Raw genomic sequence first — 71,732 nt, forward strand, 5'->3', positions numbered from 1 at the left:
AAAAACACTGACTAAATGTGTTTTTGTCTTTAGTTGCCTACATAAAGGCACTTAGAGATTTACTGGAATTTTTCACATTAGCAGCTGTCTCTAAATCAAGTCATTGAGATTGAAGCAGTTCCATCCTACAAAGAAAAGGTGGCTATCTTGGGTTTTTAAGCACCTAAATACATTTATGAGCCTGGTCTTTAATATTTTTAACATTATTTTGTGCAGCAGGATTTGGATAATGACATTTCTAGTCCATGAAATATTCCAATGTTTCCATTAAAAAATTCAGAACAAAATATCTGCATTTTAATATGTCCCACAGCATGAATTTTTAGAGAAACTTATACACATAGCCATTAAAAGATCTTGGTTTTCTTCTGCTAAATTCAAGTTCTTTGAAGTTCTACTTTTATATAAAAAATTTAATATATGTAATAGGCTAAAACCCAAGTACTTTTAAAAACAATTTTTAAAAGGACAGAAAGCATAACTAAACAAAATATTCCTGCTCTGTTACAACTGCATTTTTCAACTCTGTTTATGGCAGTAAGTATAATGAAATGTACAGGTAAGTCATAGGTAATTTCTGGTGCAATATGGCAATATTAGGTGTGTTTGCTAAAATACAGATGGAGCAAAACAATAGAGCTTGAGGTTGGTTTGCTCTTGTTTTTATCATTCTGCTATAAGAGTTAAAATAACCATCAATGGAAAGGATAGCAAGCATCAGTGGGAAAGGCTGAAAAACTTAGTGTGATTGTTTCTTCACTTCAGTAAATCACTGAAGACTGTGTATTTCTTGTAACTTTTTATTTTTGCTTTTGTAAAGACTTTGACAAATTGACTCTTCACACCCACACTGGAAATTGTCAGCAGCCCACAGCAAGGTAGCACTCTGCTGTCCACATTATTACCTGTTTTATGCAGTGGTGCTTCAAGGATATTGAACAATATGTGAAATTTTTACATTCTCTAAATCTGAAGGGGATTATTTGAACCTCATAGGAAAACTGTGCATGAAAAGGCAATGTTATGCTCCAAGCAATGTGAACTAAGAAAGAATATATAAATACAGCCAGAGACCAATAAAGCTGTAACTGCAAATCCACTGTGGCTGTAAATGGTTTTCCTTTAATAATGAAATACCACACTGGCAAAAATGAATATATAACTCATGCTAACCCAACCCTTATTGGACTACAAAATAATGGTATTTTAAAACAGAGAGTCCTTTCATTCTCTAGAGTGCTCTTTGGTCATGCTTCAAGTTTTCTTCTGCAACTAGGAGGGCTAAAATCTTACATGAAAAGATGTAGAAACTGAGTCATACAGCCACTTGTTCTGAGGCTTGAAGTGAAACTGCAGCTATCCCAACACTGGCAGTAACACCACAGTTGTCAGGAGTACTGATGACCAAATTTCTCTGTGAAACAAAGCACACGTTGGCACTGAAGCTAAGTTTCACAGTTTGAAGAAAGAAAAAAAAAACATTTATTTAATAAAGGAAAACTTATTTGCTGATAGGAAGGGGGGAAAAAAGAATTATTTTCAGTGAACACATAGAAGAATAATCTTTTGCTGCAAAGATCTCTAGAAGCTTTCGAAACCTTAAATTATTTCTTTTTGACGAAAAAAACCTGTTTCCATTTACAAGAGTTGTGAGAATCTCTTCTGCAGCTCAGCTAATCCAAGTCAGAATCTGCAATTCATATTTAACCAGAATTTTTCTTTCAGTGAGTTATTTGAGCTGTCCCTCTTCTGTTCCTATTTTTTGTTACGTGCATGCTCCTGCTGCTGCCCAAGTTTGATCTAGCAGAAGTTAGCTGCCTTTGAAATGAGCATGAGTATCTGAGAGGGACATTGTTCTCTTGGTGTTCCAGGAAGCAGAAAGTTGTGTGACGGCTCTCTGATGTAGAATCTGAGTTGCATGACACAGTGTAAGGCAAAGACACTTGGCTCTTTCTTTTTCTCCCAACCCCTTGTGTGAGGCTGGGGAGGTTTTTCAACACTTCTACCTTTTAATATGGGTGCCTACTGCAGGGCTGTAACACTCTGTGCCCTTTCTACCTTCAGTGAGTGACAAAGAACCATCAGTCACCATCTTAAGCTGCAACAACTCCTTGGGGTGCTGCTGTTCAGATGAACAGCAAACAATTACTCATTTGGGTATTCTGACAGTTTCTCTGGGCCTCAAAACCCAAGGAAGGGATTCTGTCCTCATACCTTCATGCCTCTTACATCTTGCAGAGATTTCATTTCAGTCAATAAAATAATATCCTTTTCTGTATCCTTCTTCAGCATTAACATTTCAGGTGGTAGCAATAAAAGGTTAGAGTCCCTCTTATTACATTAGGAACAGTACTAACCTGGGATGAATTCACTCTCTGTGTTCAGATTTGTCATCTTTATTGAAGGCTCTGTGCTGCAGCAGTTATTGCTTTCCTAGCCCATTCTAACTTCCAGTCCTGCATCAGCAAAAAATGAGCATAAAAACAGAAAAGCTCTGATGAACTTGGCACAAATGTCATTTTGTGGCCCACCACTTTGTGAGTCAAGGTTTTATTTCTGTGAGAACACAGTCCAGCTATGGAGAACTTACATGTTTGCATCTCTTATGGGTGCAAATACCCAAGTTTGTCCAAATGAAGTGCCAGAAATTCATTGTCTAGCATCAGATTTCTGTTGAGCGCCAGCTTCTGTCACCTGCAGAGGATGTGTCAGAGTTCTAAGATGTAGCAATGTAATTCCTTTAAACAAAAGTTCTGTCAATCTTCTCCCAATTAACAAGCAATAGGACAAGAGGAAGTGGCCTGAAGTTGTATTGGGGAGGTTCATGTTGGATATAAGAAAGCTTTCTTCACAGAAAGGGTTGTCAAGCATTGGAAAAGGCTGTCCAGGGAAGCAGTTGATTCATCATCCCTGCAGATATTTAAAAGATATGCAGATGTGGCACTTTGGGACAGGGTTTAGTTGTGGACTTGGCAGTGTTGGGTTAGTAATCAGGCATAATGATCTTAAAGGTCTATTCCAATTCTATGATTCCACACATAATGCCAAGCTGCTACCATTTTCCTCATCCCATGGATAAAACAGCACTGGGGCTGGAAGCAGTGTGGGTTAGGTCTTGGAAGTTCCTGCATGTGAAGCCATTCCAAAATTTCCCCTTACAACTAGAACCTGTCATGAAGAAAAAACATGTTAATTACTGAAATAAGTAAAGTTGACTATTTAATTAGTCAGATTGTTTATGAGGTCAATTTTTCCACAGTTTTTCCTGTGAGCTGACAAAGAGGGAGAAGAGCAAACATACTGCACTTCATTCTCATTGTGGTTGAAGGTTTGTGATTAATTGCCATCAGCTGGATTGAATCTCTAAGGGGCAGAGCACAGGACTATTACAAGATTGTGTTTTGATAGCCTTTAACTCTAGTGCTCTGCTGAGATTTCTTCCACAGAAGTTGGTGAAATTGCTGTAAGAAGGAGGGATAACAAAATTTTGCAGCGTGTCCTGAGGAGGAGAAGAGAGTCTGTGCTGGTTGATTACACAGCTCAGATAAGAGGCTTGCTTTGGGGGTCTGTGCTCCCATCCCACAGCACAGTAAGTACCTAAAGAAAAGAATAAAACAGCCTTTCCATTACTAATGGAGCAGATACAGTCAAGGCTAGTTGCAACTTATCAAATTAAAAAAAAAAAATAAAAAAAAAAAAAAGGACACATTTTTATGTAAAGGAAAACCACCTACCCCAGCTCTAACTCTGCACAGCCCAGAGCCTCTCACTGCTGGGGCACCTTGTTGGAGCCACTTCCTCTCCCTGTTCTGGTGGGCCTTGCATCCTCTTGGTTGCAGGATGGCAGCTCTCTCAGGGACATTCTCTCACATGAAGCAGCTGTGATTTTCAGCAGGGCCACTTTACACAGCCCAGAAAAGAGCCAGATGAGGGCTCTTGTTGCTTGTTTTGCTCCTCTGTTCCTGGCTGTGTTGTTCCCCTCTACCTGGGCTCACTCACTGCTCACAAATATGTGCTTTAAAAGTAGCCTAAGCTCCAGTATGAAAGCTGGTGATGTACAGCATATCCTAAGGAAAGATTTAACTCTGCTCAGAAACCTTCCTGACCTCACAACTGAAGAAGAACAAAATAATGTATTAACAAAAACATGGTTCACTGCCAAAGAAAAGGAGTTCCTGTAAGGACTGAAACAATAAATCTCCTCTGTACTGAACTCCCAGAGGGAGTATGTTGTGTTTCCTCCTGTTCTTTATCAAAGTCCCCAAAATAAGCAGGAATGGGCAGTGACCAGGCACAGTCACCACACACCTTTTTCCATGGAGTAATTAAGGCCTGCCTCGGAGTGAGAGAGCACTCCCTGCCCAGCTGCACAAGGGAGAGCTGACTGCTACCACCAGGCATGAAGCTCCTGGGGACTGCCTTCTTTTTCCTTGCTGTACTCTCTGTTTGCACTGTAGGAGGTAAGTTCTTTGGCTTTTTTGGATAGACTTGTCACATCTCTCAAGTGGTTTGTGAACAAAAGCTGAGCTGTCAGTCGCTGGGTGCTTTTTCTTCATTTCTACTGCAGTGATTGAAAGACTGTGTGGTGGAGGAGAAGGCACTAACTGGCAGTTGAGTTATAGGTGTTCCGTGAAAAACTTTCCTGCCATTGTATTTTTGTGACAGCTTTCTTTCTAGGTGTCATGAAGCTCCTAAATATGAGAGGATTCAAAAGCAGTGATGTATTTACAAAAGTTTTCAGTTCTGTTTTTCTTCTACGTGTTAAAGCATTTTTTGCAAAGATGGCTTTAAGGGACAATTGAAATGCCTGAAAAATTTTGCAATTTTTGCTCTTGCAAATTAGATACATCCTGATAGATTTCCCTGAGACTATGCCAGCAATAGGTTTGGCCAAGAGTGTCTCTAAGAAATTATTTTAGTTTCGGTCTCAAAGACAGAGGGACTTACAACATTTCTCAAGTGTCAGATAATGAGGGGTGCAAGCCTAGGGGTCATATTTGTTACTGGGTGCAGTATCTTTTAGATATGGTTCTTAAATGCACAGATTTAATTCAACTTTTGGTATTCAGGTGGTCACTGAACTGATGTTTTTGTTACTCTTCAGCTTGAAAGATCATGCTTTTAAAATGGAATTAACTAGTAAAACCAGAAAGGGTGAAAGAAACTGCAACAAGGGCCAGTGTCTATCATCACCTTTGCCAAAAGATGCATTTGAAGTAAAATATGGTTTTTATCTGTGCTTTCATTTCCTGTCTCTGGGCTACAACTTCTACAAATGCCTATAGATTGCCTGAAGAGGATCTATTAACCAGAACTTAAAAATTTAATAATACTAGATTACCTGATCTAAATGAAATTAATCAACTTTTGCTCAGGTTATGTGTTGAAATCGAGTCTTTTGTGGTGTATCTTATGCTATTGCTTGGGCTTGTTGCTGTTAGGAAAACAGACCAATAAAAGAGATGGAAAATAAGCCTGTGCCACAGAAAGAAGTGCTTTTAATGTTATGTTAAGTAAGTACAAGCCCCAAATGTCTGTGTTGAAGTACTATTTATTCCCTGTCTGCTACTCCTAGCAAAAATAGTCTTCCTGTCATTGTCAAAGCTTTAATTTCACAATTTCTGAAACGCAAAGTGGAGTTGCATCAAAAAGAGCATATTTAACACAACAGTCCATAAAGCTTACCAGAAAGCTATATGCAAAGGTGGGAGGAATCCTGCTAATTTTGTACAGTCCTTTCTTAAAAAAGCATGATATGAACATGGCAGAACTGATGACAGTGAATAAGCAGATTTTAGATATGATACATTTGTTCTGAACAACTTTGATTATGTAAAAACAGAAAAAAAATATTTTTAACACTTAATTGCAAGGTAGACGCGGTAGTGAAATTCTGTTGGTAAATTCACATTAGAAAATTAAGAAAATTTATGGGGTAATTTGGAGTACATCTTTTTCTACTTTGTGAAACCTAAAGTTATATATTCTGGTCAAGCTTGCTTCAGGTAGCCCCATGCACCAACCTGTTAAGAGAGAAGTAATTTTATTGTCTGTTGTGCAAAGCTGGACCAAAGTATTTGGATTTCCACTTTTTGTGGTCTCTAAAGTGCTCTAGTCATCTGGGCTGTAACAGCAGAATCTTGTAGTCTGAAGCTGGGAAGTGATGGTGAGGACACTCACACTAGTCTCATTTTTTTTTTTATCATTGGAGACAGCAACAAGTTTTTTCTCCAGCTGTTTGTAATATTTTAAAATTATAAATAGTAATAAAATTATTATATAGAATATAATTTTTAGCAAAGACCACCAAATCCCACCCTGGTGTTTTAATACTCCCCCCTGGGTTTTGGAGTAGTTTGCCTTCAAAGCTCACCAAGACCAATGTGTGGGCTTCCAACTTTTTCATGCCACACACAGGGTACTTGCCTGTGTATCTTTTGTATATCATACAGAACTGAACTAGGACATTTCCACTGTGGTTAGTAAAGAACATACCATGTCTCCTGTGAGGCTTCCAAATTTCATCCTTTGTCTTCAGCTGTATGCTCATAGTGCTTTTCTATGTGATTTTCTTACTTGTCTTGGGATCTTTCACCCTCAAAAGCCTGTAATGTTTCACTGGAGTCTGCCCTCTGTCAGCACATTACTAGAGGCTCAGTTATGTACAGATGTGGGGGCTGATAGCCCCCTGACAACTTGTTCCTCCTACCTAGACTTTTCTCAATCTTCTGGGAGTTAAATTACATGCTAAAACAGGAGTTCCTTCATGCTCATCTCAAGGTGTTCAGTTCTCCTAGCATATTGCCCTTTATTCTTACCTGTTCCAAAATGTAGCTCAAATAAAAATGCTTTCTAGGTTGGTTCATAGCATTTTCAGCTTTAAACAGGCAGCACTGGAATGTGTCAAAAAATACAATGTCAAATTATAGTAATCAAATATGAATGCTCTTGAGTCTGCCTTAAGATGTAATTACACTAAAAATGTGTAAATGTGAACTTTTTTCCTTCTAAAAGATGAGAGGAGAAGCCTTGGCATGTGCTTATAATGTAAGTGCTTAGATGTTGCGTGTTCTTGTGCCTTGGTCTTGGAATACAGCGCGGCTGCACAGCACAGCAAAGATCCTCCCCACAGTGCTGGTAGCACAGCACTGCATCCTTCTCACTGAGACACCCAGGCAGGCTTCTTGCAGAAGTGGTAGCAGGGGACAGTGAGCTGTGCTCCTCTGCCATCGGGCTGGATGTGCCCAGGCTGTGCACCTGAGCAGAGGGGCTGGAATGAATCCCCTTGTGTTGGACACGGCCAGGGCTGGGGTGTTAACACCCGACTGCTCGCCCCTGGTGACAGCCAGAAGTAGCTTTATCTGTCAAAGTTAATGGCACTACAAAAAACAAGGCTGTTTTTCTTTTTTTGAAAGGTAGGAGCAAATCTTGGCAATGAGAGTTTGGACCAAATGCCCCTGAAGTAATTTGGAGCTGCTCCATTTCACTGTGGATCAGCCCTAAAATACGAGTTTCCCAGTGCCTTTCCTCATTACGGGGATGCTGTGTAGCATCCCAAACCTACAGCACAGCTGATTAATCCCAACTCCCAGGGCTCTTATAGTTACTACACACATTTGCTGCTGTCTGAATGCTGCTGTTGTTGATGTAAATTAGAGGAGATGGATAGCCTTTTCTTTTCCAGCTTCTGCGCTCTCTGCTCACAAGCCCTCAAGTATTTTAAAAATTAATTTTTAAAATTAAATACTAACAAAACTGTTTTGAGCAGTGAAATATTTTGAAAATGCTCTTACCTCACTCTGGGTGATTATTCATGTTTATTCTCTGGACAACCAGCAAGGCACAGTCAAAGTGGATCATTGTCTCCTTTCTGAAAATTTGAGAAATGTGAATAAGCTTTAGATATGACTTTCATGCACATTTAACTTGCTTGAGCCAAAACTTTGGATGTCTTGAGAATTTTCCTGTTGTGGAAAAAAAAAATTATTTGGTGCTTTCATTGTTTCTGGCAGTTTGCCAAGATTGGCTTTGTGAAAAATAAAATTATAGTGCTGGAGATTATGATAGCCTTTAATGGAATATTGACTTTTTATTCCTGTGCAGATTTTTTTGGTTTATTTTTTTTCCCCCACATTCCTTTCATTCATTAAATCCCTTGAATATTGGGGCAGCTTTTGACTAATGAAGTTTAAAGGTGTATTTATTACTGGACAGGAGAAAACTGCATGTTGTATCCCCAAAACTGAAAGCAAGTTTACTGCATTTACTGAGGATAGAAGCAGATGTCTTGATACCTGCTTGGTTATGATTTACAGCCAAAATAAATGGAAACTGAGTATGAAGGGCAAGTTGCCTACAGCATCCAGCTCCAAACCTGGGACTACATAACACTGTATAACATGCCCAAAAATTCGTTGTCTTCTCTGAAAATTTACCAGAATGTTTTCTCTTTTCTTTAGCTGACTCTTTTTATCTGTGTTCAAACCTAGAATTTTTACTAATCTTCACTAGTTTATAAATTAGGAAAGAAGATTTGCTGAGTTTTGGTATGGTTTGGTTTTGTGGGGTTTTTTTCCTAATTAGGAAAGTACCTCGAATTTGGACTCAGATTGTTTATGCATCTGAGTCCTGTGTGGAAAAACCTGCTAAAGTACTTGAACTTCTGGTTTTTTGTATTGTTATTTGTACTGCCAAAGTAAAAATTGAAAATAATCTTTAAGAAACTCTTAACCTTGGGATGGGAGTACTTTTAACTGCTACTATTTTATAGCCAGACCAAGTTCAACATGTAAAATTAGTAAAATCTCATGGAAAACCATAATTTTTATTTATGGCCCTTATGAAGCGAGGGGGAAGAGGGTGGTGTTATTTGTCATTTTTGCTGCAGTGGCTCAAGGAAGACTCATTAATGGGTTTATTTTGTAATTCTGTAAACAGAGAGACAAAGCTGGATTTGTGTGTAGCAGGTGTTATTTTCAAATACAACCAACCACTTTTGGTTTCAACTAGCACTCTAAAAATGGGTTCCTCTATTAAAATAGGTCTCCCTTTAAAACAGAAGGGTCAAACCCCTGATTTGCACCACATCCTGCCCTGCAAGTCACTGTCATTGTTCCAGCAGCTGACATATCAGGTAGCAATACCTTGGCACTCCTCTTGTGAAAATGGATCCTTGGATGCCCTAACAGTGGCATGTGGTATCAGCCAGACCTACCTGCCACAGGAAATGGGGTTTGACACAATTGAATATGATGTTATCTCCACACTGTGCCTTCTGGCCCTACCTCCCCATGGAAGAAGTCTGAGCTGATGACCACTTGCTAATATGATGACTTGGAATAAAATTCAGCAAGGTGATCTGCTGGGGTGTTGTAGGAAGGAGTAGAAAGCCCTCTGCTGCCACCCACACGTGTACTAGAGGCTGGTCTGGAAGGGTCCAAATTAATTTCAAAATATTTTTTTTCTCAGCAGTCAGAGTAGCCAACAACCCCTTTCAGGCCAGAGTAACTAGTTGGTGCTCCAAAGGTTATGTTTCCAACTAAGAACAGGACAAGGAATTTCTGACTGCTTTTATGTGGAAAGTGGATACTTGCCTTTGGTACAAGTGCAGATTCTATCCCGTTTATCAGATCAGTAGAGTAGTTTTACAACAGTTTTGAGTACTTCCTTTTTTTTTTTTTCTTTCAATGGCAGTAGTGTGCTTCTAGGTGTTAGCTGCATGTTGTAGGTAGCAATGCATCTCAGGTTTCTGAAACCACACAGCAAGTGGCACATAATTTTGTATCACAATTATCTGCTGTAACCTTTCTGCCTTGCCTTATCACTCTGACAAAATTGTGTTTTGCTGGGATGGGAACACTACACCAGCCTTGCTGTCTGAAGATTTCTACAAGATAAGTAACCATTCTAAAAATTATTAAAAGTTCAGTTTTTCTTAATGGTCTGATTTCTTAGTGTGGTACTTGGTTTGAGGTGTGTCAGTGTAACTTTAGGGTTAAATCAATTAACATGATGATATTAATGAGATGTTTAGTCTTCCTGCAGATTTCTTCTTTCGTACTCTTTAACAGGAGATTAATGTTGGGTTTGGGCTTGAGAAATTTGGCTATTGAAGCAATTTATAAGAATGGCAAAAGCTTTGGCTTTTAGTTGGTCTGAGGAAAACAATGCCAGGAGATTTTCTAACCTTCCTGGCCGATTTGCATTATTTTCCTTTATAAAATACTTATTTATTGAGGTGTCTTTCCACAGCATATTAATTACTTGAGGTGATCAGGACCCCATATATTCCTTTTCCTACTTTTTCCCATGTTAAACATTGAGTCTAAGGTTTCAGTTGAAATACAGTGTTGATAACCTTCTAAACATTATTATGTGGATTCTATCTATCCCATTGTGAGGATAGCCTTAAATCATCTTTCCTAGACAGATGAATAACTCCTCATCTCAGCATGGGTTATCTATCACAACAATATAGATGATGTAAATACAGGTGTTTGCAAAATCATTCAGAGGTTATAGAAGCAAAAATATCACCAAATATTTCTAGACAAAATGGCAAAAATAGGTGATGGTTACTCTGCAAAGAAATATGTAATTTAAATGCTTTCCACCCAAATTCCTGGTCACGTGTCCAGTAGAGAGGGGCAGCTTTTGGCACGATACATGGCTAATGCTTCCATGGCCATTCAATGTCCACAAAAGCAATAATTTGGGGTTTTTTTTACCCAGGAATTCTAGACACTCTGAAAATTCTGCCAAGCTGTCAAACCTCATCTACCCCTAACTCCTACAGATGCTCATGAAGTCAGAAATTTGTAGTGTATTGAAGAAAGTGGGATCAGTGTGCAATTCCACTGTTGTTACTCATTCAGCATAGGACTGCTAAAACCTCTTTCTGCAAACTACTGAATTATTTGAATTATGGAGCTTTCTGGACATCCTATAGAGTCCAGATGGAGTCTGGACATCCTGTTTTGATTCAGATCACATAACCCTTGGAAGCTGTAGTTACATCAAAGGCTATCTGCCCAGAAAGGCTCTTCCAGCAGCACAATTTTAGGTTCTCTTTAGAAAGGTTTTTTTTCTTATAAGAGTAGTTTATAAATATATTTCCTGTTATTCAGAAGATAGCAAATGTATAAGTATTTAAGAAACTATTGGGCTTGCAACAACTCACTAATTTCCAACAGGCCAACAACAAAAAAAGGGACTTACTAATAACCCAGTCTCTGAGATGTGCAAGGGAAGGACACAGCACACATACTAGAGGCAAAAAAATCTTCCCAGTGCACAGCAGTTTTTTGGTTCTCTGCACATTTTATCCTGTCTAGTCCAAATGGCTCCAGAGGACTCCACTACTTTTGCAAGCCATTCCTAGTGCTAATGGAGTTATGTGGCTGACATGTCTTAATGCTCTTGAATTTAGGTGAACTAGTGCACAATTTATCTTACTGACTTAGAGATGCTTTCTTGTAGTGCACTGTCTGCTTCTTCCCTAATTGCTTTCCCCTTGCATTTCCAAGAGCTGGCAGAAACCGCTGTTTCCAGATGCAAAATGGAAAGTGGGGATTGATCATTCATGGGAGGAAAGGTTGAAAAAGAGCAGAAAGGTTTGTGTAGGAATGGAACAACTTATTCACAACGTAATAGTTGTAATTGTCATGGGAATACAATTGCTCTAATTGCCAATAAAAATACAAGGGGTGTCTATAGCTGTTCACCAGCATGATGGGATAAGCTCCCAGCTCACCATGGCTTCCCAATGAACTGACTGGGAGCTGGAATTTTAACAGGCCTGAGCATCCTGAATGTGGGCCACTCTGTTCCCTTAGGAAGCTATTTTTCAGAGCGGGAGCAGTGGGAGCCAGCGTGGCTAATGCAGCAGTTCCCACTGCTCTTTGATAGGATAAGTCCTCAGTGCTGACACTTTGTTTCAAGTGCTCTTTGTAGTAACTTTTTTTTTTAAATGGGAATACTTCATTACATAAAGCTTGTAAGAAGAGTTTTAGTTTTGCATCTGACCTTAGCAATTGTATCAGATTGGTAGAAGTTCAGAATAACTTGAGTATTCCATCAGCTTGGCAAAATAGAGACCTCCTCCTTGGCAAGAGGAGGTCTTCATCAGCTGTATGTGCCAGTTAGAGAAATGAGATATTTTTGAAGTGTACCCTTCATCCTTGCATATAAAGTAACTCCAGGGAGACTGTACTGCACTCAGGGCTTGCAAAGCCCATTTGGGGCCTTCCCTTTGGGATATTCTGTACCATTTAACCTTCATTCTAGGCAGTGTGGAAAAGATGAAGAGAGTCTCAATGGACCATTGAGTACAGAATTACATTAATTATAGAAGCAATTTACAGTGTTTCCACAGAGTTTTCTGACAGGAACTGCTTTTTGATGTTCCAGAGGCTTTCAGAGCTTTGTCAGGAACAGAGTGGCATGGGTGGGTGTGGCTAAAATGGGTGTCTAGGCTGATCCCGGATGTTCTAAAAATAAATACATCATAGCAGACATTGCAGTGACCCTTTCCTGAATTATACAATTAGTCATGCTGCTGGAGATGCACTTGGGTCACAAACATAGCACAGAGCTATATGACTTTCCTAACTTCTGCAGCACATTGAAAAGGAGAGCTGCTGATTGACCTGGGCTCAGCTTCCGCTCTGGCTGTTTTGTATCTCCCTAACCAAACGTGCTCTTTCATGAGAAACAAAAATAGGCTTGCCAATAGCATGTTAAGGAAAAAGCATTGTAAGCATTACAATTTTCCCTCTGCCTTCTGGATGGGGGTGACTTGCACCAACACTTATTTTTTCCTGTTGCAAGGAAAGGGGCTCTCCTTTATTTCTTTTTCTTCTGCTGCTCAGCAATGCACAATATGTATAAAGCTTTCTATATGAAATTGCACCCTCTACAGATATTTTTCATTTGACTAACACAAGACGGGAGGGTGGTGGAAGCTCATTTTCTGTACTATAATGTAGTCCTTAGAAACTCCTACCTTTTATCTTATACATGGATAAACAAATATATCACAATCAAAGGGTGGCAATCTGGTGGTTTAAATAGCTTTAAAGGGTTTAATTAAAACCTATTAAATACTTTTAACAGGTTTAAATAAAGAGAAGTGCAGAGCTTGGAGCTTTCGTTCAAGGAAGGCTGGAGTGCTGATGAGCATGCTGAGCACATTTATTTTTCTGTGGAGTGCAAACAATGTACTCATCCCTCTGTAGTGCACAGTAATAGAGATATTCACCAACCTTCACGTGAGCAGAAGGCACACTGAGAAAACTTGTGATTAAAAGCCTTTCATAGGGAGTTTGCATTTCTTCTAAGGCAATAAAAAAAACCTAAAAACTGGCTATTTAAGTGCCCAGATTGCTGTGTCCAGACATGCAGAGAGGCAAATCATGCTGTGCTTGGGTTGTTTCAAATATTCAGTAACAGGGGCATTCGGCCAACATTTCTCATTAATGTTTTGAGGAGGGGAGCCCTCACCAGCCCACGTGGGCTGAGGCTGGTCCTTGTCAATATTTCTCTGTGCAGCGGGTCCCTAAGCAGGAGCTGTTTGCTGGGTGCTGTGAGCAGCCTTTGTGGGAGCCTTTTGCCCGGGGGTTGGTAGTTCCCAGGAGCTCTCTGCTGGTGCTTAGTGTTGGATCACGCTAGCCCCACGCCTGGGTGAGCAGGAGGAGCTCTGGGCAGTGCTGGCACCAAAGCTGCATTTCCTGCCTTCTCTCTGTTCCCTGCTGGAAAAATTGTGGCAGCTACCTCCCTTTCCTTCCTGCCCTCAGCTCTTGCTGCCAGCTGCCTCCAGACCACCCAGTTTATGTTTCCTCTCTAGAAACCAAATCCCACATTGCCCCAATTGCTCTGCGCAGTCCCATGCAATGCAGGAGGAACCCTGCTCCTGTCTCCTTTTCTAGCTATGAGGCATTATATTTATGCATTCCATTCCCTAATATCCACCTCTTTCAGCTGTTTTCAGGTGCTTTTGCCCTTTGTGGGGAGAGTGTTATGTGTCTCTCTCTGATCCAAGAGCTTATTCTCCTTGCCTTTGTGTCTTCCCCTATGCTCATGCCTAAGTTTTCCCCACTTTCCTGCAGCAGGCTGTCTCTGTCGTGTGACACCAGCCTGCAAAGCAGGACCAGCAGCTACAGAGAAGAAGTAGAAATTTGACCTTAAATGTAAGATCTCCCCACGTAGGATTTGTGTAGTATGTTTTTGGTTTGTTACTGAAGAGAGATGTGACTGGAAGGAAGGTAACAGCTTGGCAAACCGGAGGTGGTTTCCCACCTCCCTAGGCAGCAGGAATCACATGCTTCCAGCTGGTTGGCATCAGGCAGCAAAGTACGTGGCCTTTCTCCCTGCCTTATGGTTTTAGCATTGCCTGTAGTGTCTAAATACACCTCACAGGTGTTCACCTTAAACATGGCCAGTGTAACTTTGTTCAGGCTCTGCACTCTCCTTGCAGCTGCCAATGTGAGAATTTCACAGCGGAGAAAATCCTGAAGTGGAAAATGGCTTATGTTGCAGAAGGCTGCATTAAGAGCTTTTGCAGCAGTGCAAAGCCATTGTGAGACCAGGCTGGAAAAACACTGCAATTCTGGCTTTTGGTGAAGTTGCAGCATGGGGCTGTTAGTGGGGACACAGCTTTCCTTTCACCAGGGGCTGTCACAGCCTGAGTGGTTATGTGCAGGTCCTGTCACAGGCACATCTGAATGTGTGTGTGAGGCATGCCACACTTTGGGTATTGCTTTGCATACTAAAGAAATATGAGAACATGAAGTTTGTGTGATTTTTTGAGTTTGCTTCAAATTCATGAAGTTTGCAAATGGCTTTGTTTAATATAATATTCTTCTACACACTTAATCTGCTGTGTCAGCTGTTGTCAGCTTCAGCCATTCATTCACAGGATTACACCAGAACCTTGGTTCCCATTTAAAATCTTGTTTATGTGACTATAGAAGGAAAATCTTAAGTGTGAGTCCTTAAGGATTAAATGCCAGAAACTATTAAATACTAGAAACAGTATTACTTCTATAAGATTAATTCTGTCAGAAAAAATATCTGGGGGTGTTTTATCCCCTTTTTTCTGAAAATTTATTTCTGGAGTGTTTCATTAACAGATTTTTTTTATTTTTGATCTTTGAATAGCAAGAAAGGAGTTGATGGTTTGAAACAGCACTGTTAAAATTGCACTTAAACTTCTTCTATCAGTACATCTGTATTTTTGTTCTTTGGGTAATATGTGAACCTTTACACAAAATGCACTACAAAAGAAAAAATAAATTTATCTCAAGGTTTAGGATAAATTATCATACACTGGGAAGAAAGACAAATGAGTAATTAAAACAAAAATGGGAGAAGTGCAAGGACTGTACTGGGCCTGGGGAAAGACCAGATAAGAGCATGTAGAGATGAAGCAGCATGAAAGGAAAGAGAAAATGTAACAGAAAACAGAGCTCCAAGGTAAGAGTAAACAAGTTGTGTACGGTGTCAGGCAGCAGCTACTTTTTGGGACCTCTGAGTTCCCAGATTAGAACTAGATTTTCTTACAAGGACAGCTATCACTTTCTCAAAAAAATGAATTTTTTTTTTTAATGAACTATACATTGTTTACATGGGTACTACTGGAACAGTGGTTACAGGAGGCTCTTTCACAGTCATGAGAACTGGTAGAATTATCATGGGCTAGAAAGAGATCACAATTTATTCCTGATGGTGTGGAAAAACAGAAATCAAGAAAGCAACTTTGACTTCTCTGTGACTTGTGTGTAGTTGCAAAAGCTCAGGGTCACACAAAAAAACATAACATCCTGAGAGTGTAGGTTTAGATCAGAGAGTAGGTTTAGGAATATTAGATCAGATATTAGGAAGAAATTTTTTACTGGAATTAAAGTAGAATTAGTTAGGTGAGGTACTGGTAAAGGTTGTCCAGGTATGCTGTGAATGCTTATTCCCTGGAAGTGTTCAAGACCAGACTGGATGAGCTCTGAGCAAACTGGTCTAGTGGAAGATGTCCCTGCCAACAGCAGGGAGATTGGACCTAGATGATCTTTAAGATCCTTTCCAACTCAAACCATTCTGTGATTCTATGATAATACATAATAGACAAACATAATATAAACACCTGTTTAAGATTCTGCTTTATAACCTTGGAGCAAGGAATTATTGTGTGAAGGTTTCCTCAGGACACCTCTTTGGTAATTGTTTCCAGGTAGAGCCTACAGAGCATTGGTCAGGTTTTGAGTGGGAACATATTACATCCTCATCAGAAAAATGGTGAAAGCACCAGCTGCTGGCTCTTATGCCAACAGTTTGACACAGGCACTGAAATACCTGCAGAGTTTATAGTTCAAATTTCCCTTGTCCATTACCTCTCATTCAAACTTCAGTGGACATCAGTATATTCCTTTGTTTTGGCTGCAACTCCTCACCTACTGACTGCTGTTGTTGTGCCTTCCATTAATCCTTCCCTCTTTAGGCTGAGCAAATGCAATTTTTGCAATCCTTCCTTGAGAGGTCATTTTGCTCTAGACTCCTGATGATTTTTATGGTTCTCTGCTAACTCCCCACCTCCAGGAATTCGCATCCTTTTTCACATGTTTCTGAAGCTGGACCAAGTACTTCATCTGAATGAAACAATTTTAGCCATGAGATTTTCTCTATTTAGTGCAATATCAAGTGAAAGAAATGTCAAACAGGCCATTCCAATTGTTACCTGTAACAAGAGTGACTTTTCCATAAAAGTAATTTCTTTTCAAAGTTAGGTATTGATGCCAAACCAGACAGCACTTAAATTCAGTAATTTATGTAATGAATATAATCAATATATATTTTGAACTATCTATTAATATTTTAAAATGTTTTTGATTTGGCATTCACTTTGTATTATATGTTTCATGTGGTGTTTTAAACTTTGTGGTTTGTAACCTGTAGTATCCTGTAGGGTACAAACAGAAGTACTGATATAATAATATGCAATCATTCCCTTTTTTTTCTGTCCTGATTATAGCAATAACAGGCACCCAATTAACATGAGATCAGAACCTGTCTATCTTTCCAGTGTAAAGGTAAAAATAATAAAAAAGAGAGAGAAAAGGTTATGAGAACTCCAAGCTCTGATCTTAAAGACTGAAGCCTACATCAAAAGCTGCAGTCTGAGGACAACTGTAGTTATCAGTTAGTCCTGTCTAAATTTAAGGACTCCTTCTGAATTTAAAAGAAGAAAGTAAGTTCAGTGTTTCGGTTCATCCTTTTCAAAATCTGAAGACCAATGCTTTCATTTTAGAACAAATATATAATTTAAATCCAACCTAGAAAAGACAATAAATGGAAATTTTGTGAACCTGAAAAAAAACCCCAAACAAGCCAGTTACTCTCTTTTCAGTTTGGTCTTGTGACCATGTGACACATGTTCTTGGATTGCTTCTTAATTCCTTTGTATTTTTCCCTGTGACCCTGTCTTATTGTCTCTGGACCTTTCTGCCCTTCTCTTCTTTCTCTCTTGTTCTGTTTCTCCCAGTCTGGATTTCTTTTTGCCTTATTGTCTACTTTGAAACATGTTGGGTTTTCTTTTTAGATCTTACCACCACTAGCATCCCCCCTTTTACTCAGTGCAGTGTTGTGTCTGAGAGCCTTTTAGCTCCCTGTGGGTTCTCCAGACACAAGGGTGCTGCATCATGGGTTGCCCATGCTCCTTCAGCTGGGTTTATTGCCAGCAAACACAGCAAATGGCAATGTTTCTGGGTGCAAACAGTGGCTCAGTAGATTTTGGCTACTCCTATGTCAAAGTACATCCATGTGTTCTCATATCAAAGGGATCACTGCATTCAAATTTGCTAAAAAAACAGGCAATTGTAACTTAGTTGTCCATCATCTGAGCCTGTAGCCAACCTGACATGGGCAGGAAAATTAAGATTTCCATCCCTTTATTTGTCTATCAGCCATCTCTAATAGTGAAAATTATTTTCTCTATCATTTTTTTGATCTCTTGCTTTTATCTCCCATAGGATTCTCCTTAGTTACAATTTAACATTGCAAATAAGAGCATATCTTATTCCTGATGGTGTGGAAAAACATGCTATCAGTTCTATCATATCTTTTAATCAAACAGTTCCCCCCACAATCCTGTCAAGTTTTAAACATTTTTGCATTATGTTTTCAACTTATTTTTAAAGTGTTGTTAATTATTCACCATTTTAAGAAAACAATTAATTCATAAAACTCTTTTGTACTCTGTTAATTGAATTTATTTTAGTTTATCTCTAACCTGTGATAAAATCAACAAATAACGAGTCATAATAAAACTGTAACTTATATTCACTTTTTTTTAGTTTTGAGGAAACCTTGGCCCATAAACATGGTTATTAAATGGAACAACTTTAAAGGATGAATAATCTAAGTATTGCAATGAGCTTCCTACAAAGTCATGCTGAGTTAGAGGAAGAGTTTTGGAAGAGTGAGGTTGGGAATGAGCTGATTGGCCAGCTAGTACATTTAGCTGGCATTACAGACATGGTAGATATTGAGATATGTTAAAACAAAACCATATGAAATGTAGGCACTGTTGAAAAAACATTCTGTTCTAGTGCTGTGGCCTTGTGGTGTGGGGGATTACAGGAGCTTTGTCAGCAGCACATAATGAGAAGGAAGAGATGGAAAAATGCTTGCAATTTGGGGAAACAAGATTGCCTTTAGGTCTTTCTGGATAAAATTTGTTTTCCAAGTTTTTCAAGTGTGGGATATGAAGCATTAGTCTGACTGGGTAACCACATGGCAAGAAAACCTGTATTTTCGATGCAGTGTGCACGAGTCTGTGCATGGTGTGACTGTGTCCATGTGTTCTGGGGAGTAGCACTGGAGCAGAATATAAGGCCCATAGGAGACTCATTTAATTTAATTTTATATAAGATATGCCCATGGCGAGCTAGGACAGCATGTGCTATGAAAAGGCATTATGGAGGCAACAGCATACCTAGAAAAGATGCCCAAGAAAGTGGGGCTCCCTGGGAAGGGGCTGAGACCCGTTAGAAAACATGCAGGTGTCAAGAGGGCTGATAACACACTGCTTGGAGAGGAGTTGTAAGGGCTTACCTGGTTAGACCTTAATACACTTTTGCAGAGCCCCTGCAGTTGTATTACATTGTTTGGTTGGGTTTTTTCCCAGGTTAGATCTGTGGCTCTTGCAGGCTTTGGGTGATGCTCGTAAAATTTTAATCGGAGCGCAGTACACTGAGCAAAGGGAACAAAACTGACTGTTCTGCCCTGTAGCCAAAAAAAGAGAGAATGCCAGCAGATATTACCATGAATGGAGTCACACAAGAATACTGACATGCTGTCCTGACTCAGTTTAGCATGTCTGTATTACAGCATGCTAATGGAGCCTGACAGGATGTCACGCTTCAAACCTGACAGCACATGGGGATTAGCCTGTGCCATTTTCCTCTCCCATTCAGTTACAGAGTTGATCTATTCCTCCTCAAATGTACCCATACTTGTCTCACAGAAATCTAAAATGCCTGGTTAAGAAATGCCTGTTTCTGTGTCAGTGCAGCTTTTTCACCCCCTTCAACACCCCCTATCTTCTTTTAGTAGAAAAACACAAACACCACAGCAGTAAGACTGAAAATCTTGTTTGAAGCCAAAACACTTTTTGAGTTATGATGTTACAACCTTGCAGCACAGTAAGAAGAGACAGATTATACTGCTTTATGTTTGTTGAATTTCTTTTTTTGGATTATTTATTTGTTTTGTAGTATTGAAGAGCCGCCTTCTAATGACCTTTTAAGAATGGCATCATTTATGGCAATAAAACCCCAATAGCTGGAGCACTGCATTGAGGGCAATAGGGAAAGTCAGTCTTTCAATGTGGTGGCTCTCGAGCCACGTTCTGGGAATTCTCCTCTTCCTCACACATTTAGGGATCAGGGTGATGCTGAAAAGCCCTCCTGAAGTGCTTGTACTAGCCAGGGAGCTAGTACAATTTTGTTACTTCAAGGCAGGAGAAAGGCTGCTTACTCTTGTGGCCAGTTATTTTAGTTAATCCTCCACCCTGAAGACTCAGAGCTGTGGTTGTATTCAAGGAAAGGAGGAGATAGCAAAAACCACTTTAATTGCCTCCATTTCCCCCCTCCCAACTAGTCTGGGAAAAGAGCATGCAGTCCAAAGTGGGAGGCAGCAGCAGATGCTTCCCATTACAGCAGTCAGGGCAAAATGAAGAGATTTAGGCTATAGCTTGAAAATGCTGGTAGCAGAGTTATATGATTTGGTTGCTTCTGCTGATAAGCTTCTGAACTTGATTTTCCAGGAAGGTCCAGCTGCTCTCTGCTTTTATGACTGTGTAGTGCTAAATAGATCTGGAAGGTACAGAAGTGATAGAATTCTTTCTGTGTTTCTTTCAGAAGATGATAGTCAAACCACTACTGTCAAGACAACCACTTCTGCAATAACATCAAAAGCTGGTAAGAATTCCAATTTGCTGTTATCTGACATTCTGAAAATCCTGTTGTCCTTCTAGCTTTCAGCTTTTCCAGCTTCTGGGAGAAACCAGGCGAATTATTTCATCCAAGGTGATAATAGAGCAATGTACTTCCCCGAATCTCTTATGAAACTCCATTGCAAAGAAAGGATTGAAATATCTTAGAAGGGAGACAGTTAATTTGAGCAGGTTGCACTTTTTGTTTCAGGTGAAAAAGGTTCTCTGAGTTCCTGTACTCTCAAGGAGTGGTTCAAGTGAGATCAGAGATTAATAAATTACCAAAAACTCCCAGTTCGGGAGGATTTAACAGAGAAAATACATGCTTCAGATATTAAGTCTGTCGTTGTGGTCTACATTTTCAACTGTCAAATTTAGCTATCTTTATTGTGCAGCTTTGTTATGAAAATTTATAAAAAATCAATATTGACCATATTTCAATCATGTGAACTCCTTTATTAGTCTGAATATTGAAGACTGCTGTATTTAATAAGTTATATGTATCAGAGAAGACAACATGGACACACTATTTTATTTTTTGATAACTGGGGATACTAATGAGTCTGCTGTGGAGCTGAAAGCATTGAGATTATAAAGTATATACTTGAAGTGCTAGTAATGGAGGTGGATAAGATGCAACCAGGTGAAATATATGTATATTATATTTTTTACAGCAGAAGATTTAGACCTATTCTAATTGTGTTGCAGCTCTTTTATGCAGTTCTCCAAAACCCTGATGTTTATGTCTGTTTAAAAGATACTTCATAAATGTACCTCACATGAGTTAACTCTTTGGATGTTTCACTGAAATTTTTCTTGAAGCTTTTTTTCATAGAAGGGAAAGCAGTGTTAGTATTTATGCCGCTATGAGGAAAGCATTAGAAATGCAGTATGAGATTAAAACAATTTGTGAGTATAGAACAAGGAGGCCCATTCCTTGAGGCATTGCTATTCTAGGTGAACAGCCAGAAAACTGAGAGCAGAGAAAGAAAGTAAAAATTATATTTCAAAAGTTCCAGTGTGAACATTGCATTTAGAAATACTTAAGTCGTATGAGAGAAAATTACATGTGGTGCAATAGTTTCTTCCCATTTTTCCATGTTTGTTATCCATTAAAAATTCTAGGAGAGGTAGTATATGTAGGTAGAGGTAGTAGTCAGGTGTTTAGTTGAGCTTCTGTAGCTGACTGTAGCACTTCCTGTTTGCATTATATCACAGAACTGAAAGCTGGACTCTTAAATCGATTAGTTATGGGTTTTTTTTGTCCAGATTTCCTGGTTGTAATTTGGTAAGTCCATTCCTTTGAGCAAGTGCTGGGAGTACCTGGAACCTGCAATAGACCATCCATGCACAGCAAGACAAGGTGATTTAAACCTTGCTATTGGTTTAGTGATGTTTTGGCAATTCTACACCCATCTCTCCATACCAGCAGTGGCTGGGAAGGGATCCCTGCTGCCTGCAGGAGCCCTTTCCCTTCCCTTCAGCCTCCAAGTCTCATTCCTCTTGAGGACAGAACTAGGAGTCACCTTACAAAGGGTACCGAGTTCACCCCAAGGAATATAATTTACTAGAGAATACTATTCATATCATCCACAATATCCTAAGCTTTACTGTAGTCCAAAGAGGAGGGCCTGCTGGGTGCTCCTTTTCCCCCAGAAGTCTGAATGAAGAGGAAGGAGGTCTGGAAAAGCTGGTCAATGAAGAAGACTCAAACGTGTCTCAAGGTGGGCAAGCACAGGGAAAAATTGCTCAAAGACTAGTGGAGTTTGTTCCCCTTCAGCTCTTTACCTGTAATCTATAAGCTGTGTTCCATGTGTCACTCACACTTCTTTATGGAGATTTTACATCCTTCCTCCTGCTAAAGAGGTATGCAGCAAAGTGCTGCTCAGAGGGATGGTCCACCAGCACACTGAACCCATCCATCCACACCAGGCTCTGCTCCCCTCACTTCTTCACTTGGAAGTCAAGCCAAGCACCTCTGTATAACCCCCAAAGATCCTGTGCCTCTCTTTTAGGGGCTGGCTGGAAGGTACAATTGCTACCTTTCAGTAGGCAATTGCAGGTTATTCACAGGCCAAACCTCCCCTCTGAAACCAACCATATGTACTTGGAATCCTCTTTAAAAGTCTATGGATAAAAAGCTCTGTGAGGGCCTGCCTTTAAACAGAAATTCACTGCCTTGGTAAGAGAACACAGCTAGAGCAATGTGATGTTTATTTAGGCATAAATAATGATGTGAATGCCTTTCTTGTGCTAGTGGAACCTGAGACTACAGCAACTTCACAAACAACAACAACAACAACTACAGTGCCAGCACCAGTGCTGACAGCAACTGCCGCCAGAACTACACAAGAAACCAGCACAAACAGTAAGCGACAATCTCCGAAGTAATTGATGCTGTTCTACGGGTCATTGAGGAAATTAGGCAGCAGTGCCTCTTGGTTTGGGAATTTGTTTTACAGGGAGTGTACTCTTTGGCACAACCTTACAGGTGCAGGAACTCCCTTCTGGTCAGGCTTAAAAGAAGCTCCAGGCTACACCTTCCAAATGCATTGTCACAGGCTTGTCTGCAGTGGGGTGACCCACCTGTGGGACAGGGAGTGGCTTTCCCTGCAGTCAGTGGGGCCCTGCCCCTGTTGATCTTGAATTTCAATTCAATATCCTTTTGATAATTTAAAATTAGTCTGCAAGCAGGGCAGTAGGTGTGTTTTATAAGTGTTTACAAAATCAAGGAAATAAATTGAATGTCTTTCCTGTATTAGGCCCCACGCCTTCTTCACCTAATGCGACATCACAAACAACACAAGTTATAACAGAAAAACCAACAACAGTGACTTCAGCAGCAACTACAAGTCTCAGCACAACAAACAGTAAGTGATGATTTCATTGAGCCATTTCTGGGTGATTCTATGCTACATTTCTGTAAAACTCTGCAAAACAATAAAAGGAGGTCAAAAAGCGTAGTTTGGTGGTTTAGGGAAGCAGAGCTATTCATCCTACCATATTGCATATCTTAAATGAAGCTTGCCCTGGAAACCTCCACAAAGAATGTATTATACCTTTAATTTGTAGTGGAGGTGATCTGAAGCCATTACACAGGATATTCATGTCCCTGTAACAGGGAGAAATGTATTTGGAAGGGTTTTAATGTTTTACTTTCTTCTTTGGGTGGTTGGTTTTTTTTTTCAATAAGTATGAAATTAAAAAATAATGGTATCAGAACAACACCCCTTTGTTTCTTATTTTTATATGTGTTACAACATTATGCTTATTATGTTACTATGTGAGCCATAGTACTGAAAGAGAGGTGGTACTAATTACTCTGCATCAATCTAAGGAGATACTTAGGAGATGTATTTCCCATAAATCTTCAGAATAACCTGTGCTGGCCTGGAATATCAGATTGGATTTTAGGAAAAAAAAAAAAAAAGAAAATAAAAACACAAAAAAAACCAAACCAAAAACCCCAAACAAACAAAAGAACCCCATGAAACCCCAACCAAACAAAAAATCAAACCCATATATCCAGCAAGTATTTGGGTTAATTTTAAATAGTATAATAACATCCCAAAGGAATTCAGTAAACTTAAGATGAAATTCAGTCTCCCTTGTCTATGATATACACTCTAAATGTTTGCTCCAGTCTTCTGATGAACCAGAGCTTTGGAACACACCATTTTTTTATTTAAAAAAGAAAATTAAATACTCCAGACATTTACCTCAGTAGTCAATGATACACCAACATACTCAGAATTGATGTTTACAATATACTGAACTGTTACAAATCATTAGAATGTGGCTTCTCTTCCCTTGGCTTATTTGTCTGAAAAGGTACTCCTGTGAAGCAGTCTGCATGCTTTTTTTGTGCAAATTTTCCTTTAAAGCCACCCCTCATGGACCCAAGCCTGCCAAGCTTCCTGGAGAACTATTCCCCTTTCACTTCATGGTTTCATTTCCTACTGATGCAGCTTTCCCGCTGTGTGTTGTGTAAGGAGTGGTCTGATTGTCAGCCCAAAATCTTTGGGGTTTTGGCTTGGTTTTTAAATGCCACTGTCAATGAGTCACAGAATGCACACAGCCTGGCCAATGCACAAGCTGCTCAAAGTGATACCAAAGGCCCCAAAAAATCTCTTAAAACTTGCAACTGTGGCACTGCAGGCCTGTCAGAAGCCCACAGCGTGGCATGTTGCATTATGGATGTAACTCCTGCTCCTTTCAATTTGGCAGAGGTTCCTGGCTTGTGGCTACCAGAGCAGCACAGCCACCTGGAACTAAACCTTGGTGACAGGTAGAGCTCCCGGCGGGGAAGGGAAGCTAATGAGGAAAGGCGTGCTGCCAGTGCAGCTTAGCTCCAGCCGCTGCTCTGTGCTGAAAAACTGCTGCTGGAGGTGTGATGGGCCGGGCCAGGGAGCTTTTTGCTTCCTTCCCATTGCTCTTGCATTCTCTTCCCACCAGCTAGAGTTCAGTCCCTAGCTGCTTGTGTCATGGTTTGGTTTTAAAGCTCCTCATTTTAGCTAAGCCCGCCTCCCCCGTCAAACTTGTGGTACAAAAATGCTTGATAAATTAACGTAAAAACAGGGCTTTTCTGCCTCTCAATCCCCCTTGTAAGAAAGAAAACTGGCACAGCGTGTCCAGGACATTGGAAATGTCCCACATTAAAAAATTGTATTGTCTTTTAATGCAGAGGTAGGACTTGGGAATATCTGTATGCAAAAACCAATTTTAATGGCTTTTAAATGGTAAAATTCTGGTTCTGCATTTCAAGAAAATCATAGCCTTGGCTTCAGCAGAAAGCAGTGGGATGGGGCAGAGGTGTTGGTGTTGGGGCAGGGCGTGGCACCAGGGCTCTGCCTGCGTGACCAGCCTTGCAGAAAGCCCTCAGACCCCTGGCCACCCTCCGGCTGCTGGCTGCAGCCACCCCTGCGCTCCCACCCCGCACGGGCACTGCAGGGTGGCCCTGGCTCCGCTCCCTGCATCCTCCCGGCCCCGCAGCAGCGCCGGGCTGCCAGGGCTGCTGCGCTCCCTAAAGGCACAGCAACACTCCTGCTCTCAGAACCGACAGGAGGGGAAAGCTGGCTGCTGTCCCTTTTTCTTTCTCACTAGCACTCGTTTCTCCCCGTTTTTTGCACTGGCTGTGTGAGGCAGAAGTTGGTGGTGCCTTTATGCCACTTCAAAATTTACTTTTGTTACACCTGATTTTTAATAAAAAGCAGGCAGCTTTGTCATTTTGTAATGGAAGTCATCCTTTTCTCTGCTTCTCTGCTAAAAGCTTCAGCAAACGATTGCATTCACACAACTGAGATTTGACAGGGCTTCCTGTCACTGCTGCAATTTCTGTGGCTGCTGTCACCTTCTATTATAGATTCAGGAAAAGCCCCCACTTCTCCATACACTGAAATCATGCAAAGATCTTTGTCCTTTATTTTTTTTCCAAGACTTCGGTGTTCTTTTCCTCTGCAGGCCACAAATACAATCTCCCCTGCTTGACTTCCTGCACTGTTTATTGTATTAGAAGCCAACATCAGACTGGTCTCCTTAGCCTTCTTATTTATCAATATGCAATGCTCAAATGCAAGAGTTCACATTTAGTCAATGACCTCACTTGTGTGGTTCAAGTCCTCAAAACAAGAATTTGTATGGTGTCACACCACAGAAAATTGCATCTGCAATCAGGATTTCATATCCTGGGACATTTGAAGTTATCAAAGAGAATAAGAAATGAAATGCCACAAAAAAAATCTGTTCTTCCTCCCTTGGATATGGAGCAAGCATCTTATGTAAGATCAGTATTCAGACAAAGAAGAGTGGATTTTTAACTGTTGTGCTTCTGAGTTTTGCCACTCCCCTGGATGATGATACATTGTGGTGCAGTGGTATATTAAAAAGTGACAAAGGGAAGGAGCGGAGGAATTTTTTTTTTTTTAATCAAACTACCAGTAATTTAAAAGTAAGCTTTACCTCAGGAACACGACCAGAAAAGCATTCTTGTAACAGGTATTGCTCAATTTTCCTCAGTTTGTTAGCACATGTTATAGGTAAACAATGGCTACTGAGACATGTAATGCAGAGAGAAGTTTTAAAATATATATATTTTAAATACTTTGGGATCTTGCTTACCAGAAAACATAAAGCTGCAGATTTGCAATCAACTATGGATGTAAATATTAAAACTAGTCTGTTTGGTTTCCTTCCTAGCCAATTTTCATTCCTCTGAATGGGCAAAAATGTCATTGGGATTGCTACAATGGGATTTTCCAAAGCTTTTGTGCACTCATTCATGCAAATAGCTTTTCAGGCTACTGATTATGGGGGCAAGACCTGTATGTGTGTTAATGCTAAAAATACAAGCTCAAAAGCAAAGCTTTAGTCTTCCATTTTAAAAACCTTTTGTGCTTGTATTTTAACGTGGTTTGGGTGGAGTTCATTTTGCCCCTTCAAAGTGTTTCCTTGATTGATGTATTGGTCATGGAAGGTTTCACCACACATAGAGATATCTATATTCTTTGCAGAGCAGAGAGTATATGCAGGGTATTTGTGGGTAGCATCTTACAATGTCAAAACTAATTAGGTAGCAGCTTACTGTAAAGAAAATTTAAAGTACTGTTGGGAAATGCCAAAATATATGCATGTTATACATAGGTTAAGCAGAAAACCATGCTAAGATCAAGTGAGGATATGTGTCAAATTTCAGCTAGTTAAAGAAAATGAAGGCTTTTCAAAGCCTTACTTAGAAGGAAATTCCTGAAGCTCAGCAAGCTTTGCAAGGCAACTTCACGTTCCCCGTTGTTGATTACCCCTTTGCCAAATACGTGTTAACACACTGCCATTTATCTTATCAAAATATCAGCAGGGAGAGCCGCATCACCACCAGCGAGTTCTGCTGCCGAATCCATCATCCCCATTTGGACAGCTATTTTACACTCTGTGCCTCTTTACCACTTCTATTCGTAATCAGCTGTTAACAACAAACCCGTGAGCCGATGATGCGAGCCTCCTGCAGCTGCAGCAGCAGCCGCCCTTCTGCGCCGCGCTGCTTTCCTGCAAGGGCAGTGTTCCCCTGGCAGCAGGCGGGGATGGGCGCTGCAGCAGGCGGGGATCGCGGGGATGGGCGCTGCAGCAGGCAGGGATGGGCGCTGCAGCAGGCAGGGATCGCGGGGATGGGCGCTGCAGCAGGCAGGGATGGGCGCTGCAGCAGGCAGGGATCGCGGGGATGGGCGCTGCAGCAGGCAGGGATCGCGGGGATGGGTGCTGCAGCAGGCGGGGATGGGCGCTGCAGCAGGCGGGGATCGCGGGGATGGGCGCTGCAGCAGGCAGGGATGGGCGCTGCAGCAGGCAGGGTCGCGGGGATGGGTGCTGCAGCAGGCAGGGATCGCGGGGATGGGTGCTGCAGCAGGCAGGGATGGGCGCTGCAGCAGGCAGGGTCGCGGGGATGGGCGCTGCAGCGGCGGAGGCGAGGCGCGGTGATGGATGGCTGCAGCAGCGGCGGGGATGTGTCGGCGGGCCGGCAGCGCTGAGTCACCGCGCACAGCCCCCCGCCCGTCCCCGCAGCGAGCGCTGCAGCGGCTCCTGCCGCCGAGACCAATTACAGCCCGCACGGATAGGAGTTAGGGGATTTAGCGAAAAGGCACATCTTTGCTGAGTACACGAGCAGTGGCTGGGTACGGATGCTCCTGTTCCCTCATGCTTTTGGTGCAGAAGCTGTCTCATCTGCTAAATGTGTTGGTGGTAGAGCCTGTGCTGTGCATTAGGCGTGAGGCTTGGATGCTGCTTAAAAGCTGCTTCAAAGCCACAAATCAGCAGAGAATTGGGTTGCTAGGATTTAATCTTGCCGTGGAATTAAGGAAGCCTTACCCACCAGGTCGCATTTTCCATCTTGGAAGTGGTGAAAAATGGCACACGGCTTTTTGCCCTGTAGTACATCTATTTTACCCCTTGACACAGGGAGCACTGAGCAAATAAAAGTCATACCAGGTGCTACCTGGGTCACTGGGAGAATCTCACCCAGGCTAAATTAAAAAAAAAAAAGATAAATAAATAAAATGGAAATGCCATCATCCCTCCTTTCCCGATCCCCTGCCAAGGCATATCCAGTGCAGAGCCCGTGTTCCTGAGAACAATCTGTTCTCACAGCTCCCAAACACAAGAGGAGTACCCGAGGCTGGGTTGCTGCCAGGACTGATAGGATGCGTGGAATGAATGATCCCCATGGGAAAACAGCCCTCTGTGGGGTTACATGGTAACTGGCTGCCTCCCTCCTCCTCTCCCACACACCTGATTGTTTTGCAGTGTTCACAAAGCATATTTGTTTGAGTGTCTCTGCACTGTTATTCTTACTTACTTTTCATTTTCGCTTACAATCCTTTTCTAACCTATGGCAAGGGAGCCACAACATGGTTGCTGTTACTGCTACAAGCCTGTGCATCTATCTTATAGGGAGAGGGAGGTACCTCAATTTGGGCTTTTTTTTTTTCCATTTTTAAAAATTGACCTCAGAATAAAATTCAACCTATAAAATTTAAGTCTGAAGCCAAGACAATAATAATTAAATGTGGAAAAAGTTTGCTTCTAGAGATTGATTCAAAGTTTCCATAAAGAGAATGTAGGAATTGTTAACATTACCGGATCATTGCATTATACCATAGTATAAAATTAAATAGAGGGGCTTTTTACACTCCTCTCTACTGCAGGTTAGACCTGTATATTGAAGGGGAACTGCTGAATTTCCTGAATGAAGCTGACATGAAATTCTGCTTCTCCTCACTAGAATCCCAGTGAAAGTTTTAGGCACTTAAGTTGTTGTGCATAATTTTCATGCCTCAACCTTGAAAGACACCATCCCTGGCTGCCCAGCTTCTCTCAGTTTCCAAATTATATGAATCCCCTCACTCCGGTGGCTTCAGCTCACTCATTCTTAGCTTATTGATTTTTGAAGCGTGCCTTTCTAAGGTGCTGCACTTGCTGAACAAGAGGGGAAGGGAAAGGCCAAGTTAAAGGTCTGTAGCTATAGAATAAAGAGCTTTGGGTTCTTTGAGGGACCAAACTGGTAATCAGTTTCTAGATAAAGTGTGTGATGAAGCATTCCTCAAGATTTATATATTGCATGTGTGTGATGTTGCTCGCTGACTGAAACATGTCTTAAAGTTGTTTTAGTTCCAGTGTTGAAAATTCATATGAGGAAGCACTGAAAACAGTTTACAGCTCAGTAGCCTCTCTGATTTATATCAGACAGGAAGTAGAAGGTTACTCTTGGGCACCTCTATGTTTTATTCAGTAGGCACTCTCTTGCCTGTTGTTATTCTGAGGCTTGAGTACAGACATAGGAATTATGGGCAGTGCTGGAATATTTTAAATTATTTCTGGTCACTCAGTGACCTTCAGTTCCATGGGCTCAGGTCATGTCCTGCACCATTGTCTTGGCCTCACCTTAGGCTACAAATCTTGTAGCACAATAGTCTTGATCTCCTGTTGACTGAGTGAGAGGAGAAATAAGACTATTTATTTTTCATATATTAATATTCAAGGATATGTTATTTCCTTGGGCTTAATGGCGCAGAATGAAATCATTAATTCTTTGCTTAATTGCAATCCCTAAACTTGATACAGTATTGCAGTGTCACAGTATCACATTATGTGACAGTTGTAACTGAAGCTTGATTGATTGATTTTAAAATGAAGGAAAATATAGAGGGCAGCAAGTTGAGCTTCTCTCTCCTGATCATATTGCTCTTTGTGCAATACTGTCTAATTATTCTAGGGTCCCAATTCAGAGCTCTGGGTTGTCTTCTGGCACAGGTGTGAGGCTGTTTCTCTTGCTACAATGTGCTTTGAAGGTGCCTCAGCTATGCCAGTAGTAATAAGTCCATAGGGATGGTTTGCTCCTTGAGAGGCAGTTACCAGAACATGTGGTGCTTTCTTACATTAAGTCTTTTCTGTGATGGCCAGAGCATTTGTCTCAGGGATGGTCCAGAATCTGAGACAATGATTGTGCTGGTGCCTCTTACCTGAACATCTTTCTCATTTTCAGCTACACAAACAAGTGGAGCACAATTGGCACAAAATGAGAATTTGGATTCTGCATCTACTACAGGACAGTCTTTTTCTTCTACAGTGTCTCCAAAAGGAAACACTTCTGCTTCTGGAACCCCAGGTAAGGCTTGGAAACATGCATTTTCTTTCTCTATACAAGCAGTTAAAAGGATGCAAATAATTTTGAGTGTTTTCTTAATTTGCTGTGCATTGTGATGAAATGAGGACCACATCACCTTATTCATGCAGGGTACACTGTGTCCATGTCACCTAGCCCTGAAGTTGTGTTGAGTGATGGGTGAACTTCCAAACATTCAGTTGAGATACGTGATGTCATTACAGGAGGATATAAATTACAATAATAGTAATCTTCATATATGCTGTGTGAGGTCATTGTGTAGCATTGACTGTCAGAGGAGGTCATCAAGATAAATTCCCTGGCTGCAGGGCAGAGGAGACAAAGAAGAAAACAGCTATAACTTCTGTAGTTGTTAAAAAACATGGAGAGAAATTTAATGCCTATTACCAATTAAATGATGTTGTTTAAAGTACATCATGGTCACATACAAGGTCAAAAATGTATCAATTCTTCCCAACTCAAGTCTGGTCTTACTTTTTTTCTGGGTGTGTTTTGGTCTGTGTATTCACTAAGAAACACTGTGGGGAATGCAGATGCCAGGTCATATGAATGATCATTTTTTATACTTCTAGCTGGCTTAACTTTCCTAGGTTTTGAAGAACCACTTTTTCAGGTTTGCTTAAGGTCTCTTGGGCCTTCAGTTCATTTAGTACTTATTCTTAGCTACATATGTGTAAATCCAACAAGGACATTCTCTTTGTTTGCATATCCCTATTATTAATAGTATTAATATTATTAATAATGTTGAGCATTATTAATAGTAATGCTCAGCATCCCCTAAGGGGTACAAGACTCTTTGTGCAACCTCCGGATTGTGTTTGTGTGGGACATAAGCACATGTGTGTGCTATGATTTTTTCTCATAAAGGATAGGATTGGATATAAAAGTAGAGCAATATGCTCAATGTGCACTGAAATGCTTAGAAGCTTGCAAAGAGATTGCAAGCATTTTAAGAAAGTTAAAGTCAACCCAAGGCAACTGATTCAGAGAGAAGTCTTTGCAATTTTTTCAAAAAGCCCATTCCCCACAATGCATATACTGTGAGCTGTGGTTACTTGACTTCTCTGTTAGGTTTCATGTCTTTTGGCAAACACAGGCATTTTACGGAAACCTCACCATTGCTATACTGCAATAAAACAGTAAGTTACAACATTTTTAATTAAAAGGTTTCTCACTCAGGTAAATTCTCCAGGTTAATATTAAATTGTGCTGCATATCTGACTATGCATCATGTGTATTGAATTACCTATTGTGCTGTGTATACAATTACATTTTACACTTTAAATTTGTCAAGAAAGTTTTACAACCTTCCTGGGGTCTGTTTGCAAAAGCCATCATCTTACTCAGCTTACTCTGCTGTAAAACCAATAAATCTTCCTGAGCTCAGAGACTACCCAAGATGCCAGAACTATAATTGCCTGGCTGAGACAGAAAGAATCCATCCATCCAGGGGCAGTCAGTCTAGGAATCACTGGCATAGCCAGTGCTCCAAGTTCCCATAAAACTGCCATTTCAAAATCACTTCTGCCCACACCAGGATTTCCACGCTATCACCTTTTCTGTCTTCTCACAGCACCAGCCCCTGGCTTGTTTCTTGAAGGCTGTATATGCAAGAAATCCCCTTTCTCACCCTGATGTGTTAGGTAGCTTATCCCAAATGGTTAGACCACCCTTGCTCTCTTTTTCTCTGTATGTGTTAAAAGCTTAAAGAAAAATGTCTTGGTTCCTTCTAAACAGATTTCTTTTTCTCTGTGCTCAGGCCCAGGGAAAGCCATATGCTGTGCCCTAATAAATTTAAGGCAAGTGTGAAGCCAGTTGTTTCATCCTGTGCTGAGACCAGAGGAAATGCCACCTCTCTCACTGCCATTAGATTATTAATTTCTAGGTCTCCAGAATTTTACCTTCAGGGGCTGGGTGCCTTTTGTTCACCAGAGCAGGGGTTGGTGTGTGCCAAGGCTGCAGCCCATGGGGGATAGAATAGCTTGCAAGCTGGAGGTATCTGAGACATGTATTCTGCGAGGGAGCTCAGGGGAAGACAAATTAATGTGAAATGGATCCAAACAAGAACATTTCTATTTGGTATGCCCAACCAAAATAATCCAGCTGGCTAAATATGTTTAGTTTTGAAACCATTTTCCATTTAAAAAAAAAATGCCATTTTGGTGAAAGTTTCCTTTCTTGATGCAGAAAAGAAAGCACATTTTGCAGTGAAATTTCCAATCAGCCATATCAAAAGATCAGGGTGTGGGAGGAGTGCTAGAGAGAGCTGGAGAGCAACTGAGATGAGTGGGGGAGCCTGGGAGAGAACATGTAGGAACTTCAGAGAACAGAATTGCTGTATTAAAGGAGATTGAAAGCACCAGCCACAGAGGAGGTGCTGCGTAGGGCTCACCCAGGCTAGAGGAGGCAATAAGGACTGTTTTAAGCAAAGAGAGCCACCTGCATGCGTGCCATTGACACATGCACTTCTTTAACTTCGGCTGTCATGCAGAATATACCTCCCACTCCTCCTCCACAGAGGATTGCTTGCTAATATTTAATTTTCTCCTTTTGTTTAATTAATGAAAAATTGGAGATTAGAGTCTAAATACATCTGAGAAACTGCAAGTATTAAGGCTTTTTATTCTGTGATCTAAACAACAAAAAAAAATCTATAAAGCAGTACGAGCTTAAGTTCACCCAGCAGGGTGGTAAGATTAAATGATCTATTATAATAAACTGTCAGATGAATCAACCTTCTTCATCTATTGATATCTTTATTGCACTCCTCCAATTATAAATCCTACTCACTTGATTCACAGGAGGCATCTCCCTAAGAAAATTTTTATGAGTAAGACTAGTAGGGTTTGACTCTTTCTGTACACAAACTGCAGGAACTCTTGATACTGATATTAGATAAAAATTACCCACTGTATCTTGAGCTGCTTCACAAAGAGAGAGACACAAAACCAGAAGTTTCTGGGAGATGGAAAGCATAGCAAAGCCTCAGTTGACACTATTACAGATCTATGGTGTGGTCAAGGCAAGAAAGGCTTGTTCAGATTTTTAATTTTGCCTTGATTTATATTGTGGTGCATCCCCTCTGAGTAATCAGCCAAATGTATTCATTTGTTTTGCCAGTGAACACAGTTGGATGTGGCTGCACTCCAAAAAACAGAAGTTGCAAACTGCAGGGTATCCAGGCTGCTTAGGTAGTGGCTGTTGGAGAACAGAGTGGGAGAGTTTAGTTATTGGTCTCTTCCTCCATCTGTCGAGCTTCTCACCAGTGCTGAACTGACTCAGACAGGTAATTTCAAACCAAACCATAGTCATGTGCCAAATTTTTTATCCTTGTCCTCCTTACTGCACAAGGAGGAACCCAGCACAGCCAGTGTTGCACACCTCATCTTTTATGATGAATCTGGAAATCTTCCCAGATTATTTATGCAGAGCATCTTGCTAGCAGCCCCAAAGGAGGCAGCAAGCTCTGTACAGGCAGCTAGAGCAACTACAGTAACTGTTACCAAGTGAAATGCTGCTTTTCCTTCTGTCCTTCTCTTTCTGCAGAACAGCAGCATGTGAGCCCACACCAAAAAGGGCACTGGATGATTATTTAGAGAATGCAAACTGAAAGCACCTGCTGAATCACTTGGATAAGCACAGCTTTGTTTGTGTGGCAGGACTGAGCGATCTCTGAATAGAGGGTGAGCTGGTGCCTTGCTTGTTTACTGGAGACAGGGAGAGAGAGGAAGGCATGAGATTTTTCCCATTTAATTTTTCATGCTCTAGCAAAACCTGGGTGAGATACCTTCCAGAAAGAAGATGGTAGTGTTATTGTGTGTAGGTGTGTGCAGTGGCCAAAAAATAACAGAGGTCTAGAAAGAGAGGGGCAGGTGGATGCTGTCAGGTTTTCCCCTGGGATAATTTCTGCTGTCTGGGTTTATGGAAGAGGCAAGGTCTGGCCAGGACAGCTATATGGCTTTTGGTTGTGCCAGTGGGTACTGAAGCACATGTCCCTCAACTCTTCCTGACTGAAGAAGTTTATGTCACCTGTGCTTCTGTTACCTGCATTCAGGTTCAAAAAACTGTTAACTCTTTGAGATGAACTTGGGTATTGGTCTTGGGCTTAATATGCTTTTTCTATGTACTTATTTGTTTTAATTTGAGTCAAGATGCTTCATCTAGTTTGTAAGAATGAATGTAAGGGAAAATGTTCAATTATGTTATAATGTTGGAGCTCTTGCAAAGAAAAGTTCCACAGACTTGAGTGACAAGGTTCAAAGTGGATTCACAGAGAAGTGACCTATTTGTAAGACTTGACAAAATCCTCTGCCTTTCTTCAAGAATATGCACAACACAGGGCCTTGCAGTTTGCTAGTTTGCCCACATGCTGTGTGATCACATGGTGTTTTTATCATGGCATCCCACACCTTGCAGGCTGAAGGAAAGGAAGTATTCTGGTAATAAGCAATCATATCATATTTGGATGTTTCCTTAATGCCAGGTATGTGTCCTCCTGCATTGTGTACTGTGTGTTGTTCCTTTGACAAGTGATTTATTAACTTCCTAAAGGCTTTTGCTTGGTTTTGTTGGTAATATTGACCAAACATGCTATAAACATAGCGTAATGATTCATCACAGAGATCCTTTTAGAGTACAGTGATATTGGTGTTTGCAGATGGATTGATGAGATGACAAAAAGCTTAGGAAAAGTCTCCTCTGCATTCTAGGAAGCCAGGGTGAGGTAACTGTATACATTCGGGACACTTAGCATTACAAATATTTAATATGTTCAAGAAGAGTTCTTACTGTTGATTTTTAAGTACTTAGCTTTTCAACCTAAACATACTTCTCATGAACATTTGTGATTAAAATGCAGTTTTAATTTTGTCACATGTACGATTAGCAAAAGCAGTTATTTGCACCCCAGTGGCTGAAGTGATCCATGATTTTAATTGTGTCTAGAGAGAAAGAAAAACAAGAGCAGCATTCTGGTTTTCAAAGAGTATGTTCACAACAATAGAACAATGTGTGTTACAGCTCTGTTGGTAGGAGCTGTCTTTATGCACAGCCCAGAAGGTGTAGTGAGGGTCTAAGGGTGGATTTGTGCTCCCTGAGGAAACTGGTTTAGAGGAGCACTGCAACCTGGGCAGTCAGGGGACAGGCTTAATGCCTGCCTGGAGTTACAGCTGCCTTCAGGATGCTGCCTCTGTGATCCCCTACCCTGGCACAGCTGGGACAGAGAGGAGAGGCCACTCTAATTTCCAAGCCTGCTACAGTCTAGACACACAGGAACAGCAACATGCTAAAAACAAACAAACAAAAAAAAAGTTGTGCACCAAAAACTTGTGAAGTAGCTGGGGGAGCTGACAGTAGAGCCAGTAAGCATTGCGCTCAGTGCTCTGTAAGGTCAATTTCTTCCTCATTAGCAATGCTTCTTGTTTCTGCTGCTTGGCAGTCTGCTAGCCAGAAGCACCAAGATAATAAACAAAGATTTCTTTTTAAAGGGTCTTGAAGATGTGTCTCAATTAGTTTCTTTTATTAAAACACTTACTTGTCAGTTAAATGTCAGCTATTCACTCCTAGGCACTTTTTTGATTTTGGAAGGAGAAGTTTTTAAGGAATGTATCAATTAATTCAGGATTTTCTTCTCTTGAGCAGAATAACAACCTAGCATAGACTGTATTCTGCTCCCATCTGTAAGGGATGGCTGGAGACTTTTACAACTCAGATTTCTGGCTTGGGAACAGTGTTAGCATGTCACTTCTGGGGCAGCATTTGTTGTGGGTGTTACCAAGCATGTTCCTAAAGTCTGCCCATTTCCATGATGTGAAGACTCTGGACATCTAAACCAGATTCTAACAAGCCTATTCTTTCTGTTTTATTGCAGGCCTTCACATGATCTCGCCAACAACTTCAACAAGTAAGAGCAATACAAGGCTGGTGTGGGGTGGGAGAAAGACAGCTTGAGGAAAGGGAATGTTCAGGGAGCAAGAAGGATCTAAGGGAATAACGTACCTGAAGTACAGAGCAGAGGAAGAGTGATGTTCAGCTTGTAGCATTGAGTCATTTGCTGTGATTTCAGCTGAGTACCATGTTGGACTGGCAGATACTGGAAAGAAAACAGGGTGGGACCAGGAAAAAGGGAAAAAATCAGGCCTGGTATATTACATGATGCAATGGGAAGCTGTTATAAATAGAGTGTTTACCAAGGAGCTTGTTCTTGTTAGTGGCTCTTGTTCCCCGTCCTGTAGTGAGAAGCAGCAAATCCCAGAGTAAGGCAAGTTTCCTGTGCTAATGAACCTGTATTGTCCTATTTTCCTTTCTCTGGGTTTATCAGGAAACGGTCTCTTCTGTACTGGTCCCTGAAGTTCTTGTTGCTGCTGCCTGCAAAATCTTGGCCATCCTGTTCCATGATGGATGTATTTCTCCAATTCATTTTTATTCTGATCCCAGATTATTCCATAACTGGAAAATATCTTCCAGATCCAGACAAACTAGACAGGAGGGGCTGACTTGTGAGACACTTCAATGAAAGAAGTGGAGAAATGACCTTAAGGTTTTAGTTCCTTACTCTGTTTTATTCAGTAATGTTTCTTTTCAGCTGTCATATTTCTTATTGATGGTCACAAGCAGTTTAAATGCTAACCTATGGATTTTTCTTTCCTTCATTACTCACATCTTGGTCAATTAACAGATAACCAGGAAAAAAAAACAAACAAACAAAAAACAGTGGTTTTCAGTCCTCAGTTTTGCCCCTGAGGAGAGGTACACATCTCCTGCACAAATGTGGGAATACACATTCCTGTTTTTCAGTGCAGTTTGTTTCTGTTGACATTTCCAGTAAGTATCCAGGGTAACTCATTGCCGTGATAGTTGCTTGCTTGCTCTGGCAATTGGTAGTATACCAGATAAAGTAACAAAAAGGCAGTGGTATTTCCTTGGGAAATTTGAAGCAATCACATGGAATTAAGAATGCATAGGAATTCTTTTAGTCACTTGGTGATAGCTCAGTTTCCAGCTTTACATTATCACCCCTCAGCAGACAGGCACCAAGGGAAAGAGAACTTCTGCTTTAAAGAAACAGTGATTTTTCAGAGATAAAGTCTTGGACAATGATTGTTTCCTGCACTATAGCATCAGAAAGTCTCAGCTGTGACTGTATTGTTCAAGCACCACACAAACACTTTGTAAGTGATCATTTTCCCCAGGAGGCTTCTGTCTGTGTCTAGACAAATGAGGGTAGAAGAGTGGGGAAGGGGGAAAGTAAACAACCACCAAAACATTTTTTAATATTGAGTGTGAGTTTAAAATCAGTTTTGCAAGAAGAAGAATGCCTACATGATTGGGACAAACAAATCTTATTTGTTACTGTAACTTCATGGATTACAGTTACAAGTACTGTCTGCATAAAAATTTCTGTAAAAATAAGGACATGTCTTCCAGACAGTAGAACAAAATTGTATTATATACCTCAAAATGGCCATAGGATATTTGTTTTAATGATTTAATTAATTTCATAGCTTCCACCCTACAACTTGAGCCCCATTCTGTTCTTGGGAAGAGAAACCATGCAATCCCACAGGTGTGGATTGTGAGTAGGTACCTGACCAACAACACCTCAGTGGTTGTCTCCATGTTCTCACTATATATAACCTCTGCTAGGACCCTTTTTTAAAGATCATCTTCCCCAGACACCTTTGTTTGAGAGCCACTTCTGATATTTAGCCAGGCAATGGAAATGCTTGACCTTGCCTCACATCTGTCCAGCCAGTTGGCTCCTTCAGAGGCAGTGAGCCCTTGTTTGCTCGAGCTCCATCCAATATGAAATGCAATCCCATGTGCTATATAATGTACCTAGGGAAATGCCAATGTTTGCATTTTCTGTTCTCTCTCTGGAAGTTCAGTGATTGTTTTTTCATAGGTTGTATGCAGCAAGGTCATAAATATTTTGCATTGTTGATACCTGACTCAAATTCAGATTAGCATCTGAAGGTAGAAATGTATTCCTTTAAACCTAGTCCTAAAAAATGTCTAAGAGGCTCACAACATTGCTCTCTCCAAATGGGGCAGAGAGCAGACACATTCCTCTATAACAACAGTCAAGAAAACTTGCTATCTACTAATATTGCACCTCAGACATCTTCATCTACTATAAGCACTTTTTTTTTTTTAATTAGCAGTGAAATATTTTGGTCTTCTATTGGAGACAGGTTTAATTTTTACCCTCTTTCTTGTTTATTTACTTGTTAAAAATTCTCTTGTAATGTAGAATAGTACTCTAACCTCCTAAAGTGAAAAAGTTTGTAGCTCATAACCTGTAAGTGGATAAGCAGAGGATCTTAGGGAAATCTGTACCCATAAAAAGTGTGTGTTTCTTTAGGCCATGCTAGATAAACTTTTCCACCCCTTTTGGCAAGTTATCCAAGTATTATTGAGAAGAAATATAGATGTGAAGCACCAAGTGAAGCTCCAGAACTGGAGACACAGAAGTTGTTTTGTGAGGGCAGTTTTGCAGAGGGAGCTGTCAGGGAAATTCTGGCAATTCATGTCTACCTGAAAGGCATTATTTCTTTTGCAGAGCCAACTTCTGAAAGTCCTAAAAGCAGTTCTGGAAACCAGACTCATACAGGGAGTAATATCAGCTATTCTAGTGAGTATTCTTACCTAATTGTTACACTTTTGAACTTTCAGTTTATCTGTTTTGCTTTTGATGAGTGGTTGGAGTAGTAGACAAATGAAGCTGGAAGTTTTATTTCTAGCCTTACCAGACTTAGACCCTATTAGAAACCAAATTTAAATGCTGGTTATAAAACTCCTCTCAGAGAGAGCTCAATAAGTTGACACCTCTCACTGTAGAGCAGCACAGTTACTCCCAAGGACCGATTCAAAGTGGTGAAATGGAAAAAAAATACAAACCAAAAATAGTCATCCCCTGTGAGAGAAGACACAAGGGAACATATGATATGAAAAAGTTGTTCATATACATGTTGTACATATTATATGAATGTATTGTTGTGAATATATTATATGAATATATTATTCATATTGTCATGGGGAGAAGGTCTAGGAGGCAGCCTTCTGCAAACCCTTTTAGCACTTGATATTTGCATGATGCATGGTACTTAATCTTTCATTTTAATATTGTGCATATTGTGTTGCTGCAGCTTTGCTATTTCCATCCCAGAGTACTGACTAAGCAAAATATGTTTGATGTTTTCCCACTGTAGACTGTCTCCCTCTAGTTCCACAGATGCACTCTGTATGAATATTAAATATTAATTGCGTCAAGAGCCATTGAATGCAGCCTCCCCCTGACACAGGGCTTAGGCCAGCAGGCAAGAGAGTGCCTGCTGAATTTGAATGTGGCCAGTTGCTGCCAGAGAAATTATAAAAAGGGAGAAGCTGGGCTTATATATTTCCCAGGGAAAGCTTCTCTTCATTACATAATTCTTTCCTTTTTTTGCTTCTTGGCTGGGAAACACCTGTCAGGAAATGACAGATGGTGGGAAATAATAAAAGGAAAGAAATGTCTTCATTTTAAAAGGAGATCTTGTATTTTCTATCCCTGGTTTTAAGTGCTGTGGGGAATGTTACTGAATTATGTAATTCCTTGGTGTCTTTCTGGGTGCACAATGTTAAAAGCAAAATAATAACTTCAGTTGCTGAATTTCAGACTGCTCTTTTATTTTTCAAAAAAAGAGGAAAAAATAAATTGCACTTTTAAAAAAATATTTCTTGAACACAACTTACTCACAAAACCTTTGGAGACCATCAGCACTGGGTTGAATGATGAGTGTTTTCATCGAAATTAAGGTGGGCCCAGTGGAGCAGGTGCTGAAACCTTTTTCTTTTGCTGAAAAATGGGTGAAACCAGTTCCACAGGGCAGCATGAGTGTCTGCAGAGGAGTAAGGGTGGGAGAAGGAACAAGCCTGTCTTCCCTCCACAGAGCATCCAAACCTGAGGCTCAGTGGCTGCAGGAAGAATATCAGGAGCAGGATGTTATCATCTCCAGAGAAATGGGTCATTTTTGGTGAAGTGGAGCTGGAGGTGCCTCTCACTTTAGTGTGTGCAAGTACCTATACACAGAGGCAAAGTAAGTCAGAGGCAGCAGCCAAAATTATGTTCCCCCTCTTTTACAGATGTTATCTTGCCAATTGTCATCACCCTGATAGTCATTACCCTCTCTGTCTTCTCACTGGTGGCTTTGTACAAAATGTGCCAGAAGAAAACTCCAGGTATTTGGTTTGCTTTCTCTGCAAGGGGGGCAATCAATGTGCTTTTTATTATTAAAAGATCTCTTTTGGATTACCTTAACCATCACTGTTGTGGTAGTCTGATGGGAAAGCTTTTTGTATTTTGTGTTTTGCCTGAAGTGGGAAACTAACATTTCATTTTCAAAATCAGTAGGAAGACCAGAGTGAGCCAAAATGATTTTTGGAGAATAAATAATGCTGTAAAGCTTTTTGCTCATGCTTTTGCAGCTACAAAGAGCTAACAAACACCTGTGCTAACACAATCAATCAGAGAGAAATAGACAATGAAAAATAAATTTGAAGATAATCAACAAAATCACTTTATTTATTTTATCTTTCTTCTAGATACAGGTAAAGAAATATCAATGTTTTCCTTTAGGATATATCTGATACATACATACATACTCATAGGCACATTATGCACAAGTAACATTTTCCAGTTACAGTAAAAATGTGCATGGAGCAAAATGCCTGAACAAACAGCATTTTCAGAAATAGTAATTTTGACAAAGCAGCTAAAGACAGTATTTGTTTATCTGCTGCCCATTAAATACTTAAGATAATGGGTTATATTTCCATCAAAGTCCATTTGCCAAATGTTTCAGGGTTGCCCAAGTAGGCCACAGGTAAATGTAAATTTCCATTAAGTGAAAACGCAGATCTGATCCTGACTGTGGTTTTTCTGTCCCTGTGAGCTGGCATGAGTTAGGAGACCTGTGCAGAACTGTGAAATCACAGAGCCTTGGAAATACAAAATCACAACAGGGTGTTGAAGCTGTAAACCAAGACAAACAGTGTGTCACAACCAATTTAGCCAATGACATGGAAAAACAGACCCAGATAAACAGAGGAAGGTGTGACCCTTACTTAGGAAATTATGGAATATTCAGTCAAGAGATAAGAAGTGAGATGAAGAACATTTCCTTACCAGCCTCCCCTATGCAGGAATGTCATCAGTCACTCTATTAGCAAACTCATTTGGAAGATAGAAGAGATATCTGTAGTGCTTCCTGTAGGATTTGCCCAGGTTTATCCAGTGCATTTCCCCTGTGCTTGGTGCCATGGAGTTGGTTCCATGTCTCTGATGTAACCCCCTGGCCCCTTCCATCTGCCCACACTTGCACATAAGCATAAAATGTATTCAGCATATGATTCATTTTGGAGACAAACCTGTTCCTCATCGATGGGGATGACAAACTGTTCCCAGACATCATGCCAGGCTGTACCCCCAGGGGGTACAGTCTCAGGAGCACCCTTGTTCCCTCAGTACCCTTACCCTGTATTTTTTAGCTCAGCTGTTGTGTGCTTGAGAACCATTGCATCTCACATCCTCTGTGCCAGCTACCCAGGGATTTGGGAGCTGCAGGGAAAAACTTGCTTCTCTTGTGCTCCTGGACAAGCCAAATGTCATTCTCCCTGGTTTCCAGAAGTGTCCCTACAAGCAACATCAATTCACTCCCATGGGTGACCAGAAAAATAACAATTGCTATTCAAGCTGGTTGATTGTGTTTATGAACTTAACGCAATACTGCAAAATTACAGCTGAGCCTTCTGCCAGCAACTGCAATAGCTCTGTCTAAATGTTTGGGGTTTGAGTTCCAGCAATCAAAATTATATTAATTTTTTTCTTCTTCCAGAGAGACAAGAGAATGGCGCTGAACAGTAGGTTGAATCCTTTTTATTGCTTTGAGATCTATCACAGGGCACTTGTAAATGCAGCAGATTTTGCATAGGATTTTCTTTGATCTTTCTCTGTTTAAATATTGTAATCAGTTGCCATCCCAAAGAGAAATATCCTGTTGAAAGTGCTGCACTTGCAGTTATTGTAGACCTGTATACATGATAAGCAGCTGTTTCAGCATGGATAGAAATGTGGTGACTCAACTGTTTTGCAATCGATCCTTTTGAGATGGATTAAAAGCTTATGCTGTACCACATTGGCCCAGTCTTTTTTTTTTTTTTTTTTTCGCTTTTTGCCCCATTGATCCCTCTCCTTTACCCCTGCATATTTTCCCACCCCCTTCTTTTGCTCATGTTTTCTCTCTTTTTAATGTGTTTCCTTTTTATTCTGGATCATTTATATATATTTCACCTGTTCCCCATTATATCATGTTCTTCTGTCCCATCTTGTTTCCACTAGACTATTTGCATAGGCTCAGTTGAAATAGTGGCTTAAGGAGTGTGAGGAGAGGGAAACTGAGAAAGATCCATTAGAAGACACAAATTAAAGGCCATGGAGCCTGGGAGTGGCTGCTTGCATGACCAAAAGCAACATTTAAGCTGCTGGTTTACTTGGTAGCCCTGACTCCCTGGACCTCTGAAGTGGTCCTTCTTTGTAACTATACATGGCTAAAAGGTTTTCATTGACAGAAAAAATTATAACCCCTTTTCCTCCAGATGTACCTCTTCTGGGAAGTCCTAGACTAAACCTGGAGTAATGGAACCTAATTTATCACATATTTTAAGAGGAAGGTATTTTCAGGGATGTTGTCATTTTCCCCCACATGACCCCATGCAAAGCCCAGTTTAATCCTGCCAGTTTAGACTGGAGTAGATGCTGCCTCCTCAGGACCAAAATCTTAGAGTTTTGTTTGGACATGACAAACGTGTGCTGACTGCTTAAATGTTTTCTGACTTCAACAGGGCCCAGTCAGATAAAGACGGAGTCAAACTTCTTTCTGTGAAGACAACTTCTTCTGAGACTGGTGAGGGTTTCATCTGTGTGTATATCTGTTTCCCTGTCTGAGCTCAGTGAAAAACCATTTTTGGGATGTCATTCCCAATAGCAAACCCATCTTTCCTGTCATGTCAAAGTCACTGCAAACAATTCTTCTACAGAGTGAATCCCCAGACTGTGATTCTGTAGAGCTGCTGTTCAGCTGTACTGTGTGTGCTGTCAGTATTTGGGAGTATGACTGGTACGAGAAGTATGACTGGTTTAGGAAAATATTTTATTTAAATCGCTGATGGTAAGTGATCCAGCTAGGGATACTCAGGAATAACAGTGATCCTGGTATTTATCAGCTAGATCTGGCTGTACAAGGAAGTTTGAAGACTGATAATATCATAAGCACAGCATGTTCTGACTTGGAAGGGACCCTCAGGTGAACTTAAGTGAATGGCCTATGTGAAGATCAAACTCACAACCTTAGTGTTATTATTACTGTGCTCCAAACAACTGAGCTAATATCCCAAGGACCAAAAGGTTTGGGAGCCAGTGCTGTATGTAATCAGGGTTCTGTTGGAGCTGGTGTCAGCAGTGTTCAGTCAGCCCCATACTCAGTCACCCTTTGCATTCAAAATCCTACTCTCATTGCAAATCCTTCTGTCCTGTGCTTCAGGTTCTTACAAAATCTGTGGTAATAAAGCCTAAAGGAGCAAAGGTTACTGATAACATACACAAAAGAAAGAAAAATCTCAAAGCAAAAAGATTGATGCTGTTATAGATTCTGAAAAAAAATGGAGTGGCACAAAATAAGACTGAGGCAGAACAGAGTTCTGGCTAAATAACCAAAACCCCTGAATCTCTCATGGTAGAGCTAGTCGTGGTAAAACTTCACACCTTCATCCAATCCTTTCTCAGTCATGTAGGTCCCACCTCACCTGCAAAAATCCTTCTAGAAGAACAGTCTCTTACTTTCTACTTTTTAGGTATAATACTCTTCTTTTTGTAATGTTTTGAAGCTTTTCGGCCATCTGGTTCTCCTACTGACATTTCTTAGGATGACCAATAGCTGCTCTCTCCTTTTCTTCCAAATCCTTGGGAAGTCCTCTGAAATACAGCACTCCATCTGAACCATCCTCTGCTGGCTGGAGAGGCACAGTTCAGTCACTCCAGCCTTCTCTGCGACTCCCAGAAGCACTTGTGCAATCCAAAACACCCACAGGGCATCTCTGTCAGCCCTTGCAGCAAACCAGAGTTGTGCAAGGTCCCCATCCTCTTGACACAGAGCTAGGGGCTACAGGGGGACAGGACGCATCAGTTCCGTCCCACTGCTGCTGGGTAAAGGCAAACTACACTTAGGCACTTTAGAGGCCGCACTTCACAGCTTCATTATTTGGGAATTTTTTTTTTTTTTGAGAATATCTTTGGGAATGGACTTTTAGCTTTATTTGGAGTATGGAATTGTGTGTATGTTTTCTTAAAATCATACTTTTTTTGTTTATTTGTTTTGAAAGCTGAATTAAGTTAGAAACTAATTAATGGGCTTTTTTTATTGATTCTGCCTTCATGCTGTTTCAAAAACAAAGTGACTTCATTGACAGTAGCAGAATTGTTTGTGGTTTAAAGCAGGGTAAATGGGAAAAGACACAGGCTCAGTTTTTGGGATTTTTTTCCCCCTTTTCCACAATGTGAGCTCTGTCACCTGTTAATCAGCTACTGTTCACCAAATATTGGAGCATCTTCCATCCAGAGGATGCTTGATATTCTTTTTTACTGAACTATGATGTATACATGCTATAATTAGAAGGTTTAAGTCATAACCACTTAGAAGATTCTTGCCCTCTTCTCATTAATACAATTCATATTTAAACTAGCTGCCATTTTCTCTTGAATTCTTACATCATTATGTGTTTAAAGTTAAACCTGCTTTCACAGGAATTGAAGTCCTGCTTTTGCCTAGGTTTTTAGAGTCACTTCTTAAATTAACAGCACTCTGGCAGAAGGGTCTGTTTCTTCCAGAAATATTTGTCTCTCATACAGGAATTTAAAATATGTTAGCATGTCTCCCCATTTGACTCAGGTTTACTTGCTTTATTAAAAGCTCAGGCATAAATGCAGATGCTTTTCATGGTACACAAGAACTGCCTGACTCATGGGCCTTCTCACAGCTACTGACAACAACTGCCCTGCATAAAACTTCTTTACAGGTGTTATTCTTTTTCTTTCATCCAGCTGTTTAGAAAGTGTATGTTGTGGCTGTCTCTGTACATACCGACAAAACTACAAAAAGTAGTGAATAGAAAGGCTGAAATCAGAAAGATCTAAAGAACAGCCTTAATTTCACAGGCAGGGCTACATCATTCTCTCACTGTCAATAGGCAGCTCGTCCCTAAGGTCAAGCATATCTACAATTAATTTCTGCTTTGATATGTATTCAAATTAAGCTTTATTACAAGTATACATTCTAATTTTTTTTTCTTAATTTTTGCTTTTCATTCCAAACAGAAGACTTTGAGATTGTAAAATTGTGTAAGATATATGCAGGACAACTAAGGACCTACAAAATGTTCAAGCAAGCAACCTAGAAAGACCCTGTGTCATTGTTGTGCATAGATCTTGATCAAAGGTTATGATGAGTTTAATCTTGCCTTATTTATCTGTCTAAAAACCATGCTAGCTGCACATAGTTGAAAGAGATGTTTGTGTCCAGAGGGCTGTTTATCCCATCTGCCTTGGACATCTATCTTGAGCTGGAATGGGCTGACCTGTGGCAGTCCATTGACTCCTGAAGGATCCTATTTTAGGACTTCTGAAATCGGGTTGTGAATATGAAATGAAAGAAAAGACTCCTTTTTCAGAGGCACAGCTGAATTAAATTTAATCAAGAATATTATTTCAAATACCTACAATTAATGTGAAAGACTGCAGGAAAAGAATAGTTTTCAATTAAGCCTGGACTAAAGTAATGTTTTTAATGGAGTAGTATCATCAGGAGAACTAGGTAAAATAGAGCTTTAATATTGTCTGCATTTTTATAACTCTTCTTAGAAAAATGGAATTGCTAATGGCCTTGAGCTCTAAGGCACAACTGGTGTAGAATGGATGTAAAGTATAAAACCAGAGAAAACTAAACTAGACTCAGAAGATTTTTCATGCATGTTTATCAGTGAACTGCAACACCTGATGCAAGATAAATGCCTGTTCTTGCATCTTACTTGAAAACTCACCTAGGATAAAAATAGTCTCAAAAGTTTTAGACTAATGTACAAATGCAGGACTTTATGGCAGCCATTTCATGTTGATGGTACAGGCAAATTTAGGTGGCTCTCCCTGGGGAGAATAAATGGTCTTTTACAATACAGTTTTCAAGAAAATCTACCTGCAAAAATATTTCTCTGTGATTCAACATGGCCCACAGAACTGCACACTTAGCTTGTCGGTGATAGTTATATTTCCTGAGAATATAAGCTGAAGGGTTTTAACTGGTTACTAAGAGATCAATACCATCACCCATGAGGTTAAAGTATTGCCTGTCTTGAAAACAGACCTAACTTCTTCTGCAAGGGTTCTTGTTTATTACGCTGAAAAACAGCAAAGTTATTGATCACTTTTTTAGGACTCATGAAGAATGTTGAGGGATGAAAATTTTTCAGTTACAAGAAGGTTGGTGAATAGAAACTTGGGTAAGACTACTACATGTGATAGATGTGTGATAGAAGAATTTATACCTGACTTCAGAATTTTCTTGTATGGTCCTAGCCTGGAATAACTGTTCTGGAGCAGGTAAAATGTGTCAAAGACCTTTTTAGTAGAAACCCACCATTTCAATATTCAGTGTAAAGTCTCATAGGGATGTGCAGGTGACATAATATCTCAGACATGTTAGGTATAATCCTGGCACCTAAGTATAAACTGATCCAATAAAGCATGACTTATAACCAGACTGAGCTGTTTTGAGGTGAAAGGGTAGGATATGACTTACTTGCCTGTTCTCCACTAATTTGCTGAAAGGCTGTTAAATGTGTCAGATCTGAGGTAGCTCAGATTTTGGTGAGGCCCCTGAAATGGAAGGTGGCTGGCGGAGGATTTGTGGCACAGGTCTGCATTAGGGCTGCCCGAGATACCCACTGTGACCAAAAAAAAAAAAAAGAAAATTTAAGCGTTATTAAACAGAAATGGGAAAATGTATCAGGCAAAGATGGATATTTGAGAGACACCTAACCTGTTCCAGTTGAAACCCCTTTAACTGATGGCAATCACACTGGAGAAAGAGATCACTTAATACCTAGAGGTGCTCTCTGATGGTAGTGCAGTGCAAAGATAGCTTGAGCCAAGGAAGCAGGAAAACTTCTGTTCTCCACATCTCTTCCAAAAGCTGCTGCTGTTCAACAGTAATGGTGGCCTTAGAGCTGCTACCTGCTGCTTCAGCTGAGTGTACCTCAAGACAACCCACTGCAGTGCTAGGGCTTGGACATGGAAAATCCTGTGGTGCTCTGAAACAGTGTGGTCGGATGGCGATGTCTCCATCACTGCTTTCCATAACCCTCCAAGTGCTGAGACTAATTGTTCTGCCTCACTCATCAAACCATAAATGTGGTTTTGATACAATGGGACAAATCAGGAGCTGGTGCAGACCTTGTTCCCTGTTATGCTGAGTACTGCTGAGCATGGGCCATGGAATTTAAAAAGGTAAGAAATATTTGGGGTTTACCTCATTAGGGACCCAACCCAGGGAAATTTACCCTTGTGAGGGGGCATGACTCCACAGCAGGCCATGAGGTATCTTAACATGGACTGGGACTTTGACCTCTTTCTCATTATGTCTGGGATCTGTATGGATCTAGGAGTAGGTGAAGAATCTGAGTCACTAGATGAGTCACTGTCAATGGGAATTCCCTTCCCTCTTCCACTCCTTGCAGGATAAGCAGTGTAGGTCAATGAAGAGCAGTCTGCTGGCATGCTGTGTGCTTAGGAGTGGTAAGAGCAAGTGCTCCTGCTAATGTAGGATATGATATTGATTATTTCTGTTTCCTAGTCTGAGATGTAGTTTCAGGGTCTTCTGTTTTTCCCCTGCACGCAGAACACCTAGAAGCTGCTTTATAAAAAAGAGTTCCCTTGCAACATTGGAAGATACCAAGTACCTCCTTCCCTCTCCTTTTCTTTCTCATTTGCTGATACTCTATTTTTTTTAGCCTTGTGTTTTATAACAGCCTGAAGTTCTGTTTTTTTTCTTCACAGGAACTGTAGAATAAACTTTCTTAGCTTGTGGTTGGACTCTGTGTTTACTCACGCCACAAAGTTCTGACTGCACACACTTCCAGCTGAAACTTTTAGACAAAACTCTTGTCAAAAACATAGTCAAATTGCAGTCAAAATAGTATATGTTTCTTTCTGTATTTCTAATTCGATTTGTGAGCTGTGCCTATTTTCAAGGGGTTTTAGAGAGTCTCTTAAATTCAGCCTGCTGAGGCTGAATGTGATGTTTTATTTTCCCTTGTGATGTATTTTCTGACTTTCCAGCCTGCAGTTTTCCTCATGAGGGAGCCACCTCCTGCCCTTTGCTCCCTGTTGATCAGGAATTATCTTCCTGTCCTTCACCTGAACGTTTCCACACACCCTCTGTCTGCCATGGTGGATTGTTCAGATCCTTCTGTCATGCTGGCAGTGGTGAGGAGCAGTTTGCAGGGAAATGTGAAGTGTGTGCCAGGCAAGCTGCAGCATGTTGCAGGTGCTGGACTCACTGGCCGACACCAAACCCAGCCATTGGTTCTTCAGCATCTTTCTTTTAGTTCACATAGAGATTTTGATTCCTCTATCTGCAGAGGTAGTTCTATACTTTTATAAAAGATAGGCTTCTGCAATCAGATTTTATTAAAAGCTTACTTTAATTTTTTGCTCCAAATCTGATTGCCACTTACAAGCAATTTCTCAGCAGCAGATATTACAGTGAAATAACAGGACAACTAATTTCTTCTTACAGACAATGTAATCTGAGATGCAGTACAACCTATTTTTTTAAAAAAAGCTGTTTTTACATCCTTCTTCTTCCAGCTTTCCTGATAATGTCAGAGGGCTTTACCCAGGTCAAAGACTTTGTGTATTCATAGTACTCAGTCTGTACTCTCTTTTATGTCATGACGTTCTGCAGTGTATGTGTATTCTGAATAATATATTCAGACTCTGAATCAAATGTGGAGGGGCAGGAGGGGAGGGAAAACTGCAGTGAGAGTATTACAATATCCTTCCACAGCAGTGAGACAAAGTAATGTTTGTTTCAGAGCTTCAAAACTGATCTTATTGCAATCTGTAATTTCAGCTGATTGTACCCATTACTTATTCACACACATTGGCATCAGAATGCAACATTAATGCTTAGAAATGAGTATGTTTGTGAGTGAAAAATAAAAACAAATACTGCACAAGTGAAATTTTAATTAGGAAGAAAACACTGCATTTTCACTGCAGCACTCTTCTGGTTACCTTTCAGCTTAGAAGAGCCCTCAGTAGCTGGGTACTAAGTGTACTTTCCATGCACTTAAAACCAATATGTTGAAGGATGAGGATTTATGAGTACAATTTTTTTTTCTTGTACATCTTCCTTGTCTTTATCCTTTTGAACCACGACCACATTTTAGAGGAGGAAGTGTGCAGGGCATATTGGATCAGACCCAGTACCTACACTGCCAGTTTCTTTGGGTGGATCAGTGACCGAGGCTCTGGCAAAATTGTTCAAAGGGTGCCACGTGGAGGCTGTGAATGCAAGACTGGTGCTGAATTGTGCAAGTTGTTAGTGCACTGTCCCCTTTAGTACTGAGGCTAAGGAACCATCAGCTGAGCCAGCTGCTCCTGTTGGAGCCCTGGATCTCTGTAGCCGCAAATCCAGTCAGAGAAGATATGTTAGAAGGTGGATCACAAGAGGTAAAAGGAAGTGTGACAAACAGGAAAGGAGTCCATGAATATTTCCTACACCATAGTCTTCCAGCAGCGTGTGGCTAGGAGACATCCTTAATCAGGCTAGCTATCCTTGGTGTTTCATAATTTTCAGTGGCTTTTAATTCCACAAATTTGTCTTGTTTACTGTAGTATGTGCAGCTTCCTGCAGCAATAAATCTGACAGTTTAACTACAGATATGTCTGTTATATGACAGTAACAGAGACTTAATGATGCTTATGTCTTGGTTTTTGCAATCCAATTTCAGACAAAAATCAACAAAGAGACGCAACACTGGAAGATTGCAGAGAATATAGAATGTAAAGGCAGGCTTGGCATGTCAACTTAAGTTTCCATGTCAGTATCTCATTTATTCACATTTCCTTTTCACGAAAGGGAATGAAATCTTGCTATTTCAATGAGGATCAATTGGGCAAGCTTCAGGCCATATTCCTTCACTTCAGGTCTTCCCATTGGCTTTTCTTGTTTTCATGTCTGATAAGATTTTTTCTTCTTCTTCTTTTGAAATTTCAATTCTTCTGTTTCTCTTCTGTCTCTGTGTTTCCCTTTCTTCCCTGATTTTAGGGATTTCAGAGGGAATCATTTGGGCAACTTTTGGTCCTTTTCCCTGCACCACATTTCATCTCAGTGTAATTGCTTGTAGTCACTCCATTCCAAATTATCTGGAATTTTCAATTTAATTTTTGATTGACCATATCTCCTTTCTGGAGTGTTTGTTCAACTCTGTCCTCCAATTTCAAGATTTCATTTGTGTTTCCTGAAAGAACAAAATTCCTTTCAGAACTGGCAATGAAATCTTGTGATTTCAATTGGGCAAACTTTGGGCCATATTTCTGTGCTTCAGGTCACCCCACTGGCTTTCCTTGTTTTCATGTCGTATCAGGGTTGCTTGTTTTTTTTTTTTTCCTTTTGAAATTTCAATTCTTCTATTTCTCTTCAATTTCATTATTGATTGACCATATCTTCTTTCTGGAGTGTTGTTCAACTCTGTCTTCCAATTTCAAGATTTCATTCCCTTTTGGAAATATATTGCCATTGCAGCCATCAGATTGGATCAACAACTACCTTATGCAAAATACTGAATACCTATATCATGAAAAGCTGATGGTTCAAGTTTCTCCTGATATCTCCCATCTCCTGGTGCATAACACTAGAGTTTGTGTGTCATCCTTCTTTAAATGCACAATTCAGAATAAATAAATAAATAAATTTTTTATTGATGATGTTGTACAGCAATTTTGCTCTTGTTGGTTTATTTTGTGGAACTATAGCCTTTCTCTTTCAATGATAGCCTCAGGTTGTGCCAAGGGAGTTTAGATTGGATATTGGGGAATATTTCTTCACAAAAAGGGTTGTTAAGCATTGGAACAGCATGTCTGGGACAGTGGTAAAATCATCATTGCTGGAAGAGTTTGAAAAATGTGTGGATATGGCACTTGAGGACATGCTTTAATGGTGAACATGAAGATGTTGCTGGGTTGACAGTTGGACTTGATGATCTTAAAGGTCTTTTCCAAACTCAACAAATCTATGATCCTGTGACAGCCTTCAAGGCCTTGTAATGTATCTGGACTGGTTGAGCACCTCCACTGCACTGTATTTTCTCAATTAACAAAAAAAAAATCAGTGTGAAATGATTTCTTCAATCTATTAAAATGTCATCTGTTCTAACAAACAACTAAACACAAGTATTTGTTTTTGACTTCCCTTATGGGAAGCAAGGTTTAGTCCATTTGTTTTGGTGGGTGATAGTTTGGGGACAAGTTTGAGTTTGAGTCTTGGAATCTACTTATGTCAGTTAAGGCTGTTTTGAGATCAATACAAAAGTCTTCTTACTTGCAGCTAACCTGAATGTTCTTCTTGGTTTGCCCTTTGAGTTGCAACAGGTGTTTAGCAGAATATCAGACTGCTGAGTGTTGCACTCCAAAGTTGCTCTGGACACCTCTCTGTGCAGTCACCAGGTGTACTGCAGCCCTGTATCTAAACCCATCCACTACCCTTTTATCTCTTGAACAGAGAGCATCTGTGACCACTCCTTTCCAGTGTATAATCATTCTCTTATCACCACTGAATTGTTGGCTGGCACTAACAATTGCAGACCTTACAATGCAAATATGTTCAGGCACTTTAGCAGCCATGCAGTAGCCATAACTTGCTTTTGTTTCCCAAGGCTTGCAGGCTCCTGCCCTCTTGGAAGTGCAGCAGCAAAGCAATGTAGGACATCCCTGCCTGCATCCATCCCTCACCAGACACTGCTACTGTAGGGGGACATTGCCCCAGGCAATAGCTGGGGGCAGTTCACTGTTCCAGGGATAAGGGGTATAGCACCAGGACATCTGGACAGGGCATGTGAGTGTCTGTGTGCTGTGGTCTCAGGGTCTGCAGAGAGGCAGAGTCACCCTCTGCCCGGCCACCACTGTTGGCAGGTACCTCTCAAGCACTCTGCCTTCTGCTGCTCCCCCACTCCATCCTCTGATCCACGGCCTGTTGGCACACATGGAATGTTATCCAGGGAGCTGCGTTACTCTGGAGCCTGCCCTTAGACATGTTATTTTCCTGGGGTGCTTCCATGTAAACCTGTCTGCAGAACAGCCAGCTGAGAGTGGAATTGATAACAAAGTACTGATATATATTACTACTATTGGATACTATCTTTTGCATGGTAATATATTTCACAATTAATTTCTCCAACACCTTCTTTTTTAAACAGTTTTGCCAGTTTCTCTCTTCTATTCCTTATTTGATCTTCCATTTCTTTATATTAAAGAAGGAAAGTTTCTGTTTATTAAAGAAAGAAAGAAACATGCAGAAGGAAAAATAAAAATAAAAAAAAATAAATGAGAGTTCTTGAAAGTCTTATTCCTTTGCTAGTATAAAACTGTGCAATATTTGAACTGGTTCACTTTATTTTAGCTTTTCAATGCAAGATTTTTATCAAGCAAAAACGTTTCACCTACCAAAAATATGTCTTGTTAAGCTGTTCCAGGGTTTTTCCTAGCAGAAACTTGTGCTTTCTTTTGCCCTACCTGAAATTTGCAATCATAAGAGCTTCTGAAACTCCATTTTAGCAACACTTCAAAATTACTTAAAAATATTTTTTTTCCAAAATTGAACACTTGGGAAGTGAACACCATTCCACCACACTATTATTGAACAGTTTTCAGCAGATACCAAGTCTTCTACTCATCTCCAAAAAGCTGCACTAAATTAAAGAACCTTTATTTGCTGTGAAGCAAAGCTGTATGAAAATTATTGATAAGTCTTTTCCATTCTCTTCAGGAGTGCAACTATTTAATTTGGCTGCTAATTATTTAAATGGCTAATCAGTGAATTTTTTCATAATCCTAATTTGTTTTACAATTTGGAACCCTAGGCCATTGATCATTTGTAGGTTTTGAATACATATTCACTTCTCCTGGAATGTAATACATCATTTCCTTGCCTCTCATGTGGTATGAGGAATTAAATTGTCTCCTGCAGGTGTGCAAGGAGGCAGAAGGAGATATTTGGGTTTTCCTACCCTCATACCTATTTCTATGTGGCTCTGGCTTCTCCAGGGAAGGAATATTGAGAGCTGTGTCAGGTTCTTAAATGTTCATCCTTCTGCTTTGTAGGAACTGAGCTGATGTCAGTGTTACTGGCAAAAATTAATTTCATAGTTCTATCTTATTTTTATAATTCAATGTTCTAATCATAGCTATAAATGAATTAAAACTTTACTCCTCTTCAATCCCCTTGAGAACTGTCTTGGAAAATACTTTGTGGTAGCAACCCAGCATTAATAAGCAAATCACAGGGGAAATAATATATTAAATAGGAAGAGTGGTAAAAATTTATGTTGTGGACAGTTTCTGCTGTGAAGTTAAATCTTCCAAGGAGACTGGCTAGTTTGTACAGTGGTCAGAGATGTGTTCCTGCTAGACTCATTTCCATGTTTATCTGCCTTTCCATGTTTATCTGATGCAAATGTATTTTCTGTTTCTTAGGAGAGCACTCATCTCACGGGAAGAATAAAACTCGGCAACTCTTCACATCTCAGCAATAAATATGTGAGTTTATAGCCTTTGTTTTCCATCCTGTAACATTAGTGTTTGTTAATCCCTTTAACGATTTTTAGTCTCAGTACTGTGCCATGTAACTTTAAAAAAAGGGTTAAAAATGCAAGCCAAAAAGAGAAATTACTTTAGTTGGCAGCAGCCTCAAGGAAAAATGGCTTAAACAAAGCTCAGCAGGAGCACCCCATGGTGACCAGATTCACAGGCAAACTGAGGGGCTGAAGAAGCTGCCAGGTCAGAGAGACAGATCTTTATAGGGAAGAGCATGTGACTTTAACTGTTCAGCATTTCCTGGATGTAAACCCCTGAGTGAATTTTCTTTCTGTTTATGTGATAAATAATATATTTTTAAGGTCAGATACCTACTTTTAAAAAATAAATTTGTACCCAGAAGTTTTTTACTCCTTTCTTTTTTCCATGAAAAATCGGAATCTTTTTCACTTCATGCAAAAGCCAGGAGTTTTATTGAGGTGGTTTATTATGGCTTGAAGTCCTAGGTGGTTGAATTATAGCAAGTGCTGAATGGTATTTTTATGTATGAGAGGGCAGAGACCATCACAGCACTCTGAAACACAGTTTTTGATGTGGGTGCTGAATTTTCCTTCATATATGAAGCTTTCTCAGGCATCAGAATATCCACTTCCCATGAAGCTGCTTTTCTCATTTATGGAGAACTGTGGAGAGCTGTGGTCCTTTGCTGAGGGTGGGAGAAGGAAGCAGCTGTGGAAGGGCCCTGTGTGACCAGGGTAGAGCAGGAGGCAGGGGACAATGATGTCCTGAGGAATTGGGTGCCACAGCACACGTGGGGTGGACCCAACAGAGGCTCTGGTGAAGCCCAGACTCCCCCCAGCACTGTAGAATGAAGCCCCTCTAGAATGGGTCCCATCAGTCTCCACTGAGAAATACATGGTTGACCAGAAATGTGAAGAACATATTTGATGGTTTTGACATTTTCTCATTTCCCCTAGGTAGAAACTGAGCTTTCCTGATGCCAATAGTAAGGACAAAATTACCTCCTTTGTTCCTTGAATTAGAACAGCAGAATACTGTTTTGCCTACAATTCTGAAAACCCAGAGGTGGTTCAACTTGTGTGGATCCAGGACAAGGGCTTGGACAATAAATTTAATCCTTATTGTCTATTACAAACTGGATTTATTCTGTGTCTTCCATTTTAGTTTTCTCTTATGTTCCTGAACAACCTTACCTGGAATAATACTCCTGAGATGCTCTTGTCTTTTCAGATGTGAAGGAGCCTGTTTTGCCATAATATGCAGGAACATCTCACCAAAGTTGCATTTCAATGGGAAATGTGGAGAAGCTGAAGCTTTTTACCATCAGGACACTTCTGTTAATGGCTAGGTTTTGTCTTCTAAATCTCAAGCATCTCCTTTCCCTTCTGGGATGACATGTAATTTTTTTGATGGTTTAATAACTGGTATACCATGTATATTTATTATTTTCACATATAGTAAAAGCAGGGAAACAAGGTTGAGGAGAATGTAAAAACAAGATGAGTGAAGAGGATATAGAAATTTAGTGATGTTTGCATAGTAGCTACTAAAAATATTTTCTGCACACACAGGAAGGAATATGTCAGCATATTTTGTTGAACTTATGGTGGCTAGGGATATTTTAGTTGTATGTAGCAGAATACAAACAGGACCTGACCCTTGGAACAGGACTGGGCAAACAGCCACTATGAAAATTAATTCAGTGATTTGCATGAGACTCCTCACTGTAGCACATGCTTTGCTTGTCATAAATGTTTACAGGGTGGGATGCCAGGCTGAGATGCTGAAGTGTATGCTTCTTTTCTGTGAAGGGAGGAATATACCTTGCACTGAGGCTCTTTGAAATTCTGTAAATTACTGAATATAATCTTTGCAACGTAGCAGGCAATAGTTGGTTTTCACCTGTTCCTTGGCTAATTGCATTATGCGAGCTGCAGATATGGCTCCCATATAGCCTGGGGCACACAGTGGGAAATCAGCAAGGTAAGCAATTTCCCAGATGAACCTTCCTTGTGTTCTGAGTAATGTATGGAATTCCTGCGGGTTATTGAATAACTCTGGAAGTTCAAAGAGCGTTTCAAGTGCTAATTACAGACACTCTTAATTTGTACAGAGCTGACAGTTCCAGAATATCAAGTAGTGCTTCTGCCTGCATGTACCCTACCTTTCTAGAACTATAAATGTTTGAAAGTTATATTACTGTGAGCATCTGCTCAGTCTCAATCCACTGACTGTAGCATTCCAAGGATTATGGTTTTTTTAATTGGGAAATGGAAAGAAGACAACTTTTGGGACAATCATCTAAGTTTTGATACCTATTGATACAATGCTTTTGAGGAACTTTTCTCTCCAATTTCCTTCTCTGAAATACTAAAACCTGCCTATCATTATGGTGAGAGATTGGGCAGATTTATTACTTCATGTCTATAGACAAATCTGAAAAGTGTTTATTTCCCTGTGCTTGGCCACTGCTCTTACTTCTGCTTTGGTGGGTCTGATAATCTTCTTTCTTAGTGGCACCATGAGAGACTTTTGGTGAAGCTCAATAAAAGATGGGAAACTAGCAAGTGTCCATGCTGCAACTGAACTTACGTGGTTCATTCAGGTATTCCTGGATCACTTGTTTTCCTCAGGAGCAGAGAAGTCTTGGATGCCTGCTTTGGAAAGGTTGGGCCATCTAAAATATGCAAGTTGGTATCTGCAACTATTCTGGTTCCTGGCTGAAGTGGTTTCCTTCCAAAAAAAAACTAGTCATGGTGGATTTTCACGTTGATTAAAAACCCAAAGTATTTTGTAGTGTATTGTATCATAGTGAAAGGACAGTAAAGAAAAGAAGAGAAATATTGTGAAATATCTGTTTGTGGTTTTGTGCAAAATCTGTTCAGAAACTACCATGTTGTGTCAAGAAAAAATTTTACTGCCTATTAAAATTTATTATCTTTATTAAGTAGCTATCCTTTTCTGTTTTCAGAAATACAATCCATTGCACATGTCTAGCACAACTATTGTCCATTACTCCTCATTCCTGTTTCACAGAATAAGGTGGACCCTTTATGGCAAGTCTGGAGAGCAGACATTAGGTATTCTGGGCATGGTGGTGGCAGAGGCTCTGTGAAACCTTGAAGAAGGCATGCTGGAGGTGGCAAGTGGAAACTCCTCCTCATTGCAATCTGTGATGGGGAGAGGACAGACCTCTCTGCAAATCCTGGAAAAGTGAAAAAAAAACAAAACAGGGAAGGTGTTTGGGCTCTTAATGATAAGGGGCATGGCAGACAACAAAACGCTCATCGGAAGGCTGGCAAATATCTCACAAAGAGACTGGCTTGTGCTGAGTGTGTAAGAAGTAAAAGAGGTGGGTTCAGTGGACAGCAGAAATAACATCCTCCTAACCCCTGAAATGACAAAACTTGTGGTAAAGGGAGACAATATAAACATCTGTTCTTGTTAAGAATCACAAGGGAATTTATGTTTGTATGAAGGAGAGAAGACAGATTTGCTTGAAGGATATATGTAAAGCACAGAAAGGATTTGGAAGAATATTTGGGGTGCTTTTCTTCTGCAACGTTGGAGGTGCTGGAATTGCCTCTAATGGGAGGTGATGAACTGTCTGCAAAGAGAATTTAGTATTTAAAGAAGTTATATGCAATGGCTTAGGTAGATGAAAAAGAAATGAAAAATCCATTCAGGTTGTCTGGATCAACAGATCCACTGTAATATGTGTCTAAAAGAGCCACTAGAGTTTTTCTAATCACTAGTATGTCAAAAAAAAAAAAAAAAAACAAAACAAAAAAAAACACCACAGAAGTTAAAATTGATCCTTCACTGTGAGGTTTGTCTATATGAGAATATTAGAAAAATGGATCTACATTTGTAAAAGTCTTTTCACCAAAGTTTGACTAAATCTTCTGTGCATAGTCCCATCTAAATTTAATGTTCTTTAGCTTCTGTGTCCTAATTTGCTAAAGAAATGAATGACATCCACTTCACTGTGGAATGAACATGCCCACAGAAATGTAATTAAACTGGATCTGCTTACAAATTAGTTCAGCTCATGAGTTACTTGTTAAACAAGTTTGTATGTCAAGTATATGATTTTGATCTACATGTTACAATCCAAGACTACAGATAATCACTGCCAGCAAAGTGTGCAGGGCTCAGGTTTGCCAGGAGAAAGTGTTTTCAGCACTGCTCATCTCAGGCTTAACTTGAGAAGGCAAGTCACTCTCTTCAAGCACAGAAAATTTCCCTGAGTTCTTCCTAGAGTCTAACCCTGCTCAGTACAAAATTTTCAATATTTTGGGAGCGACTATTTGCAGTATGCTGGGATTTTGGACACAGTCCCAAACAAGACAAGTGGGCACAGAAAAAAAAGAGCCAATGAAGCACAAAAAAAAAGATGTGACACAGTCCATTGACAATTAGCTTTCTACTCTAAGATGCTGTATCAAGTTACTTGACTCACAGAAAGAATACTTTCATCACTATTTACAGGGAAAAGGTCTAGAAATGAGAAGAACAACACAGAAAAGTTGAAAATAATTATTTCTAAAAGGCAGATGCTGAAAAGGTGCTCTTCAATCAGAAGCAGCTTATTAGTATGTACATATTCTTGCATGTTTGGCTGAGGGCCTCATGATGGCTGCTCATGAATGGGCCAATATTTTGGGGTTTATTTGCTTATTGGATCACAGGAATCATTCTAGCCCTTGACACTCCATTGTCTGTGGACAGAATTGTTTTACAAGCACTGCTTAGAAAGCTGTTTAAATGAAAAATATTCCTTGGTCTGTTTGTTGTGGGAAAGTTGTACAGACTGCCAGTGAGGCTGTTGCAAGGCAGAGCAGTAGCACTGTCAGGATACTTCACCTTCCAATACTGCCAGAGGCATCAGCAATGACTCCACCCCACTGAAGAGGAGTGAACCATTTCACTGCATACCAGTGCACAGTAGACTTAGAGAAAGACATAAAGCACATCAGTCTCTCTGGCTGAGGACAGCGAGGCCATTGGCAGCATCTGTGAGACTTCTTGGCTGCCAGCAGCCCAGGATTTGGCTTTTCTGCTGTGCCCTGTGGTGGCAGCACTGCCTTCACAGCCCTCCCTTCACTTTTTGGGTAGAGTGCAGTTGTATTTCTGCAGTGCTCCTGGAAGCTCGCTCACCAGAGCATTCTCCAGCCTCAGTGGTGTTCCCTGGCATGCTGGGCACCTCCAGCACATGCCTACAGCAAAGCATTCTCCCCAGGAAGCTTTAAGCATATATCTCAGGACCTCTCTGGCACCATTAATTATGGCTCCTCGATTTCTTCAAATTAGAACCCTATATCTAATAAAATAAAAAAGCTTAAAGATTACTCTATTGATTTCCAATTGAGGCAGCCTTTCTGCTTATGGCCGAGGGCAAACCATAAAACACAGACTTTAATTAACCCTGGTGAATGCAGCTGACATGAAATGTCAATACCCTCAAAATTTTCAGCATAAACAGCTGAAGGATCTTCTCAGCTCCCTTGTATCCACTTTGCACATTCCCTGGGTGGAGATCCACAGCAGAGGCCCTTCCCTGTTGGGATGCACGGGGACAGGGGCAGAAACCTCTCTGCTGCCACAACCATCTTTATTGCTGGCATCGCTGGCTGTGCCTGTTGATGTGCCTCTCTCTTTGCCTTCATCTTGAGGGTTGGACTAGACCTTAAAGCTCATTTCCAACACAAATTATTCTGTGATCTTCTCCTCCCATGGCCTTGCAGGTAGGCAGGACAAAGACCCATGAGCAGCCTGCTGGTGGCCTACAAGGGACACCCAGCAGGTCCTGCTGCATCCTGGGGACCCTGTGCCGTGGTGGGCAGCTCTGAGTCTGTTCTTCAGACATCCACAGGTAACCTGTGTCTGTAGCACTGCAGCCTTTGCACTGTGCTGGGCCTGTTCCCTGCAACAGTGTCCTGCAATTTCAGGGTGTTCAGCTGCACAGAGCTTAGTCAGTTCTTCGAGGTCAAAGCTACTGGGGTGCCTCAGCAGAGCAGACCCATCAAGAGCTCTGTTACATTTCAGGACCCTCACAGGTGGCAAAGTTGCAAAGAGAGGAGCAGCACTCAGGACCTCTGGCTGGCTAAGGGTGAAACATTAACCTGCCTGTGGGAAAGTGTTTCACTGCCTCACATGGTGGGGCTTCTGTAGCAGCAATGCCAGCTTTTGGGGCCACATCACGCCACTCAAGGGAGTAGCACTAAACAGAGTAGCTACAGAACTCAATACCACTCAAAAACCCCACTAAATAAAACTGGGAAGAAATAAAGGACTATGTGGGCAAGGAGCATTTCATTGGTTTTCATCTCTGCTTTCCACAGAGCATTTATTTTCTCCAGATTTGGTGCTTTCTGATAGAAAAGCAACTGTGTTACTGTGTTCTTTATTATTATTAACAACTTTCACCTTTCTCATTACATCAGTAGGACGCTTCCCTGGTCGGGGCGGCTGTTTTTCTAATGAATGTGGCTCATTTGTCTGTTTCCCTCCCTCCCTGCTCTGCTTTTTGTCTGCTTGCTCTTTGGGTAGTAATTTGATGTATTGAGCTCTCACCACCTCCGCTGCCCCTGGGGCTGAAGTTCTGACGATGCTAAACAGTTAAAATGCAATGCAATTACAGGCAGTACAGAACAGCAGAGAATAAGCCAGCAAAAATTCAGTCATGCATAACTCTGTGGAGACTGTGTGGTTGTCAGTCTCCAACTCCAGGAGATAATTTGGGCTTTATAAGAAGCAATAATTGAGCCTTTTGCATATGCTGCGGTTATGAACTAGTCAAAAGCCTGTTTGCTCTGCACCCTGGAGCACCAGATGGATTGGATAGTCCCTGCAGGTCTTTCAGAGCTGCCAGCTTTACACTTCAAGACTTTTCTAGCTCCTGTACTTGTAAGTTATTCTTTTGACAGCTCTTATGCAAATAGGCACCTTGTCTGAATTTAGCTGGCAAAGTGAGGAAGAAAGGGTGAAGAAGAGCATGAAATCCACATAGCTTGGAGGAGTTCAGAGCCAGAGGTGAACTCTGCTGCTCACCTCAACCCAAGAAAAAACCATTTGAGGGAGAAAACCATAACAGACCTTCAGCCCTTAGAGTATGGTAAGTGCTGTGTGCTGCAGGTCAGGCTGTGGCCTCAGGTGTCCCATGCCAGCCAGTCTGATCACACTCACTTTCAGTCCTATCTTCACAAAAATCCCACGTGCATATTTCCAAAGAAGACTCAGTACTAGGAAGCTCAACAAAGAGCTGCTACTAGGAAAAAAAAAAGTGAGATGTCTTTTCCCTGGGATTTAGCAGCTGACCGCATTGAAGCACACACCTGATGGAAAGGGCAGAGAGGAGGTGATTGCAGTACCTGCAGTTGCTCTGCTGACCGTCACGTCTTTGCCTTGGACTTGCAGGTCAAATTTCAAAGGTGAGCTACAGAAATGTCTAAACACTCCCCCCTCCCAGTCAGAGCCCCTGCTGATGGAAGGGGGAGCAAGAGGTAGGATGGGAGGGAAAGCATCTACTGGGTACAAACCCCTCATCTGCCCAATGCTTGTTGGGCTTGCTTACCACACTCTCCCTGCGTCCCTCCCTCACATCCCCAAATCTGTGGGCATTCTTTGAAGACAGGGACAGAAAAGACTTCATTCTACTGCACTACAGTTAAAGCTCTGCTAAGTGCTCTGCATGAAAGGCCTGACCTCCACCTCTGGGAGGTGGAGATAAATGGGGCCAGGATGTGAACCAGACTGCACTTTTGTGCTGCTTAAACCAGGTGTTTTAGGAGCCATGGCAAGCTGTCACTCACCTGTGCCAGACTGTGTATGGCTGAGCAGCTGGGGGAGATTCAGGGTGCCCACCCCACAGGAAAGCTGGCCCTGAGGCACTTGTGTTCCCCATCACCCCAGCAATTTCTTTCAGGTGCTACTACTGTGTAATCACCAAGGAGATTTTGCCTCGTGTACCACCCTTCCTCTCTCCCAGGTAGGTTTTTTATTGTTGGGGCTGCTTTGCATCCTCCTAAATGCTTCTCTTTGCAAAGGATGGAGGCTTTGGGGCATCTTCTATCCTCCAAAAACCTGGAATATATTTGGGTCACCTTCAGTTGGCCAAGCTTTGATGCCCACTTAAGAGCAGGAAGGCTGAGCACTGGAAGGAGTTTACCAGGGATCTGTGCAGTAGTTCACTACATTTCAGTTCCTGGTCCTTGGCATGGAATGATGATGGGTCTCACTGAGGGAGGAAAATTGTTATTGTCCTGTAGCCCTGTTCCTACCCTTTTGAGATGTGCTGCTTTCATCTGCTCCCTCAGGCAGTCTGCTTTTGCCTTTTCTAAAAAAACAAGGGGGAAAACACCCACCTCTCTCCAGGCTGTGTCTGCTGCCCTCACACAGCCATGAAGCTGTCTGAGTGCTGACAAGAGCCCTTTGTGCTAGGCACCACCTGGCTCCCTCCACATAGCCAGCACTGAACTCTGTATATAAAAACATACTGTTCAAAACTCCATTTTAAGCTGTGTTCAAGATTAGTGCCCAAATCCCTGTTCCCAGTGCCCAGCCTCAAAACCTCCAGATACAATCTGGAGTGATGCTTGCCCTTTCAAATAGTTCCTCACAGCTCATAATTTTTAGACTTCTTTTAAACAGCATTTTAGCTGTTTAGAACTTTGCTGGTCTGAAGCTGTAGCATGCAAAGACCACGACAGAGTGAAGGTGATGGAATTCTCATGCCTGGATGGAAAAATGTGGAATGAACACAAACAGAAGCTAGGCAGATAGGAAGGGGTCAATCTGCTCTGTCATGCAGTGTCTTGGGAGCAAAGGTAAGGGATGGATTTTGATAAATGAAGAGTGCCAATATGCTGCATCTCTGCTTTCTGGGCTTTCAAAGCTTTTTTTCCCTGTGTCTACCAATCAGTGATGGAATGAGCTCTTTGGGGATTGTCCTCTTGGTGGGGTGTGCACCACATATTCCTAGGAGTAATTTGCACAGGAATCATCCCTGCGCCATCTGTAGCCTGGAAAACACATCCCTGCTTTTCTCCACAAGGCTTTGTTAAAAACTGCCCTCTTCAACACAGCAGGACTGGGTCAGTTGTGGTAGTGCTTTGTGCACACACTCAGTTTTCTACCTCCACACAGGTCTTAAATAAAATCCAAAATATAAGGAGGAGAATCCTGCCACTGAAAATGTCAGTGGGGTTCCTGCATCCCTGGGGAAGCAGGTGTGAATTTATGTACCTGTGCATCCTCTGGAAGAATAAAATTAAAGCATGTCACCCTCTATTTTCCTGAACTGCACCGGGTGATCTGATAATATTGTAGCTGGCAGAGGTGTGGGTCAAAAGAGGAAAGAATGAGCCTTGTTTTCTTGCACTTGGGAAAAAAACTTCTCTGAAAAAACTGCAGTTTTCTGAGCCTTGCCATAGATTGCAGAATGGAGGTGACTTCTAGATCCAGAAATGTTTGGTTGAAAATATTCCAGACTTTTTTTTATTTCCCTCCTCATTAAATGAGGACACCTAACGTGCTGGTTTAGTGTGCCAGTTTAAGGAACAGAATCGTTAGGATTCAGCTGCAGTGCAAAGACAATGCACTAACTTTAGCTGAGCCTCAGTCATTAGGCACACACAGTTTTTATTTTCCATAGCTGTGTCTGACATATTAAATTAGTTGTTTTGCCCCTGTGTTTTGGAAGCAGCAGAAATTAGTGTAGAGCATAAACAACATACCTGGTAGAGCAAAATAAGGAAAAGTTAATGACCATAAGTACTGGCAAAAGAATTTTAGATATTCAAGGTGGTGTTCAGGGAAGAAGAAATCCTAATTATTATGGATCAAAAAATCTCACAACTTTTAGACAGCTCTTTCCAATGGAGCACATGAATACTTAGAGCTTGTGTTTTCCAAGAGAAAATGAGTGACACTATTCCCACATTACCAGGGGGGAAAAGCAAGGGTGAAAGGGCTTCACATAGCCAAGGCATGGCACATTCCTGTGCTGGGGACAGGGACAGCAGCCATCCAAGGCTCACTCCTGTTTTGCTCTGTAGGTTTCATGCCCAGGAAAACACATTTCAGGCCTGAAGTCCTGCAGTTAAAACAGAAACCAAGGGAAGTCGCAAGGGCAAATCATCCTTTTAGAGGCTAATATTGGGATAATATTAACTCATCCTGATTTATTTTTTTGTTTTTATTTAAATTTAACTTTTTAATTGTTCAGCCTTCCATGGTTTTGTGGCTTACCTAAAGCTATGTGGCAGCAGGTGCCTTACCAGAAATATTTAGCAGGCAAACTTGTTATATCAGCCTCCAAAATGGTCTCTGGCCACCTCAGAGCATCAATGCCTCATCAGTCACTCCTTTTGCTTGCCATTTGCTTTCATCTCCCATATTAATCCAAACTGGTCTGCTTTTAACTAAGCTGATTTGCAACTTCCAGCACAACATAGCAAATTGCTAGAGAAATACTGAAAACTTCTGAAGCAGCTGTAAAACATACAAACAAATCAAAGCAGTGGTTTGGATCTGTTGGAAGAAGTAAAAGCACAGCTTCCCAAATATACAACCTATGAAATCCATAAACTGCAATAGAGAACTACAGAATTCCTATCCTAAAAATACCTGTTAAAAAGTTGCTTTACAAAAGGAAGCAGTGATTTTTGTACTGGACAACTTGCAGCAAACTTTAATCTTTTAATCCAGAGAGACTAGAAATATCAGTGTAACAAAATCACCAACTTTATTTTTCTTTTTTTTCTCCTCAAGCAGCAAGAAATTTGGCATTCTGATTGCAAATGCTTTTAAATGAACCCTGGGTTCACCACATGCAGTGGTGGTGGGTAGGTGGCAAAGTCCATAATGGTTTCTTTTTCCTTGGGTTTTCCATCCCCAGCAAGTGCAAACTCCACTGATGAAACAGAATTCTTCAAGGGGAAATGCGTGACAAGCCCTTGTGCAGGGCTCCCATGCAGGCAAGGATATTTCAGCAGCCCTTGAGCTGTGAAGTACCACAGCCAGGTGGCAGATGAAAGTGTTCACCAGCCCTGAAACCAGAGCTTGAGAAGTGCAGGTCTCGCTTAGCCCTGCAGGTGGTTAAAGATTCATGCCTTCAGCACAAGTATTCTCCCAAATACATGAACAGGTACATGCCATTGGCACCCACTGGCCACATCCCATGTAATTCCCTGTGATGGATGGGGCCACTTGCTGCCAGCCCATGACAGCACCCTAAGAGCTGATACTAGCTCCCCATCCTCCCTGGACACAATTTGCTTTTGCAGTGGGAAAGGTAAATGGTGATGGTGACGGTGATAATGATGGTGATGCTCATGGAAGTTGCTTTGTTTCTTTACCTGACTACTTAGTTCTGTCTTCTGTTTTGCGGGCTAAGTGTTGAACACAGCAGTCTACACATCTATATTATTGTGATTGTCCTTAAGCTTACAGGCTTTTTAGAAAGGTGAAGAGCTTCAGAGAAGCTGGCAGCACTCCTGTCATCAGCTGTCAGTCATAAATGCAATGCTTTAACCACAACATAATGGAGCAGCTTGGACCATAAACAAGCTGTCTGGGTACCTACAAGTTTTTCAAAGGAAACTGTTTTCTTTGCATCTGTGGACAACCTGCTGTTCTTCTAATCTTCAGAGCAACAAAATCATGACATTTTCACCAAAACATTCACCAGAATCTGGCTTGAGAAATACAAGGCCTTGCCCCACAAGGAAGGCCTGTTTCTTTTTCCTGGTACAACACACACTGGCCACAAGAACTGCAAAGCTTATGGCTTTAGCACATTGCCCCCAAACCAATTACTACAGGGAGATGAACGAGCTTCTTACTGCTCCAAAAAAGAGCCTTATTTCCACCTGTTAAACAATATCTCTACCAGGATAGTGCAGACAGAAGAGCAGACAGACTATATTTAAATCAATCAAAACTTTATTTAAATTGAATTCAGCAAAAATGAAACTATATAGAGGAAGAACTATATACATAAAGAAACAAGTCTCTACACTGCCTATTGTCCAAGATCTATCTCAGTCTGTCCTGAGAAGCAGAAGCACTCATAAATAAATGGTATGGTATAGTTCTGGAGTAAGTTCCATTCTGCAGGTTGGGCACATGTGAGCGGCCTCCAGGGCAATCGGGAGGCATCTACTGCAGAAGACATGGCCACACAGGGTTGCCACAAGCTGTCGTCCACGTTGAGTAAACTGGAAGAAAGAAAATCACAACATTTATTGTGAGGAAAGAATTTGAGTCTGCTGCCCTATTGGCACCAGGCAAATGAGACTTTGAACATATGGAATCAGTTAGAATTACAAGGGACCCACAGATCTGCCAGTGCCATCTTGGCAAGGGCTTCTGCCTCTACATTCACCAAGAAGTGACTTGTGGAGCTTCACAGCAAGGGCTGTGCTTCCAGCCAGCTGCCCACAGCATCCCACATCATCCGACTGACTTGTGCAGCTCCCCACTTCTGGCTTTCTCCTCCCACAAAGCAGAAATGACAACAACAGGTGGATCCTTACCTCCGAGTAAAATTCCATGCAAATCGGACACCTAACAACAACTCCTTGCTGTGCACTAGAGGAAACAGAACTAGAAAGAACATGCAGCTGTTAATATGACCACACTTCAGTGGTTATTGATATATAAAAGCTCACATATTCATACAACTGCACTGACTAGCCATGACACATTTCCTTTGAAGAACCCTGCTGTCTTTAAGGCTCTGTTTGCTGCATTTAATGAGGATTTCGGGTCTCCCATCTCCCCTGCCCTGAGGGAAAGGATGTCCTGGTTTTCACTGGGAGAATGGTGCAGTCAGTCACCCTGCTCTGGGCTTTGAAATAGCAGCAGTCTCTAGCACGGGCCAGTTTGTGTATGGCAACCTTGACTTCCAGCAGGTCTATTCACCCCAGAATATTCATTCCAGGTCCCAGTTTTAAACTACAGAGTAATACAGCTCTGGCAAGATCCAGCCCTGGGAAGGAGCCTTTGGTCAATTTTAAATGCTGCAGCACTGAGCTATTTCGGCCTTAACTAAACAGAACAGTTACATTCAGTAACTGAGAAGCTTGAGACTGGAGGGACAAAGTATTCCTGTTTTATATTAACCAGGGGTTGGGATTTGTTCACCTACAGACTTAACAATCAAAACTTAAGTATCTACAAATTCATTGGCAAAATGCCAAATTAAGGTTTAGAATCGTAGAAGCCCTTTAGGTGGCATGTTTAAGACCTGACACCTAAAAGTTCCATACTCAAGTTATGTCCTACATTGCCTTTCCTAAAGCCTCAAAGCTGTGTCTTTCCCCCACCCCAAAAAAAACACTTTGAAAACCTTATACCATAATTATAATATTCTTTGTCCTCCCTAGTGACAAAGACACTTGCTCAAAATTAATCACTGTAATGAACTGTATCTTTCTTATCCTGATGGAGTGCTCCTACAGCAGGACTTTCCTGTTCCTCTGCAGAATGGGAATTTTACTGTGCAGGCACCCAACTTGAACTGCAAGATTTCCATCACAGAAGCAAGTAAATCAGGGCCTGTGACATCCAGCATTGGCCATAAAAGCACGACCTCCACAACTGCCTGTGTGTAAGTCTACCTTGGGAAGAAGGGCTCCAGCTCCAGGAGAAAGGCAACCAGCTGGCACCGTTCCAGCAGGGAATTTTTGTTGGAATTTGCCCAGCTGCTGCCTGCTGGCCCCCTGATGCCAAGCCCCAGTGATTACAATGGAAGCATTTCCATATCTAACATCACTACTACAGCTTGTCAGAAAAAGCAAATGCAATACTGAGCTTTGGCCTGTGACCAATCCCCATTCCTTGCCATACCCCCACACTCATCTCTAAGGCTCTATGCAAAGATGCACATCTGTTTTGGGCTGCTTTTTTCTCCCAAAATTCAAATAGTATCATGTGATCATCCTGCAACATGGCAGAAGGAGGGAAATAAGTAGAGTAGGGAAGGCGTCAAAGATAAATCAGGCATAGCAGTATTACTAAGTCCTACACAGAAAAGAAAGGAAGGCACAGAATTCTGTGTGTGGTGGGGCATGAGGCATACATACTCTGAACTCTGAGTGTCCTCCTCCTCTGCTCCCTGTTCTGCAGGGGCTGAGTCAGCCACAGGTGCATCATTAGCTCCTGTTCCATTACCAGAGCCATCCACCTGTTCCTGGCTGTTCAGCGTAACATTTCTCCTTTCCTGTCCATACACTGTAATTTCATTTTCAGAAGTTAGATCTATTGTTCTTTCTGTCCCTGGAGCTACCCTTGAAATAAGTTATATAAATAGTCAGTAATGGTTCCTATTTTAAATGGACTCTGTTCAGCCAAGTTAAAAACAATCCTAAACAAACTACTTTCCCAAATAGTAAGGATGAACCCTTCCAGACATTGTGACTACTCTGCTACAAACCAACACACTTGGTCTATTAAAGCACAGTCCTTTGTTTTTTGCTAAAGGCAGTTTCAATCCCTGCTTCTTGAGTTTCTTGAAAACAAAAAAAACCAAAAGCAAACAAATTAGAAAAAAAAGAATCCCAAAAATAACAGTTATGTTTAAGACAACTCCATTATCAACTGTGAAACATCAACTCACCTTCAAGAAGCTTCCATCGATGCACATGGGAAGGGAGAGAAAAGAAGATACAATTAGATTTGGTGAGCCCCCCTGGTGCTGCACACAAACCCCAGCTCAGAAAGCAGTTACAGCAGAGGAGGGGAGCAAGGGTAGGGCATCACCCTCGAACTTTGCCTAAGAGCATTCAAAGCAGTAGCACAAAGAGCCGCTGCCCTGAAGAGCAAAGAAGTGGGTGCTGCTGATTCTGCTCTCATTGCTGCAACAGGGTACAAACAGGGGCAGCTTAGGAGCCCCTGAATACCCTCCTCCCCTGTTCCTGTTCCCTAGTTGGATTTGACCTGGCGCTCTTTATTTCCCTCATTCTCCCTCAAAAGGGAAAATTCAAATGTGATATCCATAAACAATCAGTATAAGGTGAAACACTGCTGAAGAAAGGAAGCCACAACAGAAATCTGGGAGCAAAGAATTCCAGTTTGCTCTTCTATTGGCACCAGGAAAACTGGACTTGGACTATGTGCAGTCTGTCACTCAATGCTATAAAACTATAAGGAACACACAGAGCTGCCAGTGCCATTCTGGCAAGGGCTTCTCCCTCTGCGGACACCACCAAGGAGGGACTTGGAGGGATGGGCAAGTTGGAGCTTCCCAGCAAGGGCTGTCCTTTCAGCCAGCTGCCTGTGTCACCCACCTAAAACAACTGAGTTGTGCAGCTTCCCCTCCATTCCCTCCCCTCCCACAAAGTAGAAATTATGAGAACATGTGGATCCCCACCTCTGAGTCCTCATCCTCACTAGTTGGCGGACTGGCAGGACCTGCTTGCTGTGCCCTAGAGGGAAAAGGACCAGAAAGAACATGCAGCCATTAATTCCACTGTCCATCAAGGGTTATTGATACATAAACTGTAAGAGATTGAAACATCCCGTAATCTGATTTAGCAACATCCCAGCCCAGTAACACAATCATTCAAAAAACTTTTATGTACTGCAGTGCAACTCAGGCCATTTTCTCAGAAGTATTCAATATTGTTGAAGAGAGAAGTAAGATTTCCTCTTGACTTTGGTGTTTGCTTTTCTCAAATTAGTTGGTTCTCTTCCAGACAGGCTACTATATGCCAAGTCAAATTTTTTCCCTCAGAATCAAACAGACCCCAAAAGCTTGGAAAAAATGTTTCTACTATATAGTCAAAATTAGGCTGTGAAGAGATATTTTCTGGTACGTACTCATCATTATCACTTTGTTCCTCTTCATAGCTCCCCATCACTAGCACAACTGAATTATCTTCTGCTCTGAAGAATTGTGGCCGTAGCTGCAAATTCCAGCACTGTTGTAATGGAGTAGAAATTGAGGCAATTTAGGAACCACCTGAACACCCTCCTCCACGCTCCCCTGTTTCAGTTCCCTAACTGGACTTGGACTAGAGGTTTGGGTCCTTACCACTGGGTAATAAGGCATCCAAACTCGAGCAACATATACACTGTCTAGCCATCTGCTAAAGAGAACAGAACCAGAAGTACATGCAACATTAACTTCATTGGGCACCAAGGATTACGGAAACACATACGCTGTCAGAAATTGAAACATTCCCTATTCTGATTTAGCAACATCCCAGCCCAACAACACAATCATTCCCAGAGCTTTTATGTACTGCAAGCATTTCAGTATATCTCAAGCCTTATTTAACATATTTAACATTTAATAATTTCTTCATGCACAAAGAAGAATGGCTTCTACTGGATTTTGCTGCTTGATTTTTACATTACTTCTCTGCAGGACACTGTATTCCAGGTCTGATGTTTTGCCACAGAATCAAGCAGAACCCAAAAGCTTAGCAAAACATTAGGTTTACCATATATCAGAAATCAGAGAAACAGTTTCTTTCTCCCATACCCTTGATTATCTCTTGGTTCCTCTCCAGCATCACTTGCAGGTAGCTCAGCTGAATTCTCTGCTGTTCTGAAAAAATATGGGCGCTCCCAGTCCTGCAGTGAGATAGAAATGGAGGCATCTAGGAACCACCTGAACACCTTTCTCCCTGCTCCCTTGTTTCAGTTCCCTAATTTAATTTGGCCTGGAGCTGTTTCTTTCCCTCATTTGCCCCCAAAAGAGCAAATTCTGCTGACACAGCCCTAAATACTTCATGCTGGATGAATAAATCAACATGTGGATCCTCACCTCTGAGTCCTCATTCTCCTCAGCCAGAGGATTAGCAGGACCTGCTGGCCATGCACTAGAGACAACAGAACCAAAAAGAACATGCAGCCATTAATTTCACTGCAAACCAAGAGCTACCAGTACACAAACTGTCAGTTTTTGAAACATTCCTTATTCTGATTTTGCAATATCCATCCCAGCAACACAGTCATCCCAAGAAATTTTATGTACTGCAAGAATTTCAGCATGTGTGAAGCCATCTGGCTAAATGACTTTATGAACAGAGGTTTCTGATGGATTTTCCAGGTTGGGTTTTTTTTTTTTTTTTTCTTTCATTAGTACTTTTCCAGACAGACCACTTTATTCCAGGTCTGAAGTGTTTGCACAGAATGAAGAAGAACCCAAAAGCTTG

The 71,732-nt window shown here is 41.1% G+C and overlaps 1 protein-coding gene and 2 long non-coding RNA genes across 4 annotated transcripts in view; 1 reads left to right on the top strand and 2 right to left on the bottom strand.

The window, feature by feature from the left end:
* Positions 1-287: 287 nt before the first annotated feature.
* On the bottom strand, positions 288-4,139 carry LOC146767626 (uncharacterized). Its single transcript, XR_014955178.1, has 2 exons — positions 3,735-4,139; positions 288-3,168 (listed from the first exon to the last, which is right to left on the bottom strand). It is a non-coding gene; the product is annotated as an uncharacterized LOC146767626 (long non-coding RNA).
* Positions 4,140-4,262: 123 nt separating this feature from the next.
* EMCN (endomucin) lies at positions 4,263-57,507 on the top strand. Of its 2 annotated transcripts, none has more exons than XM_021531439.3 (12): positions 4,263-4,460; positions 20,406-20,465; positions 22,737-22,847; positions 23,242-23,349; positions 30,504-30,626; positions 36,514-36,546; positions 39,205-39,276; positions 40,767-40,862; positions 42,518-42,542; positions 43,524-43,585; positions 54,484-54,546; positions 55,795-57,507. In XM_021531439.3, the coding sequence occupies exons 1-11, from the start codon at positions 4,400-4,402 to the stop codon at positions 54,540-54,542; spliced, it is 810 nt and encodes a 269-aa protein (XP_021387114.2). In that variant the 5' UTR covers positions 4,263-4,399; the 3' UTR covers positions 54,543-54,546; positions 55,795-57,507. The 2 variants fall into 2 exon arrangements, with proteins under 2 accessions (XP_021387114.2, XP_031360562.2); XM_031504702.3 differs by lacking the exon at positions 4,263-4,460 and adding an exon at positions 20,018-20,315.
* Positions 57,508-69,704: 12,197 nt separating this feature from the next.
* The window catches only part of LOC146767627 (uncharacterized), a 2,325-nt gene continuing 297 nt past the window's right edge, over positions 69,705-71,732 (bottom strand). The window contains exons 2-5 of the long non-coding RNA XR_014955268.1: positions 71,342-71,396; positions 71,057-71,148; positions 70,390-70,490; positions 69,705-69,995 (exon numbers count right to left, since the gene is read on the bottom strand). This is a non-coding gene — a long non-coding RNA (uncharacterized LOC146767627). The remainder of the gene's footprint in view (positions 69,996-70,389; positions 70,491-71,056; positions 71,149-71,341; positions 71,397-71,732) is intronic.

The sequence above is a fragment of the Lonchura striata genome, chromosome 4, assembly GCF_050655825.1.
Source record: "Lonchura striata isolate lonStrDom1 chromosome 4, ASM5065582v1, whole genome shotgun sequence".
Lineage (NCBI taxonomy): Eukaryota > Metazoa > Chordata > Aves > Passeriformes > Estrildidae > Lonchura > Lonchura striata.

Excerpts from the sequence above, each read along its gene's own strand:
- EMCN (XM_031504702.3), top strand. The coding sequence starts at position 20,246 with ATGCTGGTAGCAGAGTTATATGATTTGGTTGCTTCTGCTGATAAGCTT. Across the intron at positions 20,316-20,405 it reads GAACTTGATTTTCCAGGAAG|AAGATGATAGTCAAACCACT; the intron begins GTCCAGCTGCTC and ends TGTTTCTTTCAG. Across the intron at positions 36,547-39,204 it reads CTCGCCAACAACTTCAACAA|AGCCAACTTCTGAAAGTCCT; the intron begins GTAAGAGCAATA and ends TTTCTTTTGCAG.